The sequence below is a fragment of the Melopsittacus undulatus genome, chromosome 10 (genome assembly GCF_012275295.1).
Source record: "Melopsittacus undulatus isolate bMelUnd1 chromosome 10, bMelUnd1.mat.Z, whole genome shotgun sequence".
Lineage (NCBI taxonomy): Eukaryota > Metazoa > Chordata > Aves > Psittaciformes > Psittaculidae > Melopsittacus > Melopsittacus undulatus.
The window spans coordinates 17,236,739-17,293,014 of record NC_047536.1 but is presented as its reverse complement, the minus strand read 5'-3'; the positions used below and the strand labels follow the sequence as shown (position 1 = coordinate 17,293,014).

The 56,276-nt window shown below is 40.6% G+C and overlaps 1 protein-coding gene across 1 annotated transcript; it reads left to right on the top strand.

The window, feature by feature from the left end:
* Window positions 1–2,821: 2,821 nt before the first annotated feature.
* Window positions 2,822–45,736, top strand: RNF130 (ring finger protein 130). Its single transcript, XM_031047352.2, has 9 exons — window positions 2,822–3,635; window positions 13,851–14,045; window positions 27,077–27,327; window positions 30,517–30,588; window positions 32,456–32,538; window positions 39,854–39,950; window positions 40,337–40,541; window positions 42,582–42,675; window positions 45,546–45,736. Exons 1-9 carry the CDS (start codon window positions 3,374–3,376, stop codon window positions 45,559–45,561), a joined length of 1,275 nt encoding a protein of 424 aa, XP_030903212.1. The 5' UTR covers window positions 2,822–3,373; the 3' UTR covers window positions 45,562–45,736.
* The last annotated feature ends 10,540 nt before the right edge of the window (window positions 45,737–56,276 follow it).

The window sequence follows — 56,276 nt, the reverse complement described above, 5'->3', positions numbered from 1 at the left end:
GTGTGAGTATTTGCACGTGAGTTTTCTTCCCAGTGAGCGTATGGGAGTGTTTATAACTCACGTTGAGTCTTGTCTCTGGAAGTTCACGGTTATATATCAGACCAGTTAGAACACTGCTTTCTTTCCTCTCCTCCTATAGTACTTGTTATCCTTTGTCATTAAGAGTTTTGTTGTAATATCTCAATGTGAAAATGAATAAAATCATAAACTGGCAGCTGCTCTCTGGTTCCTGGAGCCGCTGCCGCTCCCCGCACAGCACCGGGCGGCCATATAACAAGCATGTTCTAGTTTTATTATTTTTATTCACCTTTACATTTCCCCGCATCCTCTAGGAAACAGCTGGTCTTTGTGGCACTTCCATCCAGGATGGAAAGCGCTTTTCCCTCAGCACGAAGCGGATACGCTCTGGTTACTCTGGGTGCCAGGAGCCGCGGGCCCAGCTCCCAGCCTTTTGCCCCGCTGCCATCACCCCCAGACCCGCGCCCCTCCCTCAGCCTCGGCACCCTGCGCCCGCTCCTGCCCTCCTGCCCCGCCGGGCGGGCCCAAGGCCAGCGGAGCCGGCCGGAGCCCGCAGCAGCTCGGCACCGGAGCCGGCCGGAGCCCGCAGCAGCTCGGCACCGGAGCCGGCCGGAGCCCGCAGCAGCTCGGCACCGGAGCCGGCCGGAGCCCGCAGCAGCTCAGCACCGGAGCCGGCCCGCAGGTGGCGCCCTCAGCCCGGCGGCGGCCGCGGGCCCCGGGGCAGAGCCAGGGCGGGAGGAAAGATGGCGGCGGTGTGCGAGCTGACAGGGAAGCGAAGGGTGGGTGTGAGTCACGGTGCTCCACGGCCCGAGAGCGATGGACATGGAATATAAATGGATTTGTGGATGTTTCTCCCACAAAATCACCAGGGGCTGGAGTGAAACCTGAGGCACGGCGCCCTCCTCACCCCTGTGGTGACTGGTGGGGACCTCAGTGCCATTCATCTGCCTCATTTTGGTGGTACCCTGCTCCTCTCCTGCCTCCCGGCCTGTCCATCAGGCAGGGATGTCCCTTCCTTAGGAAGGCTCATGGCTTGGTACATGGCACAGAGCAACTTCCCAGCTCCCACTGCGTGAGGAGGGATGGGGATGGGACCAAGCAGGCAGCCCTCACACCAGGAGTCAAGCATGGCAGACACCTCACCCGGGCAGAAACACAGCCCACAGGAAACTGGACAGGGCAAAATGAAAAGCATCTTGTTCTTGTGGTTAGAAACGGAAACTGGGAAGTTGCTAGCTGGGTTCTTCAGCTTGTTTTGCTTCTAACATTGCCAGCAAATGTCTTCTCAATGCTTTTCAAAAGTGCTTTGAGATCCTCCTCTGAAAGTCAACACAGCAACAGCAAGGAACCCTTTAGGCTCCTAGGATTCCCTGTCTCATTCTGAGGACATTTCAGCATGAAAATGATGCAGAACTCCATGCTGAAATATTAGACTGCTGTCAGTGCTGCAGGAACAATGGCTCCGAAACAGGCTCTGCACAGCTGCGGTCGCAGTGTGCTGGCCACAACTCTTGCCCTGCATCTGGGGTGAAAGTTTGGGTGAAATGTTGAGGGGCCATTAATAGCGTGTGGTTCCTCACCCAGCATTTACCAACAACAGCAAAATTAAATGAAAAGGCCCAAACAAGCAGAAGCAGAACATTCAGCTGCTGCTTCAGAAACATTTCCTAGACTGTGCTGATATTTCTATGGAGCTTTTCATTAACAGCTTCTCAGGGGGGTTTAGAGCCACATGCTGCATGCGTTTAGCAGATCCCATAGATCCATTCCATGCCAAGATGCGGGTTTGCAAGCCTGCTGTTTTGCTTGGGAATGGCATGTCTCTCTACAAGGGCAGGACTAGACCCACCACTTGCATCTCAACAAAACAGGCTGTGCTTCGACGGCATTATCTGACAAACGTATGCGACCAGTGCATCACGAATGGGTAAAGTACAAAACCTCCCAAAAGAGAACAGTTTAATAAGATGCTTAGGTTAAACATCAGGCTTATCTGAGGGCCTTACTGAGCAGCCAGGGAAATCACCAAGGAGACCGTATCTCAAAAGAGCACAGCTATTTGTTCAGAAGTTTAGAAATTATCCTAGCTCACAGCCCTGCAGTACTTGTTTGCTTTGCCAGTTATAATTTTCAGACACTTTGCCTTGCAAAATCCAAGGCAGCCATTACACCGTTAGATCTCCAAAGAGACCAAAATCCTTAGAACTGTTAGTTAAAAGGTATAATTCACTAAGTCCTGTTTTACAGCATTTCAAGGGATTAATATTTATCAACAGCATTTGAGTGTTTGTAACATTTCCCATTTGGTACGCCAGAAGCAAATAACTCTGTATGAGGTAGTGACTGAATCCTGACACGGAGGCTGCGCAGTTCCTGCCCCAGTGGTACTTTTGTCGTTAACTGGGCAGACTGGTTGCACCCCACCTCATTTCCACACACACAGCCCTTTCCCCTCCCTTTCACCCACGCTATTAAACCAGCTCTCGTGTCTTTTTGACGGTCAGCACTCCAGACACATCGAAATGAAAGGCGTTGAGGTCACAATGTATGTGGCCCTACAGTCAGCTCCATGACCAGCCAGTCCCTCATGGGAGGGTCCAGGGTTGGCCGGACCCATTGAAGCTCCACCGCCGCCATGGCCGCACTCCTCCTCACAGCCACACCCCGGTGACGTCATGACGGTTAGCCCCGCCCCTCCTCTAGCCCCGCCTCCCCGGGGCGTGTCTCTCGCCCCGGCCTCTCCTCTCGCCCTCGTGGCGCTGGGCGGGGCTTGCAGCGTCTGCGCAGTGCGCGGCCGCCGGGCTGCAGGCGGGGCGCGGGGCTGGCGGCAGAGCGGGAGGGCCCCGGGGCGAGCGGAGCATGGAGCGGTGGTCAGCAGCCGTGGCCGCGGGGCTGGGCAGCGCCGAGCGCCGCCCGCCGCACTAAGGCGGTGACGAGCTCTGAGGCGCCGAGCCGAGACGAGCCGAGCCGAGCCGAGCTGAGCCCCGTGGCTGGGTGTGAGCGCGACTGAGGCGGCAGCGGCGGCTCCTCCCCTCCCCCGGGCAGAGCCAGGCTGCCGGGGCTCCCCCGCGGGCGGCATGAGCGCGGCGCCCTGAGGGACCGGCGGAGCAGGGCTCTCCCCGAGCAGCCTCCCTCGGGCGCCGCGGCCGGCGGATCGGGCTCGGCTGGGACCTGCCATGCCTGCCCTGGCTCCTCCCATGGCATGAGCCCGTGCTCTCCTCCCCTCTCCGCCTGCTTTTGGTCTTTCTCCGATCCTGAGCTGTCAGATGGGATAACGCGCACCCGGGCGTGCGGCGCTCGGCGAGGCTGCGGTGGAGGTAACTGGTGACGGCCGTCGGCTCGCCCGGAGTTGAAGATGAGCTGGCGGTGGCCTCGCCAGCACGGGAACGGCGGCTCCTCCGTCCTGTTGCTACTCCTGCTGTGGCACTGCCGGGTCCAGCCGGCCGGCGCCGATAACGCCAGCCAGGCGTACTACACCGCCCTCATCAACGTGACGGTGCTGAGCCCCGAGCGCGGTGGCCCCACGCTGCTGAGGATCGACCGCGGCCGCTACGGACAGGATTCCCCCAAGGTGGAGGTCAAGGGCCTGCTCGTGGCTCCCGTCCCCATCAACGGAGGTAACGCTCCCTTTTCAGCCCGCGGTCGCTTGCTGTCGGGTGCCTCCTTCGCGGGGTGGTTGGCCTTTGTCTGAGCTTTGAAGACTTTTCCTTGGAGCTCTGACAAAAGAGGAAGAAAAACTCGCCCAGACGAAAACCAAACGATTTTTAAAGCCATGATTTGACAGTGCTGTCTCTGCAAATTTTAGTGTCTTCCGGCGTGGATGCCAGCATGCTGGCGATATTGAGCAGTGAAGGTGTTATTTCTCATCTAATTACAGAGAGTCTGTAGCGATAGTTAAAAGTATTTGGTTACAGCGTTGCCATGAAGCTGAGAACAGCTGCGCAGCTATCTCTGTGATAGGTGTGCATCTGGGTGGCTGCTGCAGCTGCTCGAAGCTGTGTTTTCTCAGTGTGTGCTTCTTAGAAATGCTGTTGAAGCATCGAGACTTGGAAGGACTAAAGCCATCAAGCTGTTACTGTCTCGCCAGTCCGAAATGTGATTGTTTGTCGTACTGAATACTGTGTAGTGTTTCCAAATAACTTTTAAGTGAAGCTGTTGTCCATCATTCTGGGTTGTTTTTGACAAGCATTGTTTTTACAGAGAAAGCTAATTTAAACAAGCGAGAGTATTGTCTTGATTTTTGGCTGAAGTGGAACCAGTTGCTTCAGTCATAATGATGTGCTTTTAGTAGTATCTTATTTTTGCAAGCGAAGAAGTATTTTGCAAACGCTTCTTGATGTTATCTAAACTGCCATCTTTAAGAAATGGATCACTTGATGGATCACAGTGGTCCCAATCTGTCTCCTGGACACTAAACTCTGAATAATGCAGTAAGTGAAATAATGAAGTCAGTTAAAACTAGACTCTAAGTGGTAAATATTAAGAGGGGCTTTTTAAAGTAATTGATAATGCAGAGCTACTATATTATTAAAAGCTTTTGAGACTTTACCAGATCCTAAGATCAGGAAAATACTTTGATGCTGCTTCAGAGCAAAATGCATGCTTCTAGTATGTGAGAAGCAGACTGTGCATCAGCAGATGTTTGTCAGTTTCATTGACGCTCAGTTTCATTAGCTTTGGAAAGTGTTAACCAGAATATATTAATATAGCATATCTTCGGGTGGATGGGTGAGGAAGCAGAAATCGTTGAGCAAGTCTACTGTAAATGATTTTCATTTGTATTTCAAGTCCTACTTTCCCTGTTCTCTCGGAGCCAGCTGTCATGAAATATGCTTAGTCTTTTTTTTTTCTGCTTCCTGGTATTCCTCACTTCAGCATACACACCCCAACCACTGTATGAAACCAGGAGGTTGTCCTGAAGATGTTAGTCATGTAAATACTGTTACTGCAAGCAGTATCTTTAGGGGTTTTTAAACTACTGCCTTTTAATATATGCAAGGTATTAAACCCCATTATTTGTCTAATAGCTGCACTATTTGCCAAGAAAAGCTTTCAATATTAATTACTTTTTAATCTGCTTCTGTAACTTCTTCTGCTTCCTTCTGATACGGTTTTCACTAGGGTGTGATTAAAATATTGAGGGAGGCTGACAGCGTTTTCACTGGAAGCTGAGAGAAGTGCTAAATAAAATTCTGAGCAATCCATAAGCAGCATTCTTATACCTGACTGCTGAATACTATGATTTATACTTCAGTGAGAAAGCGTAGCAGGAATTGTGACACTGCAGACCTCAGTTTCCGCAGTTTTGACATGCTGCAGTCATTAGAACTTTGCCATCAGTTGTTGAGGAGGTTCAGTTTTGTCCTTCTGTTTGGCAACAGAAGACTGTTAAAGCAAACACTGCAGCAGCTGTTTTCCTTTAAAGTTCTGAGTTGATTTATGTCGATTGCTATATAATACACATTTTTAGTTTTGCCGAGGCATGCTTTATGTGCCTAAAAATATTTCATGTAGTAGAAAAGACTGGAATATTTTATGCTCGTAGTTAAGATGTCCTTGATATTACTTAAGGGTCTTATGTTTATATTCTGCGTTTTATACCTAGATTTTTATAAACTATGATGCTGTCTTGCTGAAAGTAATTGCTCTGTCTTCTTATCAGTTTCTTAATACTGCTGTAGAACTTGTTTGCAAAATATTTTTTCTAATAGCTCTTAACAGTAATATTAACTGTTAAAGCAGTGAATGCTCTACCCAATTCTTGTATGTTGAGAAGAAAAGGACTTTACAACTGCTAACAGCTATCTTTGAAGACCATAATTTGTTTTACTGTTGTTCTGAAAGCTAACAAAAAGCAGGAATGAAATGGCTGTGTATGCATTGGCATTATGAGTGCATCGCAGTTTTATCTTCCAGAAACTGCTCTGAAAGAAAGATATAACGATCAGTGGAAGGGGATAATGATACCAGTAAGACTCCTTGAATATTTTTAGTGATAGAAGTACATCCAGGAATATCTTGTAATGAAGTTATTGTTACTAGAATCTCAGCCAGCCACTAGCACTAATTCTGACTACTCAGTAGCCATGAGATAGTCTAGAGACAGTAGATCAACAGTTACTAAAATGTGGTGCAGAGTAATTTGTCCCTGCTTTGCCTGTGGAAATGACAGGCATGCTCCTCGTTTACAGCATTAAGTTATGCCTTGCTGTAGTTTGAAACATAGTTATTTGACTTTGAAACTGCTTTGATGTCAAATATTCATCCATTTGTGGGCTACCCCTTGAAATTTCCACAAACGTGGGTGATCTGTTAGAGCCTTGATGGTGTAGACTTAAAGCTGAGATGTCCTTAGTGACTAAGATTTCTTACTCACTGCCTGCAGGGAAAGAAATGAATTTACTAATTCAAGATTTAGGGTCAGTGATCCACTGCTGAACATACACCATTTGTAACAGCACAGTCTGTGATTTTAAGTGTTGTGCTCTGTGGTGTTTTTGGTTAACCCATGTTCTTGAATATGCCCACTATTATATATACTATGTTTTGCAGTTTCCAGTCCCATATGATTACCTATCCTTTAAATCTCAGTGCAGAATGATGCATTGAATCACTTCTTTAATTTCTTTAGCAGAATTTCTTTAATTGAATTCAACATTGTTGTGTTCATACACATATAAAAACTCTTTCCCTGTGCTTTTTATAGACCCTTGTATGAAATTGATACTGGCTTTCAAAAGCAATGCTTCCCTGGAAGTGATGTGGCTGTAGTTCGTATGACCGCTTGTGAATGTGACATGCAAGTGTAGCTTCAGTGAGCCATTGGTCACATTTGGCTGCTGGGTGCAAATACTATACCTGCGTACATATATCTTTCCAAGTGCATTCAATGCAAGGTAGTAGCAGAGCTTCTCTATTAATCTCTCTTCCATTCTTCCACTTCTAGTTCATTTTCTTACTTTCTCTAACTTGTTAATCTTTTGTCAGGATTTATTTATCATTTATTAGAAGAGTGTTTGAAACAGCTTCTGGATATGAGTATATGCAGATTAAAAAAAATGCTCTTATTTTGCATGAAAGGGTAATAGTGAAAAGCATCTTCACATCCTGTTGCAGCTTTTCTGATAGTTCAGTTTTATATTATCTCTTCAATGTGGTTACTGAGCACTTCTCGTTCAGTTCTGTAACCTGTTATTTGTGACTTTGTGGAACCAGTCATTTCAGCCCAGACTTCTTGCAGTAGCTGTCTAGGTACTTGTGGCAGGGTCTGCACATGCACTGTGTAAGCTTTCAGTCCTGTGCCAGTTCAGTGACCTCTGCTTTTAAGCATCGTTGGTATTAGGTGCCTGATGCTAGTTGTGGTGCCAGACATATTTCTCTTGTTATGGAAAACCAAGGTAGAAGCCGTTGGAAAACTGACTTTAGTGGTTCTTGGTAGAAACTTCAGCACTTTGTGGCTTAGTTCCCTCAAAAATGTTCTCCATGGTGAACAGGACTCTTCTGTAACTGTTGATTCTGGGTTATTGCATGTCATTCTGGGTTTGGATACACAGTTGAGGGCTGGAAACATCAATCCATTGTTGTCCTGGGTTTATCTGTAACAGTTGTTTTCTCTCAAAGTCCCCTCATAGATGGTTGGACATTGCTGGGAGGTAAGATTTTTTGCACCTTGGATGTCTTGGATAGGGGAAAGCAGGGAAGTGATGAAGACTGGAGGTGGGACTTATAGGAAGTGAAGTAGCAGCAGATTGAAAGCTGAAGTTGAAAATACCCAGACTCGCTGAACTAATAGGTCAGAAATGAGGGGGTGAGGGGAGTGGAAAAGGACTGGAATCTTAACAGCATGTGGGGATGATGGTTGTATGAAATTGTATTGGAGAAAGAACTTGTAGAAAGGAGATATCTCTGCTGAAGGGGTGGTAGGGCTGTGACTGCACAAGGATACTGAGAATTTGAGGAGAAACATGTTGGAAAAATGTGGAAGTGGGGAAGAAACAATATTGGCTCAGTGTTAGGAATGAAGGTGTATCTTGTGCATGGTACTGTAATTATAACATTTGGTGGCATCTGACACTTCATAAACATGTTGTGTGAACAAGTTTTAGCTGCAGAATGTTTAAAATGCCAGTTTCCTGGTAACTGCAGAGCTTTAGGTAGCATTCAGACAGAATTTCATATTCCTTTCTGGCCCAGAATCCAAAACAGTAGGCTTTAGGAAAATGCAACAATCAAATACATCGTAGTGGAAGAAAAATCTTATACCACGCATCCATCCTTTACCACTGGTCTCAGTATCTAGCTTCATTAGCAGTCATTAATTGATAACAGAAGTGGAGGTTATAGATTGGAGTTTATGATCATAATTGTAGTATCCTTACTGAGCTAACACGATTAAATCTGGACTATTACAGAACTCTTTTAAGCTTCAGTGATTTTCTTTTGTTTAACTTCTTCCCTGAAACAAGATTACCTCTTGTTCAAAGAGTTCCTTCCAGTGTAAAAGCCAGCTTTAGTCAAAGCAATTACCTGAATTAGCTCTTGATAATGGAATGTTGCTCATGGACACAACTTGTAAAAAGTCGAAATTATAGCTTGAATAAGTTCTATATTGATAATAACACAAGTAGTAATGCATTGAAAGAAAAGGTATCTATTACACATATTAGGCCCTAATGGGATAGCAAAGAACTAGTATCCTTCCTTGAAATTAGAATCAATTGGTGCTGCTGTGCTGCACCTATAAACTTCCCAACCAAATTCCTTTTCTGGAAGCTTTATTACACAGTTATAACTAATGTGTTGCACAAGGCTGTCTGCATTGCTGGTCAAGTGTGCTATGTAGCAAGTGAGGGAATGCTTTGGGGTGCAGACTACATGGGACTCCATCTTCCCATGTGCTGTTTCCTTTCCCAACAAGTCTCTTGAGTTGCTGCCCCTCAAAATGTTGGTGGTTTCTCTCCATCTAGCGTATTAGAGTGATTGAAGGTCAGACTTTCAAAGTATTTCTCTATGTGTAGCTGAGGCAGACCAGCTCTTGCAACTGGTGCTGGCTTTAGAGAGTAGAGTGTTATAATCAATATTAAAAGATCTGATATTAAATATATATATATATATATATATACACATGTATCTATCTATATATCTGATAATAAAAAAGGGGGGGTAGGAAATAGTTAATGTCCAGGGTGTGGGATCATAGTACCGGCTTTTTTCTGTGAAAAGGGGACAAAGTCTGAAAACAGTCAATGGAGCAAACTTGGCTGAAGTGGGGCATCACAGGTATGTTTGAAGCAACACAAGTAACTGTTGCTCGTGTTTTGAAACTGCTTTGATGTCAAGTATTCATCCATTTGTGGGCTACCCCTTGAAATTTCCACAAATGTGGGTTTGTGGAAACCCACTTACAGAGTGGGTGTAAGTGTTCACAAGTAAGTGTAAGTGTTCACAAGTCAGTGTTCACAAGTAGGAGACAGTCTGCATTCAGGCAGGTGTGTACTTCCGACAAAGCCTCTGATAACTGATCTAATAATTTCATTTTTGCTCCCGCAAAATGGTTATCCCTCTTACAGGGGGAAGGCTAAAGGACCTGGTCATGCAATTGGAGAAGATGAGAAGGAAAGTATGATTCTGTGCTGATGGTAACTTGCAGATACTTCTTCAGTAGCTGGGGAAGCCTGGTTGGATCTTTTGCATTGTGAGCTAATTCTTGCATGTGAATCCCTAAAATGCTATCACATGCATTAGTCCTTCAGGAGGAAGGGCTCTCGAATTTAAACAAAACCCACTTAAATGCTTAAGGAGAAGCATACGCAAGTTGAGCAATCCTGTGTGTTCTGCAAGAGGAAACTGGAGCTCTCCTAAAGTTGCAAATAAACACACAGCCTAATAGTAGATACTTAAATTGCATCTGATCTCTCTGTAAAGATGCTCTTCTGTGGTGCTGGGGCCTACAGCAGGAAGGGAGATATTTACAACATTGTACATAGCTCTTTAACCCAGCAGGCTGCCACTTCTAACAGAAAATCTGTTTTTTTTTGCCAACACATTCATGGTACATAGGTTGACAGGGAGAAGGGAAAGGCAGAGTAAACAACTTGTATTTCGAATAAGCCAGAAGAGTAGCACACCCATAGGGTGTGCAATCTAAATGCTTAGATTGCTTTCTGTATGCTTATATCTTCTGAAATTATATGGGTGGTCATATCTTTTTGTATGCAAGTGGTTTGTTTTAGAGAAATACCAATTTAATGTGAAGTTGCTTTCCATTCTGATATGGACTGCTGTTTTGGGCCACCCACTACATGAAAGATATTGAGGTGCTGGAGTGTGTCCAAAGAAAGGCAGCAAAGCCTATGAAAGGCCTGAAGCACAAATCCTATGAGGAACGGCTGAGGGAACTGAGGCTGTTTAGTCTGGAGAAAAGGAGGCTCGGGAGACCTTACCACTCTGTACAACTGCCTGAAAGGAGGTGTCTCAAGGTGAGGATCAGTCTTTGTTCCCTAGTAACAAGCGATAGGACAAGAGGAAATGGCCTCAACCTGTACCAGGGGAGGTTTAGAGTGGAGATTAGGAACAATTTCTTCAGCAAAAGACGTGATGTGGCACCTGGGACATGGTTTAGTGATGGATTCAGCAGTGGTTGGGCTTGATGATCTTGTAGGTCTTTTCCAGGCTAAATGATTGTATGCTCATCCAGGTAATACTTGCAAGCTGTAGTCTTTTACATCCTATTTGGACTTTGGACAGTGGAGCATGGATTGCATGATAATGAAGAGCTGTTGATGACAAGTCTTTCTGAAACTGTTCATTTTTCTATGTCCCTTATAAATACCAACTGATATGCCTGTCTTGTCAGGTATATAGATGATTTATTTTAGTCAGCTCGCTATACTGGAAGGGTGACTGTGATTATAAGCCTTTCCCTGTCTCAGATTGTATTGTGAATTGAAAAGATGAGCTGAAAAACTCAGACTTTGTACTATTGTGCCTGAATTTTATTTAGTTGAAAGTGAAAAGACTACATGACATGTGTGGTGAAATAGGTTGCTAATGTAAAGAAAAGAAGGTTGTGATTTTTCATTGACTCAAGTGACTTGCAGATACTCAGTTCAGGTTTGTCTAAAACAACTGGATTGTCCTAAATGTTTTTGTACTAAAATAGTGCTACAATAATACTGTCAGCTGTTGAATTTTCATCCAGACATACTGAATCCACCTAGTCAGGAATAACATGGCTCTATGCATTTGAGTGGTGTTTGTTGGTCTATCTCTGGAAAGCTTTTATCTCTTAAGATCTTGTTTCCTAATCCTGTTGCTCTATCAAGTAACATTTCATAGCTCTGTCCACAGCTGAAAGACTTTGATCTCTACCATGGTCGAAAATTCTGTAATACTTTTCCCACAGATGCACTTACTGTTATCTTTTTTTGCTTTCTCTGTTTTTAAGCCCAAAATGTAAAGATGCCTACATAAGTTATTGTTAAACTCTACTGTGTAACAAACTTAGAGTGCTGCATCCATTTTCAAGGTGCCTTTTGCTGCTTCCAGTCCATTACCTTATTTTTGTGGCCATTTTTGTTTTCACTTGGTATTTTAGTTTTTGAGCGTGATTGTACTGAAGCAAACTGCCTGATCCATAGAATTACTGCTCTTCATCAATCCCGTGTATTTTAAGTAAATTTATGTTGGCCATAGTGAATGTCCTGGTTTGAGCAGTACCAGTCATTTTCAGAGGATCTGTGGAATTATGGCCATGTATTTTCCAAAGGATGTATCACATCAATATACTTGAATATGATTTTACTGGGGAAGGATGGGATTTCCAGCCTTCAAGGTTTGAGAAATTTCCTGTCAGAGTCTGCTGGTGCTTTTTCCCTCCTGCATTTGTAAGTGAAAATGTTCAGAGCAAGGGGAAGTGTGTGTTAAATTGCTTTTGTCTTAACAGACAAAATGTCTTAACATCAGGGTTTGTTGCAATGTGCCATGTTATGGTTCTATCATTTTCCTTTATTTTCTTTAAAAAATAAATGTACTGTTCTCTTATATTTCTGAAATGTAAGGCTAAAGACAAGCTACTGAAGTGCAGTCGATATGGAAGTGCACTCCTGTGATTGTTGCTGTTTGTGATGACTCTCACCAGTGTTCCAAAACAATGTGTGGGTCAGTGCTAGCTGGCAGTTTCCAAAGGGATTCAAGTAATAATGTCAGGGTAATGGGAGAAAATACTCTATAAAAAGCGGCTTCAGGCATCTGTATTTCAGATTTTCCCTGATTCCTGTATAAAACAAAAGCACAGATACAGAAATGCAGCAAATAACCTACCATCTCTGAAAGGTCTAATACAGCCTTGAAAAACAATTGTGAAAAGGATGTGCTTGTCTCTGGCTCCCCACCCTCCTTCCAGGGGAACAGGGAGAGGCACTTCTTGTCCAAATTAAGAGATGTGATGACTTCCTGTGTGATTGCCACAGTATAGATTCAGCTGCACGAGTTCTCTTTAGGCAAGCAAAAGATTTTCTTTCTTCTTTCAGTAAAGATCCTTTAGCTGTTTGAATCTCCTCTGCTACAGGTATTAACCTGAGCTGTGTTAAGCTGAGAATGCTTAAAAAGATCTTTTTCTTTCCAGCTGACAGGTGAAACTGGATGTTTTTTGTGGTAGATCATTTGCTGAAATCTCATTCTCTGTGCTGGAGAACTCACTCCTTTAAAAAGAAAAAGACATGGGACACTTCATTTGAATTGCTCTGAAGAATTGTAATACTTTCAGAGCTATTATGCAAATAAATTGTTTGTTTATGTCTTGAAAAATCACTGTTTATCCCAACCATTTTTAGTAACCAAAGATTCTTGTACTCTTGGCATTTGAAAGGGTAAATATATTTGTATTGTAAGTTGCTGCTGGCTTGAAATTTCTAAACCCCTTTAATGGTATGACCAGTGTATAACACTAAATTGTGTGTTTACAGTTGTGTAAACAAAAATGTCTTTCATCAATTTCAGCTGCTGTACCCTGAAGATATCTTCTGTGCTTCATTTTGTGCCTTCTGTACATAGCTCTGTGTGGGTTTGCGTTGTTCCAGGATACATTACAACATCAGAAAGGACAAAAGAGCTTTGCATTCTGCTGAATTCGAGCATCTGGCATTTGCTATTTCTCTTACTCCTCCTTTATTCCATCAGTACCTGTTTAGCTGACAACTTGAGTACATCATGTTTGCAAAACCATTTGTTTCTCTATGAATTTGAATGCACTTCCTTGTAGGCAAAATGTACCCACGTAAAAAGCCGATGTTGGCTGCTGGGGTTTTACAAGATCAGCTTTAAATGTTGTCCTTTTTTACCGTAGCCTGCACATGGCAGATAACTCAGAAATCCTGTTTTCACAACCTTTTTTTTTTTTAGTTAAACTTCCCACTGCAGTGATATTTATGACTGCATTAGACAAAAAGTTATACCCCCCCCGAATGGCTGATGAACAGCTGTTTCATAAATGCCTATAGCCTATGATCTATATTGTAATGTTTTTTAGCTTTTAGGCAGGTATTGATTCAAATGTGAATTCATTGTTCTAGCTGCACTAGAGTTAAAAATAGCTTGTGTTAGTGAGCCTAACTCTCAGGCATATAGTCACAGTTTTCAGCATGTAAGACTTGGTTTGTTAAATACTTTTTTTTTCCCTGTAAGAATGCAGTTGTCTTTAGGCTTTCTTAACAAGAGGGGGTGTTAGTGCCTAACAGTGAAGTAATTCATCAAAATTTGGAGTTAGGGGTTTTGTTTCATTTTTTGCCTGTTTGAACAAATTGCCATTTGTGTGAACGTATTTTCCATTTCAGTTGCAGATCGCCTGGGCTGTGACCCGCGAACACGTTTCCAAGTTCCACCAAACACCAAGCAGTGGATTGCTTTACTACAGCGAGGAAACTGTACATTTAGAGAGAAAATACTGCGAGCAGCTTCACATAATGCCTCAGCTGTGGTCATTTACAACAATATATCCAGTGAAGAACCTGTTACAATGACCCATCAAGGTAAATAAAATGTAATCTCCTTCACCATAATTCTTTTCTGCTCAGGTATTCTTTTGCCATATAAACTCCTGCTAAAGACCTCTTGGCAGTGCACCGATGCTATTTGAAATAGCCTGTTCTCTGATGATGCTTACGTGTATGCAATATAGCAAAATAAGCCAGTAGTTCTGAAAAGTTATTTTCCTGTAGTGTACATTTTATCCAATGAGGAACACTTTCCTCTGCAGTGGGGATATAGGTGCTTTGGAGGGAGGAAATATCCATAATATCTTAGGAGAAATCTGTTTCAAACCTTTCTGAAGAAGAGGTAACATATAATGGAAGGTCTAGAATTTTACAGAGCTTCTGAACCTGAAGAATTTTTATAGTAGCATGTCTTCAACTGGATGTTATGGAGGGAGTTTGAGATGTTAACAGTTATCAGGATCTGAGCTTGCATGCTTTTTTTGATGATGGTTTACAAAGGCTACTTTTTCTACCATGCGTATTTGAGTGCCATACAGGAGCCAAAAAAACTTTGGGGTTTGGAGAGCAGTTGTCTCTAAGTTGTCTAGAGTTGGAGTACTGCTGGTCTAGAATGATGCTGAAAATCTGGATTTCAACAGAGTTCTACTTCTTTAGGGCTGTGTAAAATTTCTCAGTTACTAGTGAGTTACTTTAGCTGGTGGAAATCATACATGAACATTTTTCTTGGTTAAAAATGTTCACATTTCTGATAACTATACTTTTCATTTTTCCCAGAAGGTCTTTTTCAATTTGGAATTATTTAGCTTAATCAGAAAAGTCATATTTCTATATTTGATGGCTGGCTGATTTTATTTTATTAGAATACTTTCCTTTTTCTTTTAAGCTTGGGGGATTGCTTGGAAACTGGAATTCCCTAATTGTTTCTCTGCTTATTGCCACACAGTTCTAATTGAATTCTTTTACTAAAGAACTGCTGTTTGCTTCTTTCTCACTTTTTTTTACAAGAGAAATGTTTTGTGGCTTCTTATGGGTTAGTGGGGTTTTACCTTCCCAATTTTGTGTACCACAGGAATTTTTCAGGGAGATTTTGACCTCTGTTTGGCAATTCAAAGGCTGTTGACAATCCAGTTTTATCTTGGGTACTTTCCTAGGACATTTTTGCAAGTAGTCTGCAGACAAAAAGTCCCATGTTCTCTTGAAACACTTTTTACCACCTTTTTTTGTGGTTTTTGACACTTCTCTCTCTACTGAGGTAACACCTTCCGAAGCCTTCAGCTCTGGTGTCTCTTTGAGATAAATTCCTGTATGATTATAAGGTCTGCAGTCTTTGCTTAGCAAAGATCTCTGACTTCTCCTGTGGCCTGGAATACCTTACTATGGCAGGAAAAAAAGATGATGAATAACACTACAGTTCTAGCATTGTTTGCCCTGTTACATGTTCAATTATATAAAGGGTTTAATTATAACTTCAATACCTTCTTTCTTGTAATGCTGTTAGATTTGGCAGGTGCTTTCATAGCAGTGGGATGGTGTCTGTCTTTTATTAGGAAATCCTAGTTCACTCAGTGTTTCAGTTCTGACTGGTGTGTTGCCTTTGAAACTCTATCAATAGGTACAGTGGTTCTGGTAGGTTGAAACAATGTCTCAAGTTATAAAATGTGAGAGTGGCTGTGGATAAAATGATGTCTTGTAAGCCAGCCAGGTAACTGTTTCAGTACTTGATACTTTGAGAAAAGCCAATACTCTCTTCAGCATATTGACTTCAGAATACTTATTCATGGCAAGCTTTAAAAAAACGTAATTGGTAGAGATGATGTATCTGAGTATTTGAGATACTGATGTTTAGCTACAAGTGCTCAATCCCTGGTATACTCTTTATCACTAGTTTGGGCTGTAGGCACTCTCTCAAAATTAATATTTGATTTGAAGTGTTCAAACTGTGTGACAGACTGAAAGTAATTATCTAGAAATGAAGTACCACCTTAGTACCACACTTTAATGAAGAGGAATGCCATTCCACAGCTTTTGTTTTGATTGCATTATGGTCATGTGAGGGATCTCCTAAGTAATCTGTGCTTTGCAGAGCTTCCTATAAATAACTTCCTGTTTGCTTGATGTAGGAACTGCAAGTCTGTGTAACTGAGATGTAGATTAGTACTTCTTTGGTGTTAGCCTCAGTACAGGAAGGGTTTGGAATCCCACATTCCCCTCAGTGAGAATTATTCCGAGTGCAATGTAGACTGATGAACCTATGCAATGAACATGTGTAAAGCAGTCTTACATATGTTCACAGCACTCTCTGGTCTTCTTTTTTCTTCAGTTTCAACCATATCACTGCTTGTATGCTGATTAGGTGGTGAATGACCACATCATCTGCTACTTTGAGATTCTGGTGTGCTACATCTTTTTAGGATTTTCTGTTCCTAAAGGTGGGGAGGAGTTGGTTCTGTGTATCTAATAGTTGTTTTGCTGCTAATTCATTTAAATAGGTGTTAAGTAAGGTTGATACAAAATGAAGATGAAGGTGAGCTACCAAGCTGGTCTTGCTTCCACAAGATATCTATTGCTGTGCAGTATTTCTCTTTGTCTTTTAAAAATTCATTCTTCACAAGTCAATTCTGCAGCTGTATTATGATGACCAGGTTCACAGCTCTACATTTTCTTTCCATAGACAGATGAAGATGGACTTTGTGTCATTTTGTATCACTGTAATGTAATTTTTATACTGCTGTGTAGCAAGCCTTAGGAATATTCTTTCTTCTTGGTGAAGCAGAAAGGAAAGTGGCAATTGCTGGTAATGCATACTCTGCAACCTGCACACTTTCCTACTTTGGTATTTGCATGAATTCCAGTCATCTGCTTAGGCAATGTTTGTGCTAAAAATAAGTAAAATATTATACAGATTTGTGTGTTGCCCACCTACAGAGAGGTGATTACCTATGAGAAGAGCTCAGTAAGCACTTCTCACCTATGGGATTAGTGTTTTATCCAAGTTATTTTATGGTTGCATGCACATTTGAAAATTTTAATCTTATGGAAATTTGTTCATGCTCAACATATTAATTAGCAGAATATAAATGCCTTCTGGTGGCTGGATAAGAACTGTTGCTTTTGAATCAGTCTATCATCACTACGTCATATGAACAGTTTCTATTGCTGTATCAGAAGTTGCATTTTCTTATGTGATAGTCCACTAAATCTCTGCCCGTTTGACTTCAAGTTGGGTTTTACAGTAGGTATTGATCTTAGGGAGTTGGTAAGCTTTAAAATCAACAAAAACCTGTTGTTGTTTGCAGCATTATTTCCTCTTCTCTGTGTATATCTGCATAAGTATTACTTTGTGCATGTAAAATAAGTTTATTTCACACATTCTCATAGATGTCCTCTAAGCAAAGGACATCTTTCCCAGCATAAGTTATGTTAGACTATGATGTCACTGACAGGAAGGCAATTTTATGAGTGGTTTTGCCTGCTAGTTCTGTTAAAGCAGAACAAATAATGTCTAATGTAAAAAAGAGCCTGTGTGGTAGAGAGAATATGTAGTAGCTGTCTCCTTTATACACAGTTATGGGAAGAGGAAGGAAATGCAGGTAATGTGTCTGATGGAGACAATCCTGTCAAGTGCAAAATAGTTAAATTTGATATTGAGCTTATCTGTTAAAATCTATACTTCTATTTGGATTTATAGAAAATAATAGAAGCTAAAGAGGCCTCTAAATTTAAAATGTCATACTCAGAATTTATGGAACAAATATAGGCAGAAAAATATAAACAAATATAGAAGAGAGTGTTAAAATGAAGTTGCTGGATTCCAGTAACTGCTGTTCATCAGTGCTGAAGAAATTTCCTGAAGTGTTTAAACAACTTCTAATATAATACCTTTTTCAGAGGATTTACCTGATACAGGTAAATCTTTCAAAGTGTTTTGAACAAGGTGAAGGCATCTCACCAGGGTCAGTCTCCATTGCACTTCAAAAGAAACGATGCCTTCATTTTATGCAAGGTGTTTGTTTCTTGGTGTGCACAGAAGGTGACATTCTGCTGTGGTACTGTCGGAGAGCTGCCCAGCACTAGCTCTCAGAAACGGCTTCCTCTCATAGGGAGGATTTCTCATGGCCCTGTATTCACTTAAAAAGCACACTAGCATGGGAAGCAAGGTCTATACTAGCTTTGAACTGTGATAAAACTGAATGTATTTTATGTGTATTATTTTAGGTCACTGGGTCAGAGGCAGGAGGGACAAGAAGGAACTTGGAGGTATTGCCATCTAATGGCTATTCCATGTTCTTGCCCTAATTCAGAGTGGGTAGACTGCAGATAGCAGCAGTTGAAATGCCACTGTCTTGTGGCACTCACTGCATACAGCCATTGTCTTCCCCTGCTGCTTGCCTTTTCCTCACAAATGTCTGTTTATGTAACTCTAATCTCAACTGGTGCATGAAAGCTATGGCACTGCAGATTATTTTGCACAAATATGTGCTGATGAATGTTTCTGCTCTATACCAAATCCACTGCAAAACTTTCCTTGCATTATTGAAATCTACCTTTAATCCACAGCTCAAAATTTTATGGTATATTGCAATATTGTTGTTACAATATTTATTAATTTACACTGGCATACTAGTGAAAAGGAAGGAGAAATGAGTCATTAAAGTTGAAGCTTGAAAAAGCAAAGCAATCAATAGTCTAACCATAGTTTATGTATCCTTGATCACTTTATATTGTTAATATTTGCTGATTGAAAATGTGGGAAACAACTGTCAACAGCATTACACTTTATACTGTTTTCCCAACTGTTTGTTGGGAGTTGTATCCATCAGGAAAATCTGTCACACAGTAGATGGAGGTGTCTGACACTTAGCAAGATGTGGAGAGGAGTGTGTTTGAAGCACAGATTCTGGACCATAAGGAAGCACTTGTCTCTTCAAGACAAGCTGGGGAAACCCCTTCATAAAGCTAATAGAACCTCAGTGCCTTGCAGAGCTTCTTACCAGTGTTTCTGTGTGGTACATGCCTCATCCACAACTGAAATAGCAGATAGGCTGATTTTTCCTTAGCCAGCTGAAAGGGTAATTAGTTCTGTGACTGTGAAAAGGCCCATGGGACTGTTAGTGACTGTAAGTAATTACATTCTTTTTTTTTATCAAAGTCTGAGCTCCAGCAGCTGAGTAATTCTTAAACTGTACAGATTTGGTGGAATCAGATTTATGATATTCATCTATGAACATGCTATTTATAAAGCTCTAAAAATATTTTGTAGTGTCCTTGGGTAAGGCTCTCTTGCCGTTTCTCTTTCGTGCTTCACTGAATTTGTTTGGAATGACTTTCCAGATTGATGGATCTGTATGGAAGTTGTCTGTAGATAGAAGAAAATACAGGAGCATGACAGATTACCCTTCTTAGAAATACCAGGATTTTTTAGCTCCAACTTCCATTAGTGAGAATACGAACTGCTGTCCAGAAACAGCAAAATAGAAGCTGTCTACTAGCACTACAGAATGCAAGCTTATAGAGACTTTTGCTACCAAAGGCCAAGTGTATTAAATTGATGAGTAGACCAATAATGTCTATATTAGGTTAATATTATTGATTAATCAAGAATGCAACACTGTAACCAGAGATTAGGTGTTCACCCACATCTAAGGTAACAGGTGATGTACACTGTTCAGGAGTATAAATGAAGAAAGGTGGTTTTCTAATAAGCAGAAATATCTTTTGAAGGTAAAGACATATTGCAGATATGTGTGAAACTGTGACATGAGGAACATTTTTCAGTAGTGTCATGTGTTAGGCTTATCCCTTTTCCCTAGTCAAAACTTAATGTGATTCTTCTACTTTCTACTAATTTGCATTTGTTCAAGGTTTGAATATAAAATTTGGTCTACTCTGTTAGCATACTAATACCTCAACGGTAATAATCATTAAATAGGACTGTAAATGCTGTTTACTCACCATAATACATAGTTAAATGCTTGTAAAACTATATGAATGAAAGAAAAAATTCTGTGCATGGATTATAGAAAGAGATGATAAAATGATTAATTCCTTTGTACAGAGTTTGTGGTGGGGGTTTTATTTTTGCATCATTATTTAAGTGGAATGTCCATTTCCTTTTCAAAAAAATTGCAATGTAAGTAGATGCAAAGAAGCATTGCTAAAAATGTTGAGGGAAATGTCTCCAAAATCATTGTAACATCTGTCTGCTTTTCCCTTATCTAGACTTGGTTTTCCCTAGTGTACAGAACCTGAAAGGTCACATGTATTAAAAATATATATAAATATATTTCCCAGAAGATAAAAGTCCATCTACAGAAAGGGAATATGTGCTGTAAGTGGAATGATCAAGGCAATCAAAAGTGAAGGAGAGGGACATGTCAAAACCCAAACCCATTGTCCTTGCCATTTTAAGTGAACATTGCTGCAGTGCTGATTCCAGAACACACATTTTTCTTTTGGGTGCTCCCCCATTCTCAGCCCAGCCATGAAGTTGTCCTCATGGTGTGCATCAGAAGCAGCTTAGAGAAGAGGTGAGTGCATCTTGTAGCTTAATAGAAGGATCTTAATTTTTCTAACAGTGTTCAGTGTAGTATAACTTACAGTAGAAGATAAGGAGCTCTCTGGGTGAGGTTGTTAGAGAGGAAATGATCTGCAGTGAATCTGAAGTCCCACACCTCTGTTTGAGAGACTCTCTTTGAGAGACTATAAGCATTGGTTTTCTTGAGTCTGGTATGCTGGCTGTAGCAGAGGCAGCTGGACCTTGTCAAGCTTGAGGAAATCCAGGGGCATAGCTCTACCATCTCATGTTTGTCAGCATGATTTGGACTTGTGAATGAAGCAGGATTTAACTGTGACTACATGTTTTGTTTTTATGTAGATTTCTCCTTAAGAAATATCTACCTGAGTGTCAGAATGGAGCAATCAGGTTATGAAATCATGTGTTAGTAAATGTCATCTAAATAAAACCCAACAGTTTCCTCACCTGACTTTGTTATTTAGCTCTCCTTTTAGGAACTCTTACTCATAGTAGCTTATAAAACTGATCAAATATGTGGCAAGAGCATGACAGTGAGGCATTGTTTCTTGTTTAATAAAGGGGCATTGGAATAATAATTTCTGCTTCTAAGGTTATTATTTATCACCTATGGACTTAATTTAATGTGCTGCAGGCTAGCACAACAAGAATCTGATTAGGCTTCAATATTTGTTTTGAAGTTAGCTGTCACACCCATCTTTGGAAAGCTACCCTTGCCCTTTCTGGTTTTCTAATCATATGCCTCAATCCTAAACTTGTTTTTCTTAAAGGCGCAGAACTTTGTGGACATTCATCATATGTTTATGAGCGTTGCAACAATGCATGGTACATTGCAAAATCCTGAAATGTATGTAATTGTATTTAGAGAGTGTAGGGCAGTGCCCTTTCTTAGCCTGGCAGGATAAAATCTTTTGAAGCTCTACTGCAGTCAGAGAGGACTTTTGAGTGTTCTTCAGACACTACTTGTAAATTGACTGTATTTTGATTGCAATTCACAGAAGCCTGTTCCTTGCTGGATGTGGAATATCTACTTCTCTGTCCTCTTAAGTAGACAGCCCAAATGCAAGATTTAACCTGGGAAGCTTTATTTTCTTTTATTTTCTTTTTGGTTTTGTTTTTGTTTTTTTTTAGATTCTTTTGGGTAGGTTTGTGTAGCAAAGAGGCTTGTGATTTCTGCAAATACTTGCTTAATGTTTTGAGATACTTGCTTGTTCAACAGTTTGCATATAATTGTGTCATCCTGTCTGACTTTTACATAACCATTTCATATAGTGTTGTCCTTCACAATCTCTCTTATTGTAGTGTAGCAAGATCCATCTGACACTACAGAAAATAGGCATCCTGAAGGTAAATGTTTACAGAGAAGAATTCATCATTTTCAATATTACAAAAGCAACAGGAAGACAAACGTTTTAAAATGCTATCCAGTCTAGTTTTAAAATTGATGTGTATTCTTGGCATTAAATTCTTGCCTTGTTCAGAACTAAATAACTGAGATTATGAGTATTTCCTGTGTTTTCTGTTTTCAGAAGTATTTGATTTGGGACATCTCAAACAACACATTTTACTCCTGAGATTGCACTTGTGTGTTGACAGCTTGGGTGTGCTTTTGTTTACTTTCTGATTAGATCAAAAATCAAAATGTGTGCCACTAGACCTGTTTTAATTGCTCTGAAGAGCATGCCAAGGCTCTTTCTGTTGGTGTCTGCTTTTCCAAAAGCCTGTTTCAGAATGTAAGACCTATTCTTCATGACATGTTTTTGGTTTATATCAGAATAAACCATATCTGAATAATTTGTGCATTTTCCCCAATGTTATTGAATACTGATAGAATTTATATTTAAAAGTTAGTTTTCTAGCAGTGCAGCTTTTCATATAGCTTAGTATGTCTTTCCCTTTCCCTCACCTCATGGGTTTCATGGATCATATCCTCTGTGGCTAAATTCCTTACCTTATTGATGTAATTGCTGCTTCTGCCTCTGGTACTTGCAGCTCAGATGTCATCTGGTGTTTTCATAGAATTCTCAAAATTTCATATATAACCATAGTTCTTCATTTGTACTTTCCCATTTTCTTTTTGACATTTTGTGGACTCCTAAAGTCTGTTGGAGTGGTTTCACTGTTACTTAATGTTATTTCAAAAAATCAGTCACTCGCAGTAATAGGACTGGTTCCTTTCCTGGGTACTGAATAGTGTGTGTTGCTTTATTTTGATTTCTAATATGTGTTCAGAAGTGCTTAGCATGCAGTTCCAGGATTTTAATAGGATAGGGAAGTCTGGTATGTGAATATAGGCAGTTTTATTTCTAGTTATGATTGCGATATTCTAGACATTTCAATGTCTGAATCATGCCCTGCATCCAGCCTGCAAGTGTCTGTCTGCACCATTCTTTATCTGTATCAGGAAGGTGGGATTTTGTTTGCTTTTTTTTAAGGAAGTACTCAGAAATATCCTCCAGCAGAATTACTCAGATAAATGTGTAAAGTTTACAGTTTTTAGAACTGAAGTCATAAAAGCATTCAGTTATAATTAATTATTGTCTGCTATTTAAATAGAGAACGATATTCTTGTGCAGTCATGAGATGAGTGCAGTCTGTCTGCTTCATGCTCTCTGCAGCATCAGCAGGCACTATCAAAGACCTAGGAAATTACAAGGACTTCAGCTGAAAACATCAGCCATTAGAAAAGTCCTAACCTTTGTTATTAACCTGACTTAATGCCCACTTCTCTGCATGCCTTGTTGTATCAAACCAAAATAGTTCAGTGCCTCTTATAGGTGCTCCAACATATGCCATGCATGAGATGGGATCTAAGATTTTGCCTATCCTGTCTGTGAACGTGGTTGAAGCATTGCAGCAGAGTAGCAGCAGTACAGTGCCAGGTTGCTTATATGCCCAAGAGGAAATGTCCCTCCTGCCCTTGTCCCAGAGTATCGACCAAACAGCTGCTTGGGCTGTTCACAAGCCCAGGAATAAAAGAAAGCTGCTGTTCCCTTCATCCTCCAAGGGACAGTAGATGAACGGAAGGTGTCTGAAGTCTGCTCTTTGAACCATGGGTGTCTTTAGCTTGGTGTCCTGGCCATAGTTGCCCATATTTTGAGCTTCAGGCAAACATTTGGTAGTTAAGAATCAACAAAACAAACCACAAAAGAAAACCATTATTTGCTTGTGATGAGACTGGTAGTTTTTCTTTGAGATGACTTTCTGTTGACTTCCTAAATGTGCTCTGTTAGAATTTCTAGGAGATATGGATAAGCTACTGAGAGAGCAAAGCAGTTTCCTTAAGAGCTCTGCAGGAAACTTCTGGATATTGCTGTTTTTCCCATCTTCTTGGGTTTAGTATCTTAGCTTTTAAATCCTTCTCTCTTCTCCTCTCCCAAAGTATTGTTACACAGATTTAATGATTAATGCAACTTCATTCTTTTTTATACATAGAGTTGTATAACTATCCCAATTAAACATGCACATGGTAAAATTGCACGCTAGAAAGAGCTGCCTGGCCTTGGATGATAGCAATTAAATGATTTATATTTACAGGCGTCAATATTTATCTTAGGCTTACCCTCTGTCCTAGCTCATCATCTATGGTTGAGCATGTAGTTCATTAGCTTTAGCTAGCATTGCAGCTTATTTTCCCTGGACACTGTTCTTGGCTGAGGAGAAGTATTGCTTTTCATGAGATTATGTAGCATGATCATATTCTAACTTTGTATATTCTATGCAAACACTGTTAATCTTTGCATTCACCTGAGGGATTTTTTTTTTCTGCTCTTAAGTTTCAGAAATGCAAGGTTTCAAGATGCTTAAAATATATGAGTTGGTGTCTCTTCCTGCCCCCAATTGTTCTCAGACAGGGAGCTCTTGCTAAAATTATTTAGGGTGATGCACCTGAAAAAAATATGGATGAACCAAGTCCCAGTTTCCACTGAGCTTCAGTATGTTAAATAGGCACCATTTTTTTTTCTTTTCTGCAGTTCTCCTTGGCTCTCAAAGGGTCAGAAGCAGCAGTAGCACTTCAGCTGTTCCCAGTTGAGTCATTTGGAATGCAAATCACTTTACAGCTATGCCAGTGGTTCCCTTTGTGCTGGCCTTTATATAAAAGGCATGACAGATTGTCAGCTTTGTCACATTTCCTGGGCAGCATGGAATAGGTAGACAGTTCAGCTTTTGATTCAGACAGAACTGGACTAGTATTGGAAGGTGTTAGCTTTGCTTTGCAGATATCTGTAATCATGTCAGAGTGCTACACTGAGTGCTTCTGGCTGATATTCTGATACTAACATAATTCCTTGGTGCAAATAAATACCTACTGGGTAAACTGAGCAGAATATGTGCCCTGGGGAATACAGTCCCCCCACACCCTTCCCTGCCTTGCTTTGCTATCCAAACAGTATTGAAGCCTAGGGAAAATACAAAGTACCTGCTCTGGATTGGTTGTGCACCACCTGAGCTGCACAGTTTGGGATTGCAGGAGCATGTGCTGCATCTATGTATAGAATCTTGCAGGAGGTGGCTCTTGTCCTGTAATTAAGTGCTGCAAGTCTGGGCAGGGACTGTTCCCAACTGGACAAAGAGAAATCAGAGTAGATTGCCTGAAAATAACGTAAGTGGTGGATTTTTACTGTTTCTGAGCTTTACTGCCTATTAAATATCTCGATTAGTTTGAATAAAACCAAGCTCAATACATCTTGATCTGAAGTGTCTCTGGAGCTGAAATACAGTGAACCTTGTGTGACTCTGTGGATGCTAGTGATTAAATAAGTTATATCCATAAATTGTGTTGGGTTTTGGTTGCTTAGGCAAAGCTTTTGAGTTAGTGACATTTGTTTCAAAAAATTCAAAAGGAAACCCTGAACGTTTTTGCTACTTAGACACATGTTATTAGGACAAGGCATGAATGTCTTTACCATTTCAATTTGAAATAAGGAAAAGTTGAAATTTCTTGGGGAAAACTATTTTGGGGCTGTAGAATATCTTATAAATTACTGTGCTAATCATAATCTCTGAAATTATCTATTTTGAGTCTTCTGAGTAGTTCTGTAAGCACAGTCCACAGCACCAGTGTTGGGGAACTTGTTCTGAAACCTGAGGATAGTTACTGCAAAAGTTACTATTTAGCATGGTGAATTGAAAGAGCAATGAAATAACATTTAAGACTGTTACACAACTCTGTTAAAGCCCCCATTTCTAAAAATTATCTGTCTGGGTCTTTCAGACTGATTTATTGTGCCCTGGGTTTCAAAGATGCTGCTCTTTGGGTGTTCTGCATCATTTTGTGGATACAATAACTTCTTAAAAATCGTATTTTCATTAAATGACTGAAGAAATTGCTTGTGTTAAAATAGAACCTCATGTTCTCTCCACTGTCACAGTAGGTTCTCTGTAACTTAAATCCACTCTAAATCCAAAATCTCAGTCTGAAGTTACTTGCATTATACAGCTCCTCTGCGATGGAATGTGAACTGAAGCAAGCAGATGGAGCAAACAGATGAGCAAACTTTGCAAGCAGTTTGAAAATAGGCCTTGAAAGGGGTTTTAGTGTAGCAAGCAAATAGAGCTGGATGAATAAGAATGGTACTCATAAGGCTTTTTTCTTTCTGGCTTTGCTTTTCTTACAAACTTTGCTTTCTTTGAACTTAGAATTGCCCTGAGTTTAAGGTCCTCTCTTTTATAGGGCCTTTGCTTTTAAAACATGGGTGCTCTCTCTTCTCTACAGTTGATTTTGTTTTTTCTCAGCAAGTCTTGTGGTTTGATTCTATCACTATCCTCGTATTAATAATTTTCCCTTTGGGGACAGGAGGCAATACACTATGAAAACCAGATGGGCTACACATTCAAAATGGAGCTTATGAAGCTGTTAGCTTCATAGTGATCTTACTAAGCGAGTCTTTGTGTGGATGATAAAATCAGCACTCAAATTTCTGCCAAGTTTTTTTCATTTCTCTTCTACCTTGCATCCAGACTTACTTTCACTTCAGGCAGAAGTGATGTACGTGAATGTTTGACTTTGTTGCTTCTGTGCTGAAACTGTGATGTCCAGGTCCTAGACAATCTTGGTGGCATGTGAAAGCCACATAACTTCACAGGAGAGCTTGTATAACTCTCCAGAGCAACTTGTATGCAGCACTGTGTATACTAAGACCACTCTAGCAATATCATTGAACTCATTGTTTAAATGTTTTGCTGTGAGTTGCCCCTTTAGGTATCCACAGCTTCAAATCTGGAACAAATGTACTTTTGAAAGCTAGTTCAGACTGCACACAGTAATTATAATGTGGGAAGTAATGTGTAACCACTGATAGAGACCTGTTACAATGTGTGGAGCTGCAGGTAGCTTGGATGTTAATGCCTTAATTTGAGAATGTGATTTTGAAGAGCAAGCCATGAGTTGAGTGCCCAGTACCATGTTCCATGTGCTATGGATGGTTTAGATTGAAGTCTCCAAGTTGTCAAATGGCTTTGCAATTGGAAAATCTTGTGTGTAATATGCTATTTTTAAATGTAAATTACATATTTCTCTCTTTTTTTATAGGGACTGGAGATATTGTTGCTGTCATGATTACAGAATCAAAGGTTAAGGAGATCCTAAATTACTTGGAGAAGAATATCTCTGTCCTGATGGCAATAGCAGTTGGGTCCCGTGTTCCTCCTAAAAACTTCAGTCGGGGCTCTCTAGTCTTTGTGTCAATATCATTCATTGTTTTGATGATAATTTCGTCAGCATGGTTAATATTTTACTTCATCCAGAAGATCAGGTATACAAGTGCACGTGACAGGAATCAGGTAAGGGCACTCCTCTTTTGTTTCTCTGCATTCCGGAGGTGATGATTCTGTACAGTAGTCAATAGAGAACAAATAATGTCCATCAAACTAGTGTTTACAGCCTCTTTGTTCCAAGGCAGGGCATGTTGCTGAACAAGGATTTTTATATAACAAAGTGTTTTTATTCTGAGCAGCACCAGTACAAGATCTTATCACATGACAGGAAAGGATGAAACTAAAGAAAAATGTTTACATTTTGATGAGTAAAGTCTAAAAGGAAGATCCAGTTCTATGTTGGCTCAGTAGTATATACTGTGTGTACGTTGGGAATGGGCAGGAAAGTTAAATGGTAAATGAAATTGTATATAGTGTAGGGGAACACGGCACTAATGTTATGAATTCCATCCATGTTCTCAAAGATAGCAGTTAAGGTAATTCAAGAGTTATTTCCAAACTATAATCTGTCATGAATGTTAATTAGCGATCTGTGTTTATTTTCAGCTTTAGTCAAGATTGCAGTTGGTATGGACCACCCAATTATCCTGGCTATGTATTTTAAGTAAAATTTAGTTCAGTATGCCTTTTTTACATTCTTTTGCAATTAATTTAAGACCTCAATTAAGTATGGCCACACTTGGAGATCTTGACTACATCAAGTCATCAATTGAAATATAGATTAAATGTTGAAAGTAAATGTTTTACTAGCGTGGCCTTAATGGTGCACTGCCTCCAGAGTATGCCTTGGCTTTTATCGAGAAGGGTCAGTAAGCCTCAGGAAAACCACTGTGCTCTCTTTGCCTGTATCTGTCAATGCTAGCTTACAAAGCTGCTGGCCTCTAGCCATTGTCACCCCTCCTTCCCCCAAATTACAGCTAATACACAGGAGCTCACTGTGAGGCAGTGCTTTGCTGTTTTGTCAAACCTAAAACAAATGCAAACTTAAAACCTCAGTTGTGACAAAGGATTTCCTTTTTAGCTTCTATAAATAGTATCTGATGCTGCAGGTCCCATGGGCATCCTGTAAATTTTCCTAAGGATGTCATTCTTAAATGACCACACTGTAACCAGTACTTAGTGTGGTCCCTTGGGGTGGTGAAAGTTTAAATATAACTGTTACTCAATGAATGTCTGTGGAATATTAAATTGGGCCTTCTCTATCCCCCTACATGGTTCTAGGCTTCTTCCAAATGTCTGTGTTTCAAAACAGTTGCTCCATGGGGAAAGGGCTTTTATGACCTTTTTTCTTTCTTTAGATTTTTACAAAGGTCAGGAAAAACTTGATGAAAATTTTATGTGGTTTAAAAAGCTGAGCTTATTAAACTTTAATAAGAAGGTGGCGACAGCTAAAGCTTATTTTTAAAGAGCTTTGAGAGCTTTCATGGAGAGAAGGCTGTACTGTTAGTGATGAAATAACTTGGTTTAGACGATGATCTTGTTTTTAAGTTATGTCAAAGCACACTTTAAAAAAGAAAAATCAAAAACATCAAAATCGTGCTGTGGTTTGTAGATAGTGCAAGTAGATGTAAGTAGATACTGGTATTTCACATCATTGCTCTTGTGCACTTCCACCAGACGTATGCAAGTCTTTTGCATGTGGTGGTGGCTTTTCCATCAAGATAGTTCTGGGTTTTAAAAGCAAGCATATGCTGTGTGCCTATCCCCTACTGTATGAAAATAGCAAATCCTGAGCATTTCCAATGGTAGCATAAAAAAGTATTTGTTAAAATTAGAAAATGGAAGAGGTGGATCTCTTAAATGGAAGAGTACATAGGCCAGTATGCTTGTTCCAGGACGTGTAATTGAGATTTGCTTAAATTGACCTATTTCTCAAATGTTAAAGTTAGGAAGATATTTCTGTCTTCAGGAAGCAATAACTTCCTCATCCCAGAGCATCCCCTCTGTTTCTGCATTTCCTACATGGGTATTCTTCAGTAGCTGGAACTGAGTATCTGATTTTTTTTCAAATCCATGCTCTAAAAATAATAAGAGGTGTTCTTCTGTGGAAACCACAAAAAAAGTGTTAATGTAATTCTAGAATAACAGTTGATTGTCCTGGACTTCTGAGGTCTGTGTTTCTCAAATGAAAGCAGCTGCCTTAGTTCCAGTTTCTATGCAGAGAACCCCCTATGATACAGGGGGTACACCTTATGCAGGATTTTATTTTTTTTTTCAGCTGTATAGAAGGTGGGCAGAAAACCCACACATTTACTTCAAGTGATATGGGAGGTTTTGATAGGTACAGTTCACATTGTCAGAAACAGCCCATCTCTTTCAAAAGCAGAACTTGTTGCATGGTGGAGGTGAAAGATTTAATACTTAAACTTCCCTTTTTCCAGTCAATGTAAACCAAATCTGATGACTCAGGTCCTTGAAAGAAGAAGACCTTAGCTTTGTTACACTCAGTACCCTGGGTGTGGGATCCCATGGACCAGATGGCAAACAGCCATTCTTCCTTGGTTGGGAACTAGGCATTGCAGTAGGAATGAGCACTTGAATTGCAGAAATGGTTCTTTCCATCCACAGTGGTGGTCATAAAAACAGCGTAAACAACAAAGAGCTTGGCCTCTGCATTCAGATTGAGGTTCATTTTCAAACCAGTATTCATTTCCGCTTTATTTAAGTCTGTATTGGCTTATTTAGATTTCATGACCCATATTTTTTTCCTTTGTGAGATCCTGTGGTTTCAGGTAATAGCAAGAGAGAAACTAGGTTACACTGAGAGCATCTCTTACATCTCGGAATAAAATTGACCTGCTCAGGGGAAAAAAAATTAGTAATAATTCAAGCTTCAGAAGAGAACCAGGGGTATATTACATACAGCATCCTGCATAAAAACCAGTATGAACAGACTAATGGAAATCATCAGGAGGGCACGCTGCTTCAGCTTTTATCCTGTGGGCTGGGTCTGATCAGTTTTGTCACACAAATGTTGGATCACTTTTGTGAACGTTGATATGGTCCATGAGGTTTATGCCCGTGCTTATTGAGTGCATTTGTGAGCTCAGCCATTGGGTTTTTTCTTCCTGACATCTCTGTGCTTTTGAGTGTTTTCTTTCTTTTTGTCTTATGTATGAAAGCCTTGGGTATTGGCCTACTGCTGTAGTGTGTATTGCAGTGTTAGTATTGGGCCCAAATAAGTCATTCCAAAGGACAGTAATGAAGCTTGTTTATCAGGGTTAATTTGTGTTCTTTTGTTTGTCACTCTACTAGCGTCGTCTTGGAGATGCTGCCAAGAAAGCCATCGGTAAATTGACAACCAGGACAGTAAAGAAAGGTGATAAGGTATAATAATATTTCAACATGATAAATTTGAGCATCATGTTTAATTTTTATTGGGGGAAACAATCTCAATTTTTCCTTTCTGCTTCTGATTTATGATTTTGCCTGCCTTGTTGGAGGCCTACTTTGTCCTGTGGTAGTTTGTTTAACTCTTAGTATCAATGTATGCTGTTAAGTCTGTACATTTCAAAGACATTTTTCTTGCTTAAATACTACTTGCACTCCATCTGGCAGCTGTAACAGTGGTTTTGTGTGCTGGCTGGCTGGGGGTTTTGCTGGTAGCAGTACGGAGGGCTAATTGTTTATGTGGAATTCTGTAAGGTTAGAATCATTCCATATGCAGGCTGTGGAAAATATAAAATATTTTATATTTAAAATATAAAAATAAGTTCAAAAGACTGGTAATTAAGGACAATTGCTTATGTAAAATAAATATCCAGTAATCTGAGGAGGAGAATAAACAGGTATTTCATTATAGACAGTAAATGTTAGTCCAATGGCATTTCTTGCCAGTAGAAGTATATATAAACTGAAATATATGGTGTGTTAGGGCCTAAATTTTTTCCACTTTTAGGAGCACTACTTTCTTTGATTATTAAAAGAAAAAAAGTCACTTATTTTTTCTTAATTTTTGCCTTTAATTTGCAAAAGGCAAGGGAATTCTGGCTATGATTTGTTTTTTAAGAGAAAACTATTTCCATGGACTTTTTCAGTGTGATTTGTTTTTATCTCTATCAACACTTATCAGCAATAGCGTTAATAAAGATAAGAATCTTTTTATCTTCATGAGCAAGTGGCGGAAAAATTTACTTCCAGAGAGGAGGCAGAATAAATGTCTTTGCTCTTTTTCCCTTCCCTATGTAGTTTTCTTTCAAGGCAGCCCACTGCACTAAATCCTTTCTGTGGTTATGGGAGTACATACAGATATGGGGAACCTTCACAAACTAAAATTAAAGATGCTGTCACTTGACATTCTGAATTTATGCTGTCAAATGACATGCAGGTTGGCAGCATGAGGTGCACACTCAGATGAACAGAAAGTAGGAGAAAACCTGTCCTTTGTCAGAGCAGACCCCCGGGATTCTCTGCATGCAGTACTGACTGGTGCTGACCAGGTAGTGGCTGTTTTGCTGAGGTTCCTGACCGTGGCTTCCTCATAGATGGCTGGCATGAAAAAGAATAGAAAAAGGATAATAAACTTGAACTAAGGCACAGTCTGTTTGATGTCACAGGCCCAAACATTTTAAATCTATATTGCTGATGCCATACCTACATCCAAATGAAAGCAACCCTTTTTCGTTAGCCACTTTTAAATTCTGATGTTTAGAATAATAAAATAAATCATAACTTGGAAATCAGAGAGGAGCCAGTCAGTGATCCCCATCTTCGTGTCTGGATAATAACTGTGATAATTCTGTAAGTAAGCAGCACACAAAAATATGGTACTACTCTGAAATAAGTAAAATGTACTGGTTCTGGCTATAAAAGAGAATTCCAGGATTCTTGTCCTGGAAAAAAACAAAACAGAATAAACTGAGTAAAATAGAAGTTTTAGCTCCAAGCTGAAGTAAAGCCTCTATAGGAAAATTGCCACTGTATTTTATAGCAATCCAGTTTAGTATTAGAATCATCTTAGGCCTCAGCTTATGTTTCAGATAATCATTTACCAGCTCCACATGAGGAGAGAGTTTTGAATGCATGAGATATATTCCAGCATAACAAAAGAATGACTGGGTTATTACTTTTTTTTCTTTTGTATCTTCATAGTAAGAGCCACTTGGCACAATGGAGGTCATATACTAGTCATGATTACTTTTACGTTTGTCATAGCCTCAACTCTTGACTTGAAATTTCATTCTATTCGTTTTAGGAAACAGACCCAGACTTTGATCATTGTGCTGTCTGCATTGAGAGTTACAAGCAGAACGATGTTGTTCGCATTTTACCATGCAAGTAAGCTAGTAAAGTTGTTTTGTTTGGAAACTATTCTTTCTTTGTGCTCCTTTGATTGATTTCATGCAATATTTCATGTCTATTATCATTTACAGACACAACTGTTAGAAGTTTGCAGTCCTAGTAACAGCTGTTCTAGACTATGATAGTAGAAGGTATGAAGGTGTTAATTTAGCACTGTTATGACCACAGAGATTAAACAAAAGGTTCTGATTTTGAAGATGGGCAGTTTGGGCATATCAGCAATGGAACTATTAAGATTGTAAGGGGTAGGTTGGAGAGTTGCGCAGATTTAAGGACTGGTCAGACCCAAAAACCTGAAGTATGAAGAACCAGGTACAGCTGCAGCATTCTGCACAATAGATATGCAACACTGGCTGCTGGTTTCTGAAACAGTGTAGGAAATGGAAATGCAGACTTTCCAACCTCCATACCTCCTCTGGCATCAATCAGCCACTGTGCTGTCATCTGTCTTTGATCTCTCTGGTGCAGTCTGTTCTTCACTTGTGCCTCAAGATTTGTATTTGCTGCATTGGTGCTCAAAACATATCAACTTCCTTCTTTCATGCCATTCTCTTGACACTTAAGGTTTTCATTTTGTTTGCATTCCACTTCCATTATTTACTTGTTTTAGGATACTTGCTGTTTGAGAGATTTAAGTACTTTTCCATAAGGTGATCAGTTTTGGTGAATTGGTACATTTTGCTAGCCTTAAGGATTAGCAAGGACATTTTTCCCTTGTATTGTGAAATGCAAAGATTTCTCCTTATCTCCAGACACAAAAAGCACATTATGATATATATATGCAGCCAAGATCCAGTAATTTGGCCTGTGCTTTGTATATAGTGTTCTGCATGATACTCTAGAAGCAACAGTGTCATGGTGTTGGAGTCGATCTTCAGTCACGCAGCAGCAGCACATAAGAGCTCATTATTGGTCTTCTAAGTCCTCCTGCAGGCTGCTCTGAATAGCTGGAATATTTTTCTTCTAATGCATGATGAATTTCTAACATCATAAAGGGAAAACAGTATTATATCTTACTGATGTAAATGTGTGCATTCTACTTGTGAAGCCAGAATTTTAATTTAGTTTACTTTTCTCTGTCTTCTTTATCTCTTAGACTGTGGGAAGCAATGACCTGTTTTAGATTCCTAGTGGTGTTGTTTAGCTAATACACTGTACAAATGCTTGTTTAGAAATTTCCATTAAAGTACTTGGGATTAGAAGAGTTTGGTTTTAGATAAAGATTTGGTCATGCAGATGTCTGTGCATTTCTTTTTTTACATTTCTAAATGTACTCCCAAGTGTTAACTAAAGATCCCAGTTATGTTACATATTGTAATCTCAAGTACAGCTTGTATCTGTGAATTGATCCCTGGTCTTTGATTTGTTACATAGAAGATTACTTTGAAGTTAGAGGAGGAACTTCTGGAAGCTGCACACCAGTTTTGGACCACTAAGATGATGGTTTGATGAAGTGCCTCTTAAAAAATCTTTACTTCTGTAGTTCAGGGTGGTTCTGTGAGGCACAAGGATGTGAATGGAGGTTCACAAATCCCACTCCTCTGTGCCTTTCTCTTGATACTGAACAGAGGTCAGAGAGATGTCCTTGCCAACAAATAGAAAATGAGTCTTCATCTGATTGGAAAGCATCTTCTCTCACTAAGCATAAGGCAGAGCTGGGACTAAAAAACAGCTTCCTTAAACAGCTGCCAGTGTCCAAGCAATGGCTCTGTTGCTGGTATCAGTAGATATGAAGCAGATCATTTAACCAAGATGATAATTGATTTTTTTTTAATTTTTTATTTTTTTAATTAAAAAAAAAAATCAGTTAGTTTCCTTCAGACAACTTTGAGGCACAGTCCTGCACATAGGAAGCTCTCTGCTTGCAGGGATAGTTACAGGTGCTTCAGGGAGCTGGATGAAGGTGCATCTGACTGCCAGTTTAGCGTGATCTCCCATATAAAGGAGATATCAAGGCTCTTGTGTAGGTTTTCTGTTCTGTTTTTCACAAGACTATAAGGTCAGTGGAATCTCAGATTCCATTCCTGCTGAAGGCCATATGACAACTTTCATGTTCACTTTGTACTTATCTTTTTTAAAATCTCACTTTTCATCTGCCACAGCTTAGGTTTGAGTTGACTGTAAAACCACTTTGGCTAGGCAGAAACATCGACATGGATATGCTCCATAAGACGTTATATTTGTTAAAGAAGAGCCAACCAGTACCTGCAGAGATGAGCCCAGTAAATTTCAGATTGCATTTAAGACTTTTCAGTCTTCAGCTTTTGAGATGCTTCTCTCAGAATCTTGTTTTGGAGGTTTAATCCCTTTCTACTTCCTGGTACTTTAACCTCTCATTGTAGTGCAACAGGCAATGGTAGTTTAAAATGGAAAAGAAAAAAGAAATACAGAATCTCAAGCCAAATGAGACATTTCAAGAAGACCATGGTGAAAATGGCTTGTCCAAGAGGAAATAAATGAAAGGCTTGAAGTTTTTCTTACTGTGCCTGTTGAGGAAGCTGTAATCATTACACAGTAGGAGTCACTGACATATGACATCCTTGCTGCTTTCATCAATTTAGAAGTAGCATTTCCCTTTGGTACCATAGCTGTTCTCTGCAGTTAAGTGTGGTCTGTCACTCAGTGCCTCAGCAGAGAGGAGTCTGGTCTGGGCAGAGACACAGCAGGCAAAACCTACCAGAAGCTGAGCAACTTGCACCTCATTCTACAGTGAAATAAAATGTGATGTAAAGTTTTGTGGCCAACTTAAAAATAAAGTGAAAATGATTGCAGATAATGCGTTGAACTTTTATAACTTGTTTTGTGCTTCAGAGAAATATGTTCAGTACCAGCAGCCTATGGACATACCTACAGCTTTTGGTGCACAGAGGCTACCATCTGTCTCAGGCTTAGAAGCCTGAGGAGCAGCTCTGTCTTTTGTGAATATCATTATGTAAGTTAAAAATGAGGAAGCAAATGTCAGAAGGATTCTAGCAAAAGACAAACCTCACGGACAATTTCCTTTATTCAGATATTACTACACCATCACACCACTGTGTCTAGTTGATGAATGGGCACTGGGTGAAAAGTGATCAGGACAGGGTAGTGTGAAGGACTTGTAAGAGATGAGGGAAGGGGAGGGCAAAGTGACAGCTTAGAGAAAAGCAGAAAGTGACATTGGAAAGGGCAGAAAGATGACCTGGGAATGAGGGAATTTACCAGGTAGGAAGAGAATTAATTAAAGGAGCAGTGAATGCACTAGAATAAATTATTTTCGAACCCAGTTCTTTAATAATTCCTTTACTGGCAAAGGAGGAAGTGAGAAAAGTGACTAAGCCCCAGATCATCTGTTGATTCTGTGCTGCTGCAAATAGCTGCCTTTTGTTTTTTTGGAAGCAAATTAACACAATATCTCAATGCCATCCTTGCTGCAGTGCCTCTGCGCAACCCCTATTCTCTCTGCTACCTGCTTGTGAAGGCAGTCTCTCATTTCCCCCAGCAATACTGTAGTTGTGGAAAGCACTGAGGCAGCTCTTCCCTGGTATTGTCTGTTGGGGGCATACATGTGGTGCCTTCCTGCCACCACAGCAGGCCAAGCATCTCTTCTCAGCTGTGCTAAGTGTGATGGGCAGCCTGCTGCAGGGCAGGAAGGACCTGTACGCTGCTGGGAGGTTTGTACCCCAGGGCAAGGGGAGCAGTTGTCTTCAGCAGTAACCAAAGATGCTAGTTTGCAGCAGCACATTGATCCCCTTTGGCGGTATGCTGCGCTAGGAGCAGGGAAGTATAGTAAGCGCTTGGGAAATAGCAGTTGTGAGCTCATTCAAACACTTCTGCTTGTGTGATATGCTAATTCAGAGGCATTACACTACCAAAAGAGATTTCTAAATCACTTTTTCTTTGTGAAATGCCACAAAGAAGTTGTGTTATACAACACAGTCAGGATTATGGTGTTTATTACAAGCTCGAGGGCAACTGGCTGGGATATGCTGACACAGTGGAAAAATACCTGCAGGTCACCCATTTGGAGTTCTGCCTGCATGGGAGACTTCTTCAGTGCTACTAGCCTGGCTGCTGGCCATGCTTCCTCTAGCCCTGAGGCTGGAGAAGCAGCAAAAGCTGTGTCGCACTTCACTCCCTGGTGTGTGGCTTCTGGGGGACCGTCATCAGCTGCTGTAACCTAGACCGTCTTGCTAGGAATGCTTCAGATTGATGGTCTTGTAACACAAGTGACAAATAAAAACATGGAGAAGGTTTATGATAGAAAATGCAAGGGCTTACTTTGTCAGATTGAGCTTTAAAAATAATTCATGTGTTTGCTGTCTATATTCCTGTATAAGTTCTCCTTAACTCTTTCAAGCAGAGATCTAGGCAGAGCCTGAGCCACGATGATGGTATCAGCAAGCTTTTTAAGGAGTAGATAAACAGCATAAGTAGTAGGCAGAGCCATGCTGATCTACATCGATAAATAACCTTTGGAGAACTACGCTTTTTTTGAATTGATAAATATTCGTGAAGGTTTAGGAACTAAAAGAATTAAGAGGTCACAGAATAGTTGCGCTGTTTTGGTGCATTTGAACGCTATCAAACTGCTAATGACTCTTTAAAATAACACATAATATTTAGTGGATGCATGTTGTTATCCATATCAGTCACCTGCTTCACTTGATCTGGGTGCTTCTGCAGCACTCATTACCCGATAATATGTTAAAACAGGTTACATACTTCTGTGGAGTCTTCATGTCTGCTGTTTCCCAAAATATTAGATTTTCATGTTTACCCTACTCTACAAAAACAGACTTCAGAGACTTAATAAGAAACATAAGCAACTAAAAGCCATGATTTGCCTAACATAGAAAAACATCTCTATATGTTTCAGGAGATTTCAATCCATTTTCTGCCACCCAGGATTCCTGCATAGGTTCCTCTAGCTTTGTGAGTAATAAAGGGAATACAGTAAGACCTAATAATGATAAAGTGAGTCTGTGTTCTGTGCAATTATTAGAACAGTAATCACTGTATATATCCTGTTTTTCATGATAGCTGTATTGCTAGAAGGAACAGGCCAGCAAAGTGATGGAGATCCTTGTAAGTTTCTGTTCCTGCAATATCTGGGTTATAGATAAGCAAAGTTCTCTTGCTCTCTGCCCATGTTCTGTTGACTGTAAGTCTCTGCATCTTTAGTTAGTACAGGTAGGATATGTAGTTGTAGCTGACTGGAGCCTCATATGTTGCTATATTTTAGTCCCTCCATCAGTCTTCCAAGCCACAGACAAAACATAATTATATACTGTCTTTTCCATGTTTATTAGCAATTTTAGGAGTCTTTCTCTTGGGCCTTTTTTCCAGAGACTTGAAAGAGAATTACCTGGTAATATGCCTCATTGGGTCTCTGGTTTTGAAATCCCATGGGGTAGGGAGAAAAGAAGTCTCTGACCCCATGAGGAGTTTACTGAGGCATAGAGCAGCAAGTATAATCTGAGAAGGGAGGGGACAGAGTATCTCAACTTTATGCTGCCTTGGGGGCATGCATGACCTCTTACAGACCGTGCTGGTGCCTCAAATAGATGGCAAGAACTCCTTGTTCTGCTACTGCCCCTTTCCTGCTGGTTTCAGAGCACAGCTCTTCACTGGCTAAGCAGCCCTGTAATTGCTGATCTTTTGTCATGATAACTAGGCTGTCCTGTTTGGGTGTGCCTGCTCTTGCTGGCTTTTTGCTTTGCAGTCATTGCCACTGGAAATGAAAGATCTGGGTTCTTACTGTAGGCAGTAGACTAGGGTATGAGTAGTTGCTAAAGCTGTATTGTGTAGGCTAGTTATACCTATTTCTGTTATGAATATGCTCTGATAAGTTCTTTGCCTTTTCAAAAGCCAAGAAGCTTCTCCTGCATTCAGCTTTAACAATTATTTTCCTCCTTTCTAGTAGCAGGTGCAGTGCTGTGTTTCAGCTTTAGTCTGAGAACAATGCTGATACAACACACTGATGTTTTAGTTGTTGCTCAGTGTTACATACTCTGATCAGGGACTGTCCAGTCTCTCATGCTCTGCCAGTGAGGAGGGGCACAAGAAGCTGTGAGGAAGCAGAGATGGGACACCTGACCCAAACTAGCCAAAGGGGTATTCCATACCACAGCACATCATGCCCACTATAGAAACTTGGGGGAGTCATGCGGAAGGTCCAGATCACTGCTTGGGTCAAGCTGGGTGTCAGTCGGAGGGTGGTGAGCAATTGCATTGTGTATCACTGCTGTTTATTGAGGTGTTTTTTTTCTTTCCCTTTTTAGTTTTATATTCTCTCCCCTTGTTACTTCCCTTATCATTATTATTACTAGTAGTACGTTTATATTATATTTTAGTTATTTGACTGTTCTTATCTCAACCCTTGGGGTTTACATTCCTTCCATTCTCCTCTCCATTCCACCTGGGGTGGGGGGAAAAGGGAAAGTGAGTGAGCACCTGAGTGGTTCTGAGTTACTGGCTGGGCTTAAGGCCACAACAAAGCCATTTTCTTTAATTCCATTACTTTAGATATGTTGTTTTGTTCTCTGCATAATACTTCCTTGTTGGATTGGTTTATATCAAACCCAATACTGTTATATTTTTATTCGTGTATGTGACTTAAGATTTTGTATGCAATGTAGGTGGCTGTTCAGACTGTTCTCAGTCACAGAGTTCACTGCTATGCAAGTAGAAACCCAGTTTGCCTTTTCATCCTTGAAAGATTCTTCTTTTTCTGTTTGTGTTCTTTTTTGTGTTTCTCATCACCATTATATGATGGACATGTTTTCCTTCCTGGTATCAAGAAATACTGGTTGTAGGGAAAGCTTTCTTTTTATTTAAATGTGGTAATTATGAAAGCCCTTTCTAAATCAAACATAAATGTGCTTGGATTGGTTGCAGTGACTTTTGAATAAAATTGACTGCTGGTCAATATGTGCTCTTCCTGCCCAGTTTATGGCCACGTTCTACATAGAAATTGAGTGAAAACTTTATGTAAGGTTGTAGTGGGGACTTTGTTACCCTAGTTATTCTCCCCATGTGCATACTCATATCTGCAATAAAAGGGGAGGTGAAGAATCCTCCTTTTAAGTGTTTTTCTTCCAAGTTGAGCTATTAGTAAAGGGTGGCAACAATAAGCAAGAGGTTTTGATTTTATTTTTTTTCTTATTGCTGTCAGCACGGAATACTGACAATTCTAGAATTTGTTCTGCTGCCTAAATTTAAAAAGCAGCTATCTAAAGGTTTGTTAAAGTAGTTCGCATTATGTGAAATAGAATTGCTTGAAAATTATTTGTGTGCTTGTCTGTTCTTCTAGGCATGTTTTCCACAAAGCCTGTGTGGATCCATGGCTTAGCGAGCACTGTACATGTCCAATGTGTAAACTGAACATTTTGAAGGCACTGGGAATTGTGGTAAGTTGCACTGTTATATTGTGGATGAACTGGTTTTGCAATTAATAACAACATATCTAGATTTTTAGATGAGGGTACAGTAGGATTTGGTGCATGTCATCTTGCTCACAGTGGTAAACCATACAGGCATAGGTTGCGATACAAGCATATTTGTGTCTCTTTCTTGAACCTTAATCCTTTTATCTGCTTCTTCCTTCACTTCTTTAAGAGGGAATGAAGTAGCAACTTCAGATAGAAGTTGCTAATTCATGTTTTTCTCTCTTGTGTGATCTGAGAACAGCCATAGTGGCTGAATAAAGTGTGTATGTGTGGTTTTACTCCATTTATAGGTTTGCTACATGTAGAATATTCACTTTTGTAATGTGGAATTGCTTTCTACCCTCCAGCCAAACGTGCCATGTACAGATAACGTAGCCTTTGACATGGAAAGGCTCACCAGAGGCCAGCCAGCGAGCAGGCGATCAGCGCTTGGTGATTTTGCCAATGACAGCTCTCTCAGCCTGGAGCCCCTGCGCACCTCTGGGATGTCACAGCTTCCACAGGATGGGGAGCTAACGCCAAGGTCAGGAGAGATCAACATTGCTGTGACAAGTAAGTTTTCTTTGGCTTCCAATACTCTTCTATGGTTTCTGTGGTATGCGGTGCTTGCTCTGCTGTAGCTCTGTGCTGCAGGGCCGTGGTGAAAGATTTCCCTGCAGGAACAAAGGTGACCTCAGTGTCTCTATAAGAGGCATATGCTCCGTATTGAAACTGATAACTCTAGGTATGACAGTGCCAACACTTCCATTATTAATGGTATATCCATTTAGGTCTGCATGCAAAGAACACTGGCTGACCTAAAATGGCAACAAAATGACTGTCTTGAATTCAGTGACCAGTATGAGAAGCTGGGTTGCCAAAACCCTTTCAGAATACTTAACATACCATAATTTATACAAATATAAATATTTTAACTGCTTGCTATTTCTGCAGAGATTTTTTCCCCTGAGAACATTACTACTGGAATTTTGATGTCTCTTGGCAGATGGGGTTTGTCCCAAAAATTGTGAATTAAAAAGAAGTATTTGATGTATCAACATATGAGTATTGTCCAAGTAGTTATAATATCAGAAAACTGTTCCTGCACTCCTTGCAAGCTCTCATCCAAAAGAACAGCATGGGAAATTTCCACTCACTGGATTTTACCTAGGGTTTTTAATGTATGATAGCACTACAGTGAATACAATGTCTGAAATTGCATAATTTTTCCATATGCTCTAGAGTCTCAATTTAATGCGTGAATGGTTGGCTTTCTGTCTGAATTGCAATAATAGAATGCATGCAGGACAACAGTCTAATTTCCTCCTTGTATTTTGCTGATGTGCATCTATGATCTGGATTTTGAACTTACTGACACTGTTTGCCACTGATATATGTGTAAGAGGCGATGTAACTGATGCAGTCCATTGGAGTGTTTCTTTAGAGGCTGCAGCAAAGTAAATGTCTTGTTAAAAAAATCTCATAAAACACATAGTCTGTATCCAGAAGTGTCCTGATCTGAGAAAGAAAAATCCACATATAAAATCTGGGTACTTTACAAAGCAAATAAGTCACTTTTTCATGCAGTGTTTGACATTTGATTCCTCTTGTGTTCAGATTCCTCTGTTGAACAGAGAGCAAATCTGTTGGTGTGGTGCTTTCCTTACCATGAATGGGGAGACTCTGTAGTTTAACTGAAACTTTTCACTGATTGGTTTTACAGAAGATATTTTCACTCTCTGTTCCCAACTGTAGCACTGCTCTTGCACAGATGGGATGCCAAGGAGAAAGCAAGAAATAATCAGCAACAGTTCATTCTGACAATGTTTATAAAAAAGGCTTTAGGAAAGGCTGTTCAAATGTTTGGATTTTATGGGTGACACATGCATTCTTTGATGCATGCGAGTTAAATCAAAAGCTATATTCAACAAACATCTTTGTATTCTGAGCTATTGCTAAGTGCCAAATTGAACTTTGAATAGTGAATATTCTGTAACAGCCTGCTTTATACTACTTTTTTTTTCAGTGTGTCTGCATGTATGCACTAATGTTCAAATTACTTTCCCATGTTGTATTCCTGTCTATTTAATGGAACGCTCTAGTGATGTTTTAGTATTGGACAAGCCATCCTATTTTTGTTGGTTTTTAAAATAACACTATAGCATTTATTAGGGGAGGGGTGGGGAGGGTGGTGAAGACACAAATTAATTGAGAAAGTATATTGGGCGTGCTTATGTGAAGAACCACATCTCAGCTAATCTAAACCAACCCTGACAATCTTCTTTCTAACTTGGGGGTGGACAGAGCTTTCATAACATTCCCCCTTGTTCCTGCATTTCACTTTACATTAAGTAATTTTTCTTTGTCACTAACCCTTGGGATCAGCCAGGAAATGTTGTGCCATGCTTTTTTCCACACCTTTCTCCACTTCTTCTTTGCTAGCCTTCTCCAGTCAGTAACTCTGTGGCTAACCTCCTTCTGCTTCACCTCCTGGTGCCAGTCATGGCTTAGAAGCCTCTTACCTTCCGCCAGTGGTGTTTGAGGGGAATATTGGCATCGCTTTGACATAAGCCTTCTCCCACGAGTGATTTCCTCCCTTTCCTTTGTCAACAGAAGAATGGTTTATTATTGCCAGTTTTGGCCTCCTCAGTGCCCTTACACTCTGCTACATGATCATCAAAGCCACAGCTAGCTTGAATGCTAATGAGTAAGTAAAAATTCAAATGTTTCTATATATTTCTGGTGGGTGGGTGTCATGGAAACATTTGGAACAAATACTAAGAAATAGGAAAAACGTAGTTTTCAAAGAATCAAATGCCTTTTCTGCATTTCTCTAATGTAGTCTCTCTCTTAACAGTAGGTTGTTCCAAGATAACATTTAAATCCCTCTTAATTTATATTTAGCTGTATTGTCAAGGGAAATCTTCTTGCTAAGTGGAGATATGGAACAGGGAAAAGAGAGAATATTTATATTTAGGTTCTGATCAATGATTTAGGTAAACATTAGATTTCTGCCATTAAATATCCATGTTCAAGATTCACCTGGCAGAACCAGAAATTACTACTGTCCGTTACCTTTTTGACAGTTTCACCTCAAAATCGTAGTCAAATTTTATATTAAGTAGAAAAAAATCTGCATCCCTGGTTGGCACCCATTCAGCAAAGAATAAAGGTATTTAAATATAAAACTACCTTGTTGCTTTCAGGAGAGGGAGGTACAAAAGTACCAAATACACTACTGTTTCTTCTCTCTTAAGTGAAGGTAGCAGACCAGCCCTCTGAGCTGTCATTGTAGTATGCTTAAGAATTACAGTCAAAGGAGTGCTAAAGACAACCATGCTTTCTTATTTCTCACAGACACCCCAGTGCCTCCCTTCAGATAGGCTGGGCAAGAAATCACTCTAGAACCTGACTTTCACTCTTTTTTATAGTTCTGTGTAGGCAATTATAAATCAGTTCTGCAGATCTATTAACTGGGTACATCTGGTGGATGGAACATCTGGGCTCATGATACATATTTAATCATTATCTGTTTGGGGAGGGGAAGTATCAAAATCTTTCTTTGTCTCAGGACGTCTTGATGCTTTCCATTAATGTGTTGATTTCTTACCAAAATTGGGCTGAGATTCAAAGGCATTCTCCTGCACAGCCTGGAAATGTAGCATTATAAACATGATTTTTTAATTATATTTTTTTTTAGATGAGAAGTGCTTTTTTTTACTTTTATTGCTGCCTGGAAAGTATAAGGTGTCCTTCTCAATAAGATGGAAACATGGCTAATAGTCTCCAGTGTAAAATTTTAGACAGCTTTAAGCTCACCTTCTTCAGGAGGGACCATAGGTTCTTACAGGTTTTGGTCATCAGGAATCTTTATTACCACTAATTGGCAAATCTTCCTTTCCTCCTCTTTTCAGATGCTAATTCCAAAAAGAGTTAATGAAAACAAGTTTTAGAACTTCAAACAGCCCTGTCAGGTCTCCTGCTTTATTTATTTTTTCCCATTTGTCAAAATGTTGGAATTTCCACTATCGATTAGCAGCTTAGCAGCAAAGCTGTGGCTGAACATAGTTAATCTGCACTGAAAAATAGCCTGGGAAAGCAGGGAGCAAGATGAGTTGTGAAACAGGAATGGCTGCATTTCTGGGTATTTCCACATCATCAGGAAGGAGAGAAGGAACTGTAACCCATGTAGTATCATCCAGATGTGGGCACTGATAGCAGTTGCGTTTCTGCCTGCCTTGTAATTCTTCTTTTTGTTGTCTTTTGCTCTGTGGGATCTGGGTCTATTTTTACTGAAAGGGCAAGCTTCTCCACACTGCCAGAGTTAGGGCCTCCAGCAAAGTGTTTTCACAGGGATGTTTCCTTAGTACAAACAAAGGATGTGCTGATGTAAGGAGAGAGCTCCTTTCCCCAGTGCTAGGAATGAAAATACGAGCATATACAAGGCCTTACTTTGAGGCAGACTTAAGAAAACTAGCAACTGCAGAAACCAGAGCTGTCAGAAATCACTTATTCATGGAACTGAGGTACCTAGCTGTAGCCTTCATCCTCAGCAGCTTTTCAGCTGAATCCTTTGGGTTCTAAGCAGCCTCTACAAGTGCTGCCAGGTTCTGCTACTCATTTTAGACAGTTTAAAATGTGAATGTATGACACTAGTCCTTAGATTTATTGTTTAATTGACACCTTATGTTCCCCAGTGCAGACTAAGCATTTCCTGTGCTGAATATCATGCCAAATACATGGCAGCTCCCTCTCACTGCGATTTCCATTAAATGTCATAACAGCATACCTGCTTTTTATGCTGTTCTCCATATAAAAAGCAATGCTGACATACCCTACATTTGTTACAGTAGTGTTTCAAGAGGAAGCTGAAGGTTTTTTTCTTACCAGAAAACAACAGTAGCAAGAATGAGGCCATGTAACATGCTGATGCAAGTAAATGTGCCAAATATTCTGCATTAAAACTCACCTAAAAACATGTCCTGATCCTTTCTTTTTACTTTGTCTTTCCTGCAGATTAAACATTTATTTAGAGCACTAGTTCTGGATTGTGTGTATATACATATCTAACTGTGTGTGTGTATATATGTTTGTGCATATGTATATATACACACATACATGCATTTTAAATAGTCCCTGATAAAAGTAAATATTAAGTGATATGAGAATAAGGAAACAGCTGCTTTCTCTTGGACTTCTAATATTTGTGGACTGTTACTATTAAATGAATTAGGTAGTGATTTAAAGGAACAAAAGAAGCAAACTGCTTCTTGGGAACAGAAGACAGTTTGAGAAATTACTGTACAACTGCTTTAAAGTCCAAAAAGCCCAGGTGTTGGATAGCACCACTGAAAGTTGTCAGTAGCAAATGGAATTTCCTCAGAAGGTCAGAAGTGCTCAAGCCTTTGTCCTGTCTGTTTTACTGGTCATGTAAGAATGATGAAAGGACCTCTTAATGCTCTGGCTTATATAATTAGTCATTTCTCACTAACTCACTTTTACAGGATTGATTATTTTAGTAGTGACAGTATTAACTTTAATATAAATATTTTGTTCCTCTTTTTTTCTGTCCCACAGAGCAGAATGGTATTGAAGAAATGCTTTCCAGCCGATTGCCTTGGAGAGAGACACCTATTTTTATGCATCATTTATTGATCATGCAGCACAAGCAATTATTTAGTACATTCTATTTTTTCATAAAATTTGCTGATGCCAAAGCTTTGTATTAAGGAAAAAGTGAAGAAATAATAAAAAAAACCCTTTAATTATGAAATCCTGCTGTGTGAGAATTGTATTTTTCTCGGACTTCCTGTGTTAGTGCTTGGGTCTGACAGCCTTTTGTACATTTTATATGGGGCTTCATTTCCTTTGAATAGTTTCATCTTTGCAGATCTCTATTCTTCTCCTTTTATTTCGGGACACACAAGCCTAGCAAGTGGAAATCTCATGCAGTGCCGTTCTTATGATGCCACCCAGCACTGGAATGACTATCTAGGGTACTATTAGCAATTATTCCATACCAACTTGTTAGGGAAAAAAGCTGGGAAAAGCATTTTAGTATATAATAGGCTTACCTTGACTCCAGCTGAGAATGAATTTGAAATAAGAATGTTTTCTCTACTTCTCCTCCTGTAACGCTCCTGTGTCACACTGGGAGGTTTTCAGTGTGATTTTTGTCTTCAGGTCAGGCATTGCTGAAGGTTTGCAACACTTATTTTCTAAACGTACAAATCATAACCCTTTTCTGTCTTTTACTTTCAGACAAAAGTGAAGCTACCCTAAACAACTTCTTTCCTTACCAAATGAACAGGTAGCTTTCCCCTGCTGTCATCTATGAAGCCTCTTTTAATATTAGTGACAGGGGTTAGTTTTTGTTCAAATTCAGATTATGAAAGATTGATAATTGTCCTTACTGTAATGTAGAAGCTCTATGCAAACATGTCGCTTCTTGCAGAGGGAAAACATCTCTCATTGCTGCCCTCAGCTCAGGCTGTTTCACCTAAGTTTACTTATGCAAGCAGCGTATGAGTAATTTCACAACAGTCAGTTAAAACATGTGTACCTGATTAGCTTCCAGATGATAATGCCTGAGTTAAGGAGATGGGTAGATAAAGGTAACAAATCAGTTGATAGAAGCTAAAGGCTATTCTGCTGCGTTTGGTTGGTTTTGTTATTCTTGTATCAAGACATAGACATTTGAAACTTAATGCTTTCTAATTTAATTAAATGAACAGAGGAGCAATCTTACTTTGATTTAATTTTTTTATGTACTGGGAAATAGTGGATTTAATTTAATTTTATTTTTACGTATAGGCACTTTTAGAATTTAGGAACACAGCCAGAGTCTGCATTAAAATAGTTTCTTAATTCTTGTTTGTCCAGCAGCCTTCAGCTGAGGCAGCTTTTATAGCAAGAAATGAAGTACGTGATAGCTTCAGTACATTTTGCAGAATTCTTGTTCAGCGTGTCTTTGTGAAATTCTGAAAGAAACATGAAAACAATCAATAGAGCAGTAAATGCATCTTTAATAACTAGAAAAGCCCATTGTACCTACTCATGAAGAGGAAAAAAACCCCTCAGACTCTGTCTGAGGTCTGTCTCCTTCTAAAATACAGCATGTGTCAACTGAGCGTTGTTGCCAGAAATGGAGGAGTGTGATTAGAGCAGGATTTAGGGTACAGGCTATGAAACAAAAGGGTGACCTATTTTTTTTTTCACCCATCTCTCAGCAGCATCAGTAAAATTGATAAGTTTGTGCTTGCCTCCTGAAACCAAAATCAGAAAGTGCTTTTTAATGCTGTGGGAGGGATGCTCAGGCACAGCCTCAATAACGTGGTGACCCAGATGCAAAAGGCACCACAGGCATGTCCAGTTCATGTTGCTTCTACAGAACAGCAGCAGAAAGAGAAGTTGAGTGGTACTGGGAACAAAACGGTTGACAGGGATTCTGGTGCGTTTCCTTCTGTAGAGGATTTAAATAACCCAGGGCCATCCTTTTTAATCTTTCTTTTGAGCCTCTAATAATTACCTCAGCAAAGTGTTAATAAAGAAAACAGACCATATCTGCTGGGTTAATTGCAGGTCATGTTGGCAATGCAAGTTTATCCTGTTAATATATTCAAAGACGGACTCTGCATCATACCAGAAACTCATTTTTTGACTATGGACAGACAAGGAAATTCCCAAAGTGTTTCATAGAATTGTTCAGGTTGAAAGAGACCTTTAGGATCAGAGTCGAGCCATTAAACCAGCACTACTAAATCTACCACTAAACCAGGTCCCCAAACACCACTTCTACATGTCTTTTAAATACCTCCAGGGATGGTAACTCCACCAGTTCTCTTAGCAGCCTGTTCCAGTGCTTGACAACCCTTTTGGTGGAGTCATTTTTCCTAATATCCAATCCTGGTGCGGCTTTAAGCTATCACCTCTTGTCCTACCACTTGTTACTCGGGAGAAGAGACTGACTCCACCTTGCTACAGCCTCCTTTCAGGTAGTTGTAGAGAGCAACAAAGTCTTTGCAAACAACAGGTCCAGCAGGCACCTTCCCTGGTTGGCTCCCTCGCCAGCTGTGTAAGGAAGTTCTCTTACACTCTAGGAACCTTCTAGACTGTTTCCACTGTATTGTGTTTCCAGCAGACATCTGGTAAGTTAAAGTCCCCCATGGCAACAAGGGATAGCCATTGGGAGACTTCTCCCAGCTGCTTATGGAGTATTTCGTCTGCCTCTTCATCCATGTTGGATGGTCTATAGCAGCCATGATATCTACTTTGTTTTTCTCCCTAATTCTTGCCCATGAACACTCAACCTTATCATCACCATCATTAAGCTCTGGACAATCAAAACACTCCCCAACACACCGGGCTACCCCACTGTCTCTCCTTCGTTGCCTACCCTTGCTGAAGAGTTTACAGCCATCCATTGCTGCACTCCAGTTGTGAAAGTCATCTTGCCATGATTCTGTGATGACAACTATGTCATAGTTTTCCTGCTGCACAATGGCTTCCAGCTCCTGCTGTTTGTTACACATGCTGTGTGACTTCTGTTGCCTGCCATGCTTTCAGATATCCGTGTATAAAAGATGAGTAATCTTACTCTCATATGTATAATCATAATAGTGGAAAGGAGAGGAGCTGGTCCCTCTTGCCAGGCGTTGCAAAGATGGCAGGACTGGACTGACAGAAGAGTATAATAGGATGTAGTTTAAGAGGGAGTAGCAGTGTCTTGCTACACAGCTGGTTTCAAGGCAATGATACTCTATGATACAATCCTGCTCTCTTGTTCCTTAACCAAAAGGGTGTTTCAAAGATATTGAGGTGGGGAGTGCTCTGATCAGATTTCTGCATTAAGAAGTCATTGTGCTGAAGGGGCTGTGCAGAGACTGCAGTTTGTGGCAGGAGCTGGCCCTGATTAATGACTAAGTGCATTAAAATACTTTCAGATGGAGGGAGAACACTGGGTGATACTTAGTCCTGATGCACCTGCAATGCTACAGCAATGCTGTCTCTTGAATTTTTGGCCTTGGTGTTGTGCCCGCTCCTGTAGCATCCTATGGTAGGCATAAAGATCAATTCCAGACTAGTATGTTTCCTTTCAGACTCAATGCAAGTTATCCAAAAACTTTTTGTAAGTACGTAATGAAGAATAGTAGCAGAGCACACTGAAGGATTCATCTTCCTATGTTAAAACTGAATGCACTTCCCGGTTGTTTTCCATATCAAAGGGATAAATCTTGATCTGTCTTGGTAAGTGCAAAATAGGAAGAGCAGATTCATAAGCTGAATTTGGAACTCTGGATCATTCTACTTGTCCTTAAAATACATTTGTTCACTAAATTTATCAACTGGACTGATGCCATATTTGTAAACTTAACTCGAGCAATTCTCTGCACTAAGTCGAGCGTAGCTGGGTCACTGTGCCCTGCTGACTCTGTTTTTCTAAGCCATAAATTGTGGGCAAAGATAGCAACCTGGTTATTAGAGCTCCTGAAGATGGAGTGTTGAAAAGCACTGAGCAGCAGCTGTATTTTCAGCACTGGGCAGGCTGTGCTGAATGGTAGAGGGGCATTTAGGACAGGAGTGAATGATGTGTCCCAAAAGTCTATGCAAGCCAAAAGATTTCTATCTGTAGGGAAACATGCAGCCTCCCTGGAAGTGGGTGGCTTAAACTGCCTTTGCCAAGAAGCAAGAAAACATCCCAGTAGAGGGTTTGAGAGGTGTTGGATATACAGTGCCTTTTCCCAGATTAATTTAAAACACTTGTTGTCAGATGACCTGTCTGTCTGGTGATTAAATCTGTCCCTTGAGTCTGCTGGAGTGGAAGTCTGGGCGCAGAGAGAGGAAATGACAGCCTGGGCTGTCTGCTTCCTAATCCCTTGTTTGATTTTTGTGTAATAAAAACAAAAGCAACACCAAGCTTTCAGAATCCCCTTTGTTTTGTTTCAGTACTGGCTGTTCTGCATGGAGGCCTTCAGCGGGTGGAGGAAAGGGAGATGAAACATCCAGTATCCGCGGCTTATTCCAACTGCAAGCTGAGGCTCGGTCATCAAATTAAATTATCTTGACCCATAACACATTTCAAGACGAATTTTGAAATCATTTTTATCTGGTATAGATATATAGAACCAAGTAGGTTCAGGTTGTTTGTTTGAAGATGGACTATGAACAGCCAGAAGTCATAGTTTCAAGTTTATGTTCTCTTAAAAACTTTTTTAAGTGTTGCCCAGTTTTAAAACCCTGTAAATTTGGGTGAGGGCTCAGATCTAGAATGTGGGAGGTTGTCATCCTCTACCAACTGCTTCTGCAAAGTGTATTCCAACACAGTACATTTCTTCCAAACACCTGGATATATGCTCCTAGCAGAATGAGCAGGTCACTGCTTTTGAGTTGCAATGCAACTACTAATTTCACTCATGTTTCAGTTAACTACTTGCAAAATGAATTTGGCCTCTGCTTAGATAAGTGGAAAATTCATCCTTGGTTTTGCTCTTTCAACATTTCTATGCATTTGATTATAGCTCTGGCATTTTCTTTTTGATCCTATGTCCTCATTTTGGCTGGAATTGAGTTAATTTTCTTCTTAGTAGCTGGTGCAGTGCTGTGTTTTGGATTTAGTATGAGAATACTGTTGAGAACACACCAATGTTTTAGCTGTTGCTCAGTAGTGCTTAATCTAAATTGAGGACTTTTCAGTTTCCCATGTTCTGCCAGTGAGGAGGGGCACCACAAGCTGGGAGGGAGCACAGCCAGGACAGCTGACCTGAACTCCCAAAGGGATATTCATATCACAGATCATCATGCTCAGGATATAGACTGGAGGGAGCTGGCTAGGAGCAGCTAATCACTGCTCAGGGATGAGCTGGGCACCAGTCAGCAGGGGGTGAGCAATTGTAGTGTGCATCACTTGTGTTTCTTGAGTTTTATTTCTCTCACTCTCTTTCCTTTCATTATTACTGCTGTTGTTACTGTATTTTACATTTTTTCAGTCATTAAACTGTTCCTATCTCAGCCCGTGGGTTTTACCTTCTTCCAATTCTCCGCATTCCACTGGAGGCAGGGGGTGGAATGAGTGAGTGGCTGCATGGTGCTTAGTTGCTGGCTAGGGTTAAACCACAACATCCTAATAAGGACTTCCGTTTTTTCTTCTCTGAGTCTCTGTCTTTTGGGTGAATGGGGGAGGAGAATAAGTGTTCTGCACAGTAGCAGCTGAATTCTTCTCTCATACCTTTTGTGAGCTCTTTTATTTCAGATGGGCACAGGCTGGACTCACAAAAAGGCACAGAAAGAAGGATTCAAGCACCTAAATTCTGCCAGGGCTAAAACTGCAGCCCCTGAGGTGTCCTGCTCCACTGGTGCCTGAAACTGGAGGCACCTTGGTCTGCTGAGTGCCTTCTTGATGAACCTGGAAGCTTTTCAGTTGCCTCCAATTTGGCTCACGTGTCTGCCTGGCGTATTGTAAGCTAAGCAGCCTTGCTCCCAGCTAATCCCTCTTGGGATCGAGAAACTGAGTAATGAAACGTTTTGGCCAAGGGCCTGATCTGATAGATGCTTTCAGAGAGAACCGTTCGCACAGCAGTAGGCTGGGCTCCTTGCAAAACAGATCTGTGGCTTTGGAGAGACACAGTCATGCCAGGCCACCAACGGAAAGCCAAACTTCCATTCCCCACTCTGTCAACAGCCACATAGTGCTTGGTTTGGGTATCACCAGTGTTGGAGGAGAGGATCTCCTTTGGTTCTTTGTAAGGAAATAAGTAGGTGCCTGTTTCTAGAAAGTGACTCCGGGTGGACAGATGTTGCTGAGCTCTGGCGGAGGTCAGGCTTTCAGCAGCATCGGTTGGACAATCCTTGGTGACCTCCTTGCTGAGCCTGCTTGTTCCTTTTGACCCCATGGTGGAGCATTTTGTGCAGGTCACGGCACAGGGAACTGGGCACCTACCAGAGGTTTCTGGGTTTCTCAGGGAAGCACATGCTTGCTTTACAAGGCTGTAAATCAACAGCAAGCACCGAGTGCAAAACTCCAGCCTGCCCCAGCCTTGCTCAGACTTGACCTGTTTTATCTGAAAGAGCCTTTTGAGGTGGGACTGTTCATGCATATGGAAAGCAGTTGCTTTGAGCTGGCAGGGAGCACACAAATGGAGATAAATTATTTCATATGGCTGCTACTGGTTTTTTTTAACTTGTGTTGAAGGGTGGCTGTTTTTCCCATGCGTACTGTGTTTTACAAGGATGCGTGTGGGCATTGTTCGCATGTGATCCTAATGAGGTTTTGTTCTACCTCTTGTAGGCAGTCACTTCTTTCATCGTAACTCTCTGTCCCCTCGAAGCCTGGTCTACGAGAGCGAGTTCTCAACCATTGAGCCTGCCTTGGACATGTATGACGAGAATAAAACCTGAAAGGAATCCATGCTCCTTCCTGGCCCTTTTCCCGTTTTTTTCATTTCTCATTCCTATTGTTGTGTACTCTTTCCATGGATCTCCTTTGTCTGAAGAAGAGCTGCTTTTTCCAGAACACGCACCCACCTTCTCGATTGCAAAGACGAAGACCATGGTGGTTTCTGAGGGTGGCATCTTTGAGCTGACAAAGAGTTGCGTGCAAGCAAGATTGTCTGATGGAAATTGCTGAGTAACAGCATGGGGAGCTGTGTTGGTCCAGCCGCGGTGATGCAGAAGAGGTTTTCCAGTGGTCCTAAGAGTTTGTGTTGGACTGCAAATGTGTCTCTTACACAGGCGTCTGCTGTTCCCATTTTCTCCAGCTGTCCGGATGGTTGGGCAATGTCAGAAAGGGAACTGGTTGTAGAGGAGATGGCCAGTGACTGGTAAAAGCACTCCTATATCTTGGTCAATCCATAACCTTACTGTGAAATAGCCCCTTCTAAAAGGGACCTTTGTAAGTGCATTGAGTTTCCTACAACCCACGTAACCCCGGATAATAGCAAGCCAGTCTGATGTTAAAGCTGCAGAGAGGACCTGTGTTTGCAGAAAGATTTCAAGGAACTTGATGCTTGGATTTTTTTTCTCTGATTTGATTGGAGCAGGAGAATGGTCTACGCAGAACATACTTCTGGTCGTTCCGTGTGCTCAAGTCAAGTGAGTCTCTTCCTACAGAGAGGACATTCACAGAACCAGCACTTGATCTACCTGAAAACCATAAGACTCTTTGAAATATGCAGGAATCTAATTAGCTTTCTTTCTCACTTAACCTTTTCTTTGGGGGGGGAGGAGGGAGGGTGGTGGTTTAAAAAAATCCACCGACTTTTTCACTGAGGTTTTTTAAAAGCCAGCATGTTGGCATTACACAGAGAAGAAAGGAGGTAAGCTTCTTATCCCATCCTCCCATTGAGATCTGCAACAGTTAAATGACAAACACGTTTTCTAAGCCGTGCTCTTTCCCACTGACATCAATAACAGGAATGCAGAAAGCAGCAGAAGAAAGAAAAGCAGCAACCACTTTGAGACGCTGCAGGAAGAATCGGTTTTTAGTGGTGTGTGACAAAAGCGGTGGGGAAATGAATATTGTTTGCAAGCTTCAGAAAGAGAAATGCAGGAACGGAGAGTGAGAGAGGAACCTCTTGAGCTAAGTCATCCACAGTGTTCCTCAAATGAGCAGACACGGAGGAGCGAATGCTTCTTCTCCACCTTTTCCTACCGGACAAATGCATAGCTGTTTAATGAATGTTTGGATTTTTCTCCATTGCAGTCCAAGTTACTGTAGGTGTAGAAACGCATTTGTGTCCTTGTAATGTGAAACAAAGCTTCACCTTCTGTATAGGAATCTTGAGAAATCAGTTAAGCCAAAAAGGAAGGTAAGACATTACCCTGCTGCGCTTTCATTTCATCCGCTTTCACTATAAGCGGTGGAATTTCCCCTCCCTTATTATGTTTTCTAATTGTATAGCTGTCTGCTTGACGTATATCCTTACCTGAAGTGTGGTTTGGCTGTGTCTTCAACACAGATGTTTAAGAGAAGAAGAAAAACCCAGCGCTGTAAAATGAGGAAATGATCCTCGTCACCGGGCGTGCTTTGACTTTTGTTGCTGTGCGTCAGCTTTATTTAATCTGATAATTCAGGAGTGGGTGGCATGAAGTGTAGGGAGCCGTTTCTCATAATACCCACATTTATATTTACCAAATGCACTTTTATTGTCATCCAGCCCACTGTAGAAATACATTTAAACTCCCAAAACCTTTAAAGAGCACAATTTTAACACCCACTTTCTCCTACAAAGCAGAAGTGAAGGTTGCACAAAATGCCAGCCGGTGGTTTGAGTGGCAGCAGGTTGTGGTCAGCATCCTTCCTCTTTTGCAGATGTGCAAATGGGGGCAGCTCTCAGCAGCATCAACAAGCCCAGGCAGAGCTCCCAAACTGAACCTGACTGATCTGCACTCAGGCACATACAGGGTGGCAAAAGGGCTGATTGAGCAACCCCCGTTTTCATAATTCCATCTGCGCAATCACAGCAGGAGACACGTGAGAGCAGGGCCTTCCGAAAACAAATATCCAAGAGAAAAATCACCATCTCCCAAAGATGTTACAAGGCTTCTTGTTATCCGTGGTGGGCAGCCAGGTTACAATAAACCAATACACACCTGGGTGTTTGTGGTGAAACATGAAGATCTCTGGGTGTCCACAATGAAAACATGTCCTGTGCACAGTGCAGAGCTCCCCGGTGTGGTTTGGGGTAGGACAGCCTGGTGTAGCACTGCGCAGGGTGCAGATGCTCAGAGTAAATCCTTCTTGTAGGGGTTATGTCAGCCCAATGCAGGGATTTGCTCCAGGGCCACTGGGCGTAGTTTTGGCACGAAAACAAAACCGGTGGTTTCTCAGCTGTGACTGAGACCATTTGCACCAGCCGTGTACCAGAGTGTCCAGAAAAGCTAGAAAAGGCGTGGAAATTAAAAGAAATATTAGAAAGTACAAAGGCCCCAAAGATGAAATAATAAACAATATAATTTGTATTTTGTAAAATCTAATTTCTAACCTAACATCCTGGTTTTTAGCAGGGGGAGGGAAGATTTGCCTCTGTGGAGATCAGGGTCTGGTGTAGTAATATAGAAATGGATTTGTGCTACAGCAACTTGGATAAGGGAGTTGATTCCGATTGACATCCTGGATTTGGAAAATCTATCAGCACTGTAAAAATGAAAAGCTAGTTCAAACAATTGTTCCCTACATACGTGCTGGGACGTGCCTTAGCGTGCGTTCTTCTACTTAGTCATATGCAGGATGGGGAGGAGGCACCACGGCAACATGGGTGATTTTTCTGGGCTGCACTGGTAAGTTTGAGGTTTTCCTTTTAATATTAATCAGTATATAAAAAAAAAAGCTTGATGGGCATTGTTGTTCTTGTTCTGCTGCAGTGGTGCTGTGTATGGTTGAGTCATTTCATAGAAGTAAAATATACTGCAATCTACCAAGAAATATAAGTGCCAGTAACTTGAGAAATCATTTCCAAGGTTAAAAAAACCCAGCTCTTTTTAACAGAAAGCATTAATTTTATGACTTTAATATATATATATATATAAAAGCTTTTATCTCCAAGTGTTTCCCTAAAATATTTAAACTCAGCACTTCACCTTCTCTTTCCTGGCCTCCTGTTCTATGAGAGTTTTGCATGTTCCCGTAAGACATTTGTAAAATCAAGGTTTGCTTGTGTTCTTAGAGGATAATTGCCAGTAAAAAAGAAACAGACTGTGAATGTGCTTTTTACCTATAATATTAACAGTAAGTATTAAATTTGAAGCATGTTAAAATTAACTTAATGACACTTATGATTAGTCCTTCCAGTGAGCTCATGTGTTGGTATCTGCACTAACCCCCTGCTTCTAGGATGCTTGCCTTGGCACCTAAGGATGCTGTAGGAATAGCCAGATATCCTACATAAGCCAAAGAAAGACCAAAAATAGTTAAATAAATGTTTTTAGGACTGTGCTATGAGATTTTTACACACCTTCTGTTCTTTTTAAACCCACTCATGTAAGACAGTGCAAAGGCTTGAGAGAGCCAAGAGCTTTACCAGCTGCAGAGGGAAGTCTGCAGGAGGCAGGAGTCACACTGATGCTCCAGGACTCATTTAGCCCAATTTAGGTTTGAGATAATGCCACAGTCATAGTTCATGAGCTGAAGGATGAAGGCACCAGGGTTGAGCTGAAGTTCAAGCAGCTCTGCAGCCTGATTACTGGGGAGTGAGTTAATTGTTAAAAGTATGTATTGTTTTGTTTAGCTAATAGTCATCTGGGGTTTACAACAAAGTAAACGTCATAGCAATGCACAAGCCAAGGCACGGTGGGCAAATACAAGAGCCACAGGGC

Coding starts and splice junctions, on each gene's coding strand:
- RNF130 (XM_031047352.2), top strand. CDS start 3,374: ATGAGCTGGCGGTGGCCTCGCCAGCACGGGAACGGCGGCTCCTCCGTC. Junction 14,046..27,076: donor TGTTACAATGACCCATCAAG/GTAAATAAAATG, acceptor CTTTTTTTATAG/GGACTGGAGATATTGTTGCT. Junction 32,539..39,853: donor GTTCGCATTTTACCATGCAA/GTAAGCTAGTAA, acceptor CTGTTCTTCTAG/GCATGTTTTCCACAAAGCCT.